Here is a 72,089-nt window from a genome sequence, read left to right on the forward strand (position 1 = left end):
TTAAAGATGCACAGTTGGAAGTGTTGCCTGGAAACAATAAGTTATGAAGCATGTAGAAGGTCTGAGTGGTCCCAGACCCTCAGCTCCCCCAGTCAAGTGCCAAGAGCGTTGTTCTTTACTTGTTGAATTACATTTTTCTACAGGCTGAAACATGTTAGCCCAGATCCTCTATAGTACAAAAGAAGTGCTTTTAGTTCCAATTTGGGAAAGAAGGGAGAAGGCTCAGGGAGACTAAGAAGTGGAGATAGGTGTGAAAAATCAGAGGTTTTCCTGATTTACTATGCTGCCTCCCTCAATACACACACACACACACACACACACACACACACACACACACACACATTTTACTTCCTGTTCATTGTAACTCAGGATAGTTTGGCCAAGCTGGTTCCTTATCCTTTTATGGCAGACAGAAAATTCTTCAGATCTATTTTCCCTTTTGAGTGAGTGGTCTGCTAAAAAGGGGGCCTCGTAAAAGCTCCTAGATCATATACTAAAGAGCCTGTCTGCTTCCTTTCCAAAACTGGTTATGGGATTCTGATGGAAGTTGGGGCCTCTAGGCGTGTGAATATGATGGGGAGCTGGGGACAATCTTTATCAACCTGGAAGGATGGACTCTGTGACATGTAATGCCAGACTCCTGTCTGGGAGGACATTCTCCCATTTCTCCCTCACTGTTGTATAGTGGAGAGAAGCAGAACTTTCAATCTCCAGGGTTTGGGGTTTTGTTTTTTTGTTGTGTTGCTCATAGATAAGGAATGGCAAGAATGCAAAAGAGAGGGTGGCTCATTGAATTTTACATAATTGCATATGAGATTGGATGAGAAAATTTGCAAATATTTCTGCCCCTAGACTCATTTTTACTTGGCCAACACAATTTTCGTTTTTGATCTTCATTATTTTAATATCAAGGCTTTTAAGAGAAAATGCGTTGTCAGTGGCTCTGTCTTATTCTAATATGATTTACAAGTCTGGTTCCTAAAGGCAGTGAGTTTATGACCCCTAGACCTAGTAATCTTTCCCACCCTGACATTTTTATGATTCTGTGGAATTGGAAAGCCAGGAGAGTTGATAGGGAGAATGACTTAAAGGAATGTAGGAATGGTTAGAAGGGAGAGTCTTATCCCCCAACTAGGTAACTTGTGTGAAAATATTCAAGTATGCCCTAGACATGAAACGGCTCTTTAGTGACTGGAAAATGGAGATGGTTTCCAGCTGTTTTAGAAAGAGTGTATCTACAGCCAAGTTGCTGAGCTGTTAGGTTCCAAAGACTGTGGGCAAGGCAAAAATTGTACATAGTTGCAAAGGGCAACCTTGAAAGCCAAGTCTTGTGTCTCAGTGAGTCTGTTTGTTTGTTTTTTCTGCAACATGAGACCAGATTGCTGTGTCTTCATTCAGCAGCAAATGAAAAAGTCCACAGGCAGTGTTAAAAGATACACCTGAAGGCTTACTATTTGTTATTTGCAGTGAGGGGAAATTGGGGTGGGAGTGGCTGGGAGAGGCAGTCATGAAATTATCCCTCGTTTCAACCCATTGTGTTTTTAGTTATTTGTTTTACTGTGAGCATGTTATCTGTTTATAAATAAAGGAAAGCATCATTTCATTCACACGCTTTCCTCTTCCCTGATTATTTCATCTTTATTTTGCTCTGCTTTTCAAAGAGTTGTCACCTATATGTTTGATTCGGCAAATTCTATTTTCTCTAAGTGTATCCCAAGATGTCCATTATTATTAGGTACCATGTAATTGAATTCAAGGATCAGATCATCACTGTATGCTCCTTTTTCATGATCTTTCAGAGGAAAATGTAATCACTGTTTTTTATGCGGACTCCAGATCAGTTCCCTGCAACTTTAATTAATTTAATTAAGTAAAACTTTAATTTAATTGATTATTGCCAAAATAAATAGATCTATATTGCGTTTTGCTAGCAACATAGCAACACATTTCGAATCAAACAGTTTAGGTCTGGTTGGGGAAGACAATGACTTTGGCCTCTGGAATGCTACATTCAGAGTGTATGACTATCCAAAGTGGCAGGAAAATAAGACAGAGCAGAAGTGTGTTAGGATTATCGCGATATCATGAACAAATTGGCTGCCACTCATCTCTTTTATATAGGTGTATGTAAAGTGACACTATGTCTTTATGCTTATGACCCTTGATCTATTGTTCACAAGTAGTGATGGTCCGCATTGTATATTTTCTTGGAAACAATCTGTACCTTGCATATTACTGTTATAGTGTCATCATCATGCTTGCTGTGATATGCTTAGGTGGAGCACAGAACAGACAACACAGAAAAGAGGAAACCAAGAACCCTATCCTTTGTAGTCCATGGTTTCCAAGGTATCCAAATACACAAACTTATCTGTCTGAACACAACGTCGTAGGCAGACACTATATAAACATCTAGGATTACCCCTCGTCTTGGTGCCACCGTTTGTCACAGAAAAGATGCGGAAGCAGAAAAAAACATGAATAAATTAAGCATGTTCTTATATACAAGTACGTGAGGCCAAAGTGGACCGGGAAAGATCACATATAAGCACAAGTAAAGTCTAAGCTATAATCATTAATTGTTGGTTTTGGTGACTGGATAACGATTTTCATGCAGTAAGATGAAAATATTTAATTTCTCAAATTTGGCTTCATTAATTTAGGTGAGTGTATTTTGTCTTAATAGAAGTGTTATACTGATCAACACCAGGTCAAGTTTAACATCATCATGCTCCTAAAACAAAACTTGAGGCATAGGGAATAGAATTCCAAGGGCTGTTTGATGGATGAAGCAAGAAATTTCTTAACAGGATGGGGTAGGAGTGACTGCAGTGTGTAACATCCTGCCTTGCTAATCATGCTGATTGATTATTGATCATTTGGTCCTTCATGTCTTGGGAATGTTGAAGAAACTGGTGGGTGGGTGGCCTTTGTCCTAGATGTTACTATTGCAGCTATGACAACCGCTTCAATAAGTTAGGTCAATTACATTAATGAAACAAACTACATTAACTGTGCCTTGCCTTGGATTCATCCTTCTTTCTTCATTCCCAGTGACTCACTAAACTCCATTGATTTGGGGTCTGGCAAACATCTCTTCTCTATCCTTCCCTCACCATCACCAATGGCTCTCAAGAAGTCTCCAGATGGCTTCCTTTTTTTTCCTCCTCCTCCTTCTTCTTCCCCTCCCCCTCCTCCCCCTTCTTCTTCTGCTTCTTCTTCTTTTAGTTATAAAGCCCTCCCTGAACTCAGCTCTCGGCAAGTCACCCGAACCCTCCTTTCAATCACTTCGTTTTCCTCATGGAAAGCCGCCGAATGCTTCTTGTGGCTACCTTCTGAGTTCTAAACTTCTCCGTGAGACTTTCAAGAACAGCAGTGACAAGGTCGATCTCTCTATTCAAAATGACTTCTCACTGCTTTTTAATATCCTTTTCTCCCCTAATCGAGTAAAGAGGAGGGGAAATTGAGAAACGTAATGAGTTGGGAAAGAAGAAATTGATTTGCATTCTTGGCATGTCAATTCCTTCTGACCTTGTCTCACAGATCACTGTGAAGAGGTAGGTTAGAAGAGAGTTACTATGTGTCCACAGCTAGGAAGGTGATCCGTAGGGCTGGGATTCTGATGTAGATCTGACAACTTTGCTTTTCCAATATTCCATCCGCTAGTTTATGCAAGCTGCCCCCTCGCTCCCGGACCTCTACCAGCCAGCACCTGAGAGGCTTCTCTTCCTGCCTCACTTCCACGATCCAGTTCCCAACACAGCCTATCTGAACACTCTAGATCTCCCTAAGCGTCTCTGGCCTCCACTATCTGAAAACTTAGTCCCCGCCCCCCCCACCCCAAATAAGGTAAGGTGCCCCTCCTCTGTGTTCCCATAATGTCCTGTTTTGATTATACTACGTAATTTTTTTCTACATATCTTAATAAACATTTTTTGAAGCATCACAGAGAAAAGGGCACCTATCATAAGCATATAACCTGATGAAATATCAAAAAGCAAAACTACTCCCTGAGACCACCAGCCAAACTGAGAAATCACCAGCACCCAGGAGACCACCCCTTTCACGTGCCCTCTTAATCATGATCTCCAACCGCGTCCTCTCCTTAGAGGTGATCATGTCCTGACCTCTGTATAGATTCATTTTGTTTGTCTGCTTTCAAAGTTTATATGCGTTAAACCATACAGTCTGTTTGCTATGTTTGTTTGTGGGGTTTATTCCCTGTTATTGTATGTAATGAGCATCCGTTTTCAGTGCAGTATAGCATTCCCTTGTGTGAAATCATGCTAATTTATTCTACCCTTGGTGGACAGTTTGAATTGTTCCCATGTGGGGCTAAGATGAACAGTACTCCTGTGAACATTATTGCAAATTTTTTTTTTATCAAATACATGTACATTCTTCGGGGTATAAAGCATGGAGAGGAACCACTAGGCCAAACGTTATATGCGTGATCATCTTTAGCAAATAGTGCCAAGCACTTTTCCAAAATGGTGGTGTTACTTTACACGCCCACGGTAATGTGCTTTGTATTTCCAGCTGCTCTTAATCGGCACCAACAACTGATAGTGTCTAGATTATGCTTGCAAATCCCAACCCCCTTTCTCTCTCTTTCCGCATAGCCTGACGCCTGCAAGATACCTCCGTAAGCGTCTGATGAAATAATAAGTTAACAGTTAACAAACGCACAGGGGTCTGCTTCTAGATCTGTTGTCACCTGTCAGGCAGAATAGCATAATTGTTACAAGCATAGTCTTTCGAGACCCCTCGTGATTTGACTTCTAACGTCACCACTTACTAACCGGCAAGTTGCCTTTCTGTACTAGTCTCTTCGCTTTTGATATCCCAGGGTGGTCCTGAAATAGCCTATACTGTACTTAGACTAACGTCTCGTGTATTATAGTAAGAGCTCACTAGCATTAGCTGTTAGTGTTATTATCTAACCCTGAGGGCCTGCACCCAATTAGACTTCCTACAAATAGAATCGGTCGGTAAGAATCTTTGGTATCCCCTCTGTGAAGCCTGCTCCAGGCAGCTGATCCCACGGAAGCATCTGGACTTCTGAAGTTCTCTTTACCCCTCCTTCAGCACCTGCTGTGCACCATGAGTAGGTGCCCTGTCTCCCCAAGTTGATGGCCAATGCCCCAAGCACAGTGACTGACTCAGTCTTCATGGTAGCAGTGGTTTCAGAGTCCCCTTTTAACTTGGGGGAACCGTAGCTGAATACATTGCCCCCAAACCCATGGTTGAACAGATGCACGGTGAGAGGGCAATGGAGAAGCGTACTGTCCCTTTTTGCAACCGCCAGGCTCAAGCTGTAGTTTCCAATGCTGGCAGGGAGGTACTTTCCTCTCCCAGATAAAAGATACCTCTGCTTGTATGCTACCTTACATCACAGTACTTGGTAAATATTTGCCCTTTTAAAAAATCGACCCCCTGTTCTTTCTTAGCTTCCTTGCTCTTACCTTGCTCCCTTCCCACCCACTTGTATTTGATCTCATCTCTCACTGTTTGCATGACAACCCTTGGGACCCCTCTGCTCTTATCATTTCCCAAGCAACAGGATCAGATCTTATACAGTGATTGACTATAACCCAATAGACCAAGTGTCTACCCTTAAAAAAGTAAAAAGCTCTGTCATCCAGGACCAGCCCCTGTGACTTAACTATGATTAGACTGGAGATTCCCAAGCCTGCAAGAACTGTGTTCAGATAAAAAGGTAATTTAAGCGCCTTTGGTTCAAGAAGGAGTTTGTAACTGTTGTTGATAATGAGAATGAGGGGAAGCTCTGAAAAAAGCCCCCCGGTCAGAGCTGGTGTCAATCTCTATTAGGAAAATGCAGGCTTTAGAGTCTCTGTGACAATTCGGACTCAAATTGGGATGATCTCTTAGTATCTTCATATCTTTCCCTCTTCTACAGTAGATATTCCAGCGGTATGAGCCTTAGGAATGGCCTCTACACCCCAGACCCAGAGCATGGGGGTCTACACCCCAGACCCAGAGTCAGCTGGGCCCGTGCACTGCCGGGTACACACAGGCTTAAGAGGCTTCTGGCCTGTGCCAGGGACTGGCTCCTTGGGGGTCCTTCTCTGAGCTGGCACGGTACTCCATTCAGCTCTTGGTGCTCTCAGCTTCGGCCAGCTCAGCTTCTTGGGGACACAGTCGTTCAGGACAGACATCCTCACCCTCTTGAGTGGCATTCTACTTGCAGACTATTATCTTGACTTCCATTTCAACAAACTGCTTTATTGAAAAAGCATCTTCCCTATTAGGCTCTGTAAGGGCAGAGATTTGTCTGCTTTGCCCACTGCTATATCCCCAGCATTCAGAGCAGCGCCTGGCCCAGATTATTTGTTGAAAGAATTACCTGCCAGGCAAACCAAATGTCAGGACCAACAGCCAACTTCGTAGGGTAGGCAATAAATACAGGGAACATTGCTTCGTGGTTTCCTTGTGAAATGCATTTGTCTATGGAAAAGGATTTATTTGGATGGGTTTATGAACGACTGACATCGTAAGACCACTCTGTAGCCCCCTGGAGTCTGAACCTGACGCTCTTGGAAGCAAACCACCGAGCTGGAAGTTACAGGAACATTTCCCAGGTTTTACAATTTTAAATGGACCCATTATTGCTTACCCTCCCCCCGCAACCAAGATATACAGAAATAACACACGTGACACAATTTATGTAAATATTTTTCAAGGTTTTATTGCAAACCAAAGTTGGTTTATCGCACACAAAAAAAGTTGTGTGGTGGGGAGGGGGGGGGAAGAATTGTACATATTATAACCATGTTAATTACAGTACATTAAGATGGTGGTTTACATTACAAATAAGCCTGTAAGTTTAAATATACTAGTGTTATAACCCAATGTACAGACTGTCTTTATACAATACATACAGTTATCAGGAATGCAAAAAAAAAAAAAAAGGAGGAACATAAATAATGCCCATTTTACAGGTGACATTTTAAACAATGAAAATACCAGGCTTTGACCGACAACTGGGGCATTGGTCCATAAAAACCCTTTCTAAAAATAGAAATATTTGTAGCAGCAATGCTTTCTTTAAGCATCTGGATACAAGTCATTGCAAGACCATTTTCAATAAATTTTAGTTATTAGCTGTATCTTACAGAAGAAAAAAACGGTCTACACATAAATTTATCTTCCAAATATGGAAGAAACAAACAATGTCCCACATTGTAGTGTCCTGCAAGTGTCACATTGATGCTTATAACGAAATCCACCTGTGATCAAGCATACCACATTCATACCACTGTTCACACAGTAAATCCACAAGGGGAGGGGGGAAAAAAAAAAAAAGAACTGAAACACTCTGCAACAGGAAAAGCTTTGGAGCTAACACGATCTCATCAGAAAAGGCACATTTCATCAGATTCGACATCACGGCCCAGACAGACCCTCAGAAAACCCTCCTTAGAGCTGCATCGTCCTAATAAGACCACTGCCTCTGTCTACGGCGGCACGCAAACGCTCACTGCAGAGATAGCACCATGTTGGAAGGAAGAATAAAAATGAAAACCTCATGAGCTCACTGAGAGGAGGATGTGCTCTTCGAAAAGCTTCCGGCGAACAGTGTGCAATGAGATTGCCAAGACGTGCAAGCTTCCAGAGATGTGCAAATTCTCTTTTAAGACGTCCTGTCAGCTGGCGGCCCCGCCAGAAGGCTAACTAGAACACTTAACACACACACACACACACACACACACGAATCCTTCACGACCAACCCTGGGACCGTTCAGAGGAAAGAGTCCACAGGGGGTGCGTAGGAAAAGCCTAGGAAGGCCTCGGCCGCTTCCTTGACGCTGGCTGTGAGCAGGATGCTGTCAGGGGACCTGCCAATGGAGCTGGGGACCGGCTCTTCGGTAAATTCAGGATCAAAGTGCCTCAGGTCACTAGGTCCACTCTGTGGCAGGAAAACAAAACAAAACAAAACAAAACACTCAGCGTCAAGAATTCACGGTGGGTACAGGGCAGGGAAATCCTCATTTGGGCTTTAAATCCCGGAGCTCGACTCTTCAGGGCACTCTATGGAAACTCCCGTAATAGCCATCCGTTTCAAGCACAGAAGCCAAAGGCCACACAAAGTTTAAATAAGGCGGAGGGTGCTCGCTTTTTAGCTTTTGGTACTTGAATTGGGAGCTGTGGTGAGAAGTGATGTTAGCTTGGCTGGGACAAAAATTCCACTTTTCACCTAGGGAAGGTTGTGGTTTGTGAATAAAGGACCCGCCAAGTTGTTCCTTGAGGGCCCTCCCCTCCACCACCACAGCCTCTGACTTAAAGAAATGCCCTTTGGGCCCTCCTATACTTGGCAGAAAGAGACACTCACCACATTTGGGTTAAAAGGGGGAGTAATCTTCTTGTTAATGAGATCGTCCCAGTTAATTAGGGAGAAGAAGACGTGATTCTTAATCTCCATCTGCCGAGAAGAAACAGGAGGTTAAGTTAGACAGGTGGAATTCGAGAAGGGCAGTGAGGTCTAGGGCGCTTCCCAGCCCGCCCAGAACAGGGAGAAGGCACTCACAAAGTCGTCCTGGGCACCCAGCCTCTTGGTCCTGTCCTTCTGCAGGAGGCCCTCCAGAAGGTGTCTGGCAGAATTGGTAATGTTGGGCTTCAGCTGGAGGGGCTTGTTCAGAATGTTGTCGTACATCTCAGCTGTGTTTCGGCTATAAAAAGGAGGCTGAAAGAACAGGGGAAATCAGCGCTTAATCGGGGGTCTGGTACAGCAGACATTACCAAGAGAGAAATGCAGTGTGGTACGCTAGATTCGACAAAACCCTTCCCTTAATGGGGTTTTTCTGCCCTGGATTTTTCACTGTCTGTTTCGCAGTCCTCATCAGAGAGGAGACATTAATAAGCCACATTTTTCCTCACGCAGGTTAAGTGTGGTCATATCTGGAAAATGCGAGTTTACCAAAAAAAAAAAAAAAAAAAAAAAAAAAAAAAAAAAATTCACTAAGAGCTTGCTCTAAAACACCTATAAAATAACCATTTGGCTTCTCTTATCAGCATCTGATAAGGTTATTCATAAAGGGCAAGACACAATGACCAGATGGGACTTGTGTGCCCAGGTAAGTCTGGGTTTCAAGAGGACTACGTTCTGGGGAGCATTATCAAGCCAGGGCCATAGTCCATGACTCTCAACGTGCTACTCACCAGGCCATACAGCATCTCATATAAGACGGCCCCCAGGCACCACCAGTCCACGGTCCTGTCGTAAGGCTGCTTATGAAGCACCTCAGGTGCAAGATACTGAAACACAAAGCAGGACAACAGTGTTCAGGAGTCCGCAAAACCAGGAATCCCAAGACCAGGCATGCACTTTGAGAGGGCCGAGAGACCCTGGGTCCACCCGCAGGACACATGCCTTTACGTTACTTCCTGGTAAAGAGGCTGACGGGCCAGTTAGCTGTACTGATGTTTAGGAAGCTGTTGGGCACCCAGCAGATTATCCTACTTGGGAACTGAAAACCTTTTAGGCCATGGTTTTTGCAAACAGCTTGTCTTAATGAAAGCAACATGAGGCCTTGGGATTTCCCATGCTGCATCAAACAGCAAATGTGTTTTACTTGCGCTGAACGGGACTGAGAAATCTCTGAGAATGATCTACTCTTCTGGTAGTTTAAGTATTATTGCACTTGCCTCCCCCTGGAAGGAGGGGCACAGACCAGTCCCCCAATCAAGAGCGCTCTTACCTCGGGCGTGCCACAGAAGGTGGATGTTGTGCCATTGTGTTCGATGTTCTCCTTGCAGAGCCCAAAGTCAGTAAGGACAATGTGTCCCTGTGAATCCAGCAAAATATTCTCTGGTTTTAAGTCTCTGCAAGGAAAAAAAAAAAAAAAAAGTAGTTGTGTAAGTTAATTTCACTTCATAAGAAATCCTCTGGGAAAATAATAGCTTGGGGTATTAGAAGCATTTTCAATTCACTGAGGGTGTACAGTGAATACAAAAAGGGAGTCCTTGTTCTGCTAATCTATTCTGGATTAGGCACAATCCTAGCTGGCCGGTTCCCTCGTGGCACGGAGTCAAGGCGGCTCACATGCTGGGGTATCCGGTTTTAGGTGACCAAGCTGTACGTAAATACAAATTATTTTAAGGCTCCGTCAAAGGCTAGGGCTATGTCTTCTTTGTACCCAGGAAGGTAACCTTGAGGGCTCTGCAGCTCACCTATAAACGATGTTCAGAGAGTGCAGGTAACCCAAGGCACTGGCTATTTCAGCAGCGTAGAAACGAGCCCGTGGTTCCAGGAAGCAACGTTCCCTCTGAAGATGGTAAAACAACTGCAGGAGACGGGACAAGGTCAGCTGGGTTGCCAAGGCTTGGTAACAATGCATTTCATTAGACTTGACATATATAGCTAAAGAGAACAATTGCAGGAAGCGGCCCTAAATAGTCTCTTAACTATATGAAACTCTCAGGTTAAAGGAAATGCTAATTCTGGTAACTTTTCCCCCCTAAATGTCATTTAAAACCTCTCTCTCCTCTCAAACTGGAAACAAGAATGCGATGCACAGACACCCAAAGGTTAGTTCCCGTTCCCGCCGCTCACCTCTCCACCATTAATATAGTCGAGGACAAAGTACAATTTGTCAGCGGTCTGGAAAGAGAAGTGAAGGCCCACCAGGAAAGGGTGTTTTACATTCTTCAGTAGAACATTCCGTTCCGACATAATATGCTTTTCCTAGAAAAAGGACAATTAGGATTTAGTGGCAAATTTCAACGTGGTACCAAAATTCTAAGGTAAAACCACCCAGTGAATGTCTATCTCCAACTGCAATCCATCACATTTCATACCTCCTTCTTTTTCAGAATCGCTTTCTTCTGTAAAACTTTGACTGCATAGAATGCTTCTTCTGCTTTGTGTCTTGCTAGAAGAACCTGAAATTTCAATTCAAAAAGTCATTTTGCTGCCTGCATCCACTGAGAATGTCAGACGAATGCATGAAAGACTATCAAAAATGAGGTCTTCAGATCTGAAATTACCTTTCCAAAACTGCCTTTGCCAATCACTTTCAAGAAGTGAAAGTCAGATGGTTTAGCATGAGGATTGGACGACGGGCCAAGGTTGATTTGCTGAGAGGGACTTGGCTGGAAAAGAAAACGTTTTCTTTTAATAGCCTTGCCTCAAAGGAAGAACAACAATCACCATACATCCTAAATACAATCAAAACTACTTTTCATCCGTACACAGTAATATTTCATATGGGAGTGTGCAAATGGTACACAGTAATGTTGTAACCAGATAAAAATTTTATGCAACATGCCTTTTAAAATACTGCACTGACTCAATACTTAGGTGCTTATGTCACTTGTTATGCCATTAACTGAGGCATCCCTGCCTTGAGACTAATTTCTAGAAAATGCTATTTTAATCCATCACGGTAGGAATACTAACTGACTCATTTACAAGATGCCTCCACAGAAGCATCACAAATAGAGAATACTTACTGGAGGAGAAGGGTTGGCATTCATAAGCTCAGGCTCCTGAGGTTGGGAGATTTTCAAAATGGACTGAACTTCAGGGCTGCAGAGAAAGGAACAACTTGAGAACCTCCTAGACTCGTCGCAAGGGGGCACACCGACACCAGTAGTTAAGGTTCGGGCTCGACTTTCCCGGACAGGTCCGAGTGTTTAAACTTAAAACCACCCAAATAAATGACTCAGTTAAAGAAAATAATAGCCAAAGAAAATAATAAGCCCACTTCAAATACAGCGATGAGGGCTGTTTTTCATGGAAACGGGGTGAATTAGGCAAACAGGAAAATTTTCACCTTGCAGCTCTCTCTTCCAGGCCAAATCAGCAAATTAGTTTTAATATTTAAAATGTTCTAAACTGGATTTGGAGAGAGAAAAGGGATCCCACCCTCGGGGAAGTCTTCGGCTTCCTGATCGACACCCCGACGAGAGTGTGTCTTCACTGCTGATAAACAAGCTAGGCTACTTATTTTTTATTTCCCCCAGTCCTCCCCCAAACTTACTGTTTGCATGCGTAGGAGTTATTGGCAATCTTCTGAATAAAGTCGTTCAGGCCCATCCTCCTCTGTTTCATGAAAGCTGTGAATTAAAGGAGAAATAAATAAAAGTCTAGATGGCTTCGCAACGGCCGACGCCACACACACTGATTTATTTGATGCGTGACCTTAAAAAAGTTTCCACTTCGCACATCCTAGAAGTCCCGTATAATTCCTACACTCACCGATGAGAATTGCTACCATTCCCCTCATTCTGGAGTAAGTGAGGGTGCCCCTAGCAGCCTCGGTTTTCACCGTCATCTCCGCAGAGAGAGCACAGCGAGACGTTACAGAGGAGACACCAGCTCAGCCAACACTGGGCGCGCGCGGCGCCGCCGACTTTATAAGCCCCGAGCCGCCGCGGGGCGGGGCTCACGCCACAATGAGGAAGCGGCGCCGCCCGGCCCCGCCCTAGCCCCGCCCCCGGCCCCGCCCCCGGCGGCCGCGCGGCCCACCCGACCGCCGTGTGGCTGGCGGTGGCGAGCGGTTCGGTCCCGGGCGGGAGGGCAAGCCCTCCCGGCGGGGGCGGGGGGCGCGGGGACTGCCCGGGAGGCCCGGCCGCCGGGCTGTTATCTGCCTCTTTCAGCGACCCCGCGGGACAGAGGGAAACCGCAGGCGGAGGGGGCGGGGGCAGGGAGAGCCCGGGGTAATTTTCCACCCTTCTCATTTATTCCACCCGGCTGGGAAATCAGAGTCGCGGCACTGGGGCGCTTTCCGCCCGGCGCGCGGCGAGCCGGTGGCTCTGTGCCCGCTCTGGTTTGTCACACCCTCACTGGCGATCCCCTCCGGGTCCCGAAGCCGGCCGTTCCCCCCCCCCCACCCCCGCCGGCAGCCTAGCAGCCCCCGGCCGGCGGCCGCGCACAACCCGCCCGAGGTGTCTCTGTGCCGAGGGCGGCCCCGCGCGCCCTGATCTGCGGGGTCGCCGTGGGGCCGGGGCGCCCGGCGCGTCCCCCGCTCCCGCCGCCCCCTCGGCCGGCCTCGGTCCCTCCACCCTGAGGACGAGCACCCACCCCCGGCCCCTCTCGCCCGAGCCGAGCGACTAGCGGCGGAGCGGGACGGTCCCCGCGTGGCGGCCGCGGCGCTTACCCAGGCCGGTCAGCAGGAAGGACTCGCTGCGTTTCTGCGCCTCGGCCCTCTTTTTGTGGCGGGGCCGAAGCAGGGACTCGAGACGGGCCCTGGCCAGCGCGCCCTGCATCTCCCCCATGGGCAGCGGCGGCCGGCGCGCAGCGGGCGAGGGCGACAGGAGAACACTGACGTTTCCTTGAAGGAGCCGCCGTGACTCAGGCTGGGCAAGATTTCCTGCCCCGAGACCCAAAACAAACAAATGGCCCTTGTGCACGGCCGAGCCGCTTCCGAAAACGCCTTTTTTGTGCTTTTGGCCAAAGCCAAGCAAGGCTGCAAAATCCCAGAACTTGGAAGCGGAGGAAGGAAGGAAAGAAAGAGGGAAGGGGGAGGGAGAGGTCAGGAATGTGTAGGGGAGGGGGCGGAAATAAAATTCGTCTCTGCACTAAAGGGAAAAAAAAAAGTACAATCTGCATTTCACTTTTTTTTCCTCCTCTAATCTTTGAGAACATTCTGTCCGTTCCGCATGTAATTTTTCTTGCATCTTTAATCTCCGCCACGCCATGAACACGTGAGGTAGTGGCACGTTAGGGGAGCGGTGGCTCCGCGCAAGGCGCCGACCTGGCGTGACCCCGGGCATCGGCGACTCCCGGATTCCCTGTCCCGCTCTCCCACCTGAAAACTCCGCTAGGTCGCATTACATCGTCTTAAACACCCTTAGTCTGTCCTCGTCTTCCCTACCCCTCCTCCGGTTTATTTCAGCGCTGACCCGGGAGTCTTCTTACAGTTTAACCACCTTGCTCTTTCTCTCGAGTCCCAGGTAAACGGGGACTCGTGGACGCGTGAAAGATTAGCCGGGTGTCCGCTCTCCAGAGAGCAGTGGAGAGAGGGGAAGGCCCTGCAGAGCAGCGGCGCGGTGCCTTCCAGTAACCCCGCCGCTGGGAGATGCCTGGGCGCTGCTGCAGCCCTACCGCCGGCGCGGGGACGCGGGCCAGCGCTGGCGGGGAAGCCGAGAGCACAGCGACTGGGCCGGGAGCGGGAGGCGGCTGCAGGGAACTAAGGTTTGTAGGGCCGGGTACCTGGCACTTGCTGGTGCTGGCCGCGGCTGCCCTGCCGTGACCCCTCACTGCCAAGGGCCCTGCCATTTTTGAGTTACATACTGGGTCTGACACACTCCGAAATACCAGCTGTCAAACCAAGAATAGCCTGTGAAGCGGTTTTTTTTCTTTCGTCCCGGGCAGGGATTTGTTTTGCAGGCACAAGCACCTCATTTGCCCTAATATGACCTGTAGCCTCAGCTGCTGCTTGGTTTGCTCAGTGGCAACAGCCCCAAACTGGGAAGGGAACACACATTCTCTCTGCCAGAGACTGGCTGGGAAATTTTGCCTGGGACCCACTCTTTAAAACACTTCTCGATGCCTGAGATGCCTGAAATTGATGCTCCAATCTAAAGCAAGGTTTAGGAAACTCCAATTCACGGTTTAAGTGGCCCATTACTGCTTCCTTTTCCATGGATCCTTCATAGAATATGACTTTGTTACTGCCAGTGCCCCCCCCGCGTCGGGTTCCACTCCAACTAGCCTGCTCCCACACCATTCCGTCCCCCTTGAAGACAGCAAATTTGGCACAGATTGTCCGGAAACACCGACCTGTACCAAGATTTCTGCGTGTTTGTTCTTAAAGCACGGAGTTGAGTAAACTTTTATCAGAGACCCTCCCCTGCGACTCCAACCCCACGCCTTCTGTAGGCCAAGTAATCTCAGATCCTCTAAAGCGTCTTCGTTTTCTCCATTCCCTCCAAATTATAGCAATAAAATCACACCAACCTTTCAAAGGGGATTTTATAGCTTCCTCTTTCATTCTTCAGGTTGCCTAGGATGTGAACGTTGGGGATTACTTTCTGGAGGCTGAAGGTAGAGCTCAGTTATGGTTGGAATAGTCTCCCTGCTGTGTGCCTGATAAGGCTGGAAGCTGAGATGATAGGGAGCAGGAGTCAGAGGCAGCTGTCCTGCTCTGTTATGCACCCCACTTTATATAAAGGCAATTTACATACAGGAAGGGAGCAAGCTGCAAAGTTCAACACTGGGCCGTTTATTCTCTCCATTGCAACATCACTCAGAAAATTACAGTCATCAGCGTCCTGAGTTTATTACACCCCCAGCAAGACACACAAGAAATGTAACTGGACTGATGATCATCACAAATCAGTCCAGAAAAAAAAAAAAAAAGATTCAAAACACATGCACGGGGATCATTTTTTTTTTTTTTTCAAAGAAGCTCTGCCACATGCATTCCAAGAAGAACGTGGAATTCAAGTTAGAGGGCTCTAAGTGGAAGAGAGAAGAGGCACAACCATATGATTTGTGGTTGGAACAGAAAAAGGACGTCTGATGTTCTCCTTCCTCCCCCTACCCTAATGTTCGGCGCTTGGAGACGGACGGTCTGCTAAACTTATCATTTAACGTAGAGAATCAAGTTGTTGAGACTGGCTTTTCTTCCAACCGGATACCTGAAGGGTGGAGCAGGCGCCCCCAGTTCTGTCCCAGCAACCTACGAAGACTTCCGAACAGGAAGGTGACACACAGCGGCGGGTGGATGGGGTATGCGGTGGGGGGGAGGGGGGGGGGAGGTAGACGAGGGAACGGTGCGTGACGCGCGCCTGTTAACTATGCACTGGCTTTAGGGTTGCCCTGTGGTCGCTATTCAAACGCTTCGTCTGTTCTTCCTTCCCGTCGCCAGCCTCTTTCTTTGGTCCCGGTAGTCTTCCTACCGGGAGGAATCCGGCCCCTTTCCTCTTACTCCCTGGTGGCGAAGTGGCCAGAGTTGAGTCACCAAATTCAGCTTGTAAATGCAACCCAGAGGGCGATCGCGTTCTCTGCGAGAACCGCTCTGGAGTGCATGATTTCCCCCCACTTCTCCTGAGGTTTAATCAGTTCCAGAGAGTTTCTCTGTAACACCTTGTGCAGTCACAGAAAATATAGAAGGCTTGATAGGAGATAGGCTAATTACCTTCCCACTCCCCCAAGCCAGTAATCTCATTTACGCCTCATAGTGGGGAAACTGCAATCAAAACACTCAAATGGAAATGATTCACCCAGATGTAAAGTTTGCACTGAAACAAATCATTTTCCAGTGCATGTGTATTTTCATGCTTCAGAAAAATCATTTTAGTTCTACTTTAATTTTCCTTCGTGAGGGGCTGTAAATACTAAAACCTGAAGGCTTTGCTAAGATATGACCCTTTTCATTTAATTTGAGGGTTCAGGAAGGAAATTCCTGATATTTCTCTACATAGTGAAGTAAATATTTTGAAAATATTTTTACAAGGACCTAGTTATAGCCCCTCCTGGGCTGCTTCTTAAATGTCTCCGCTAGATGTACAGTCTTTTCATTCCTTAGATACAATACCTTCCACGATAATAGGGCAATACAATTGTTTTGCATTGTCCAAAGTGCCAAATATTCTAGAACAATCTTGTGCACAGTTTAGGTTCCCATACGTATTGATTTATTCATTGATCCTCATAGAATCCTTTTCCTGGAGCATCACCAATGTAATTACACGGAAACACCCAAAACCATAATTATTACTCCAGAGAGCAACTAAGTCAATCAGTTTCTGCTAAAGATCATCACCGAGCGCATGCCTTTTGTTTTTTCCTTACAGTATTCGTCAAACAGAAAATGATAAAAAATGAGTTTATTCATAATGGCTATTATAGGTAAGTAATTAGTAGTGGTTAAATGTCTATAGATCACAGGTTCTATAGTGATTATTATGTTCTGTATTCATAATTGTCAAAAGTGAAATGCATAAAGAAGATGAGAATGTGATCGAATAGATGACTAAGAGAAGAACACAGTACTTAGAATAATAGTGTTTAGTGTTGTTAAAACCCACCAAACTACATCCTTTATTTATGCAGGGCTTAGTTCTTTTCCAAGACAGCGGTTTTGTTTGTTTGTTTTTTTTAATTTTTTTTAACGTTTATTTATTTTTGAGACAGAGAGAGAACATGAACGGGGGAAGGTCAGAGAGAGAGGGAGACACAGAATGTGAAACAGGCTCCAGGCTCTGAGCCGTCAGCACAGAGCCCGACACGGGGCTCGAACTCATGCACCGCGAGATCATGACCTGAGCCGAAGTCGGACGCTTAACAGACTGAGACACCCAGGCGCCCCAAGACAGCGGTTTTGAATAAACAAGACTACACACTCTAAGAACTTTGAAATAGGGTTTCGCTAACTAATATACACGTAGCTGTCTAGTAGGGAGGCTTTAGGTTGTTTTCTCTAACGGCACTTTTAAGTTATTAAGGATTAAGCAATTTTGGTTGCTTTCCTTCGGAGTTGAGCCGGAGATAGGCAAACTTGTGAAGTATCAAAACTTGCGTTTGGAACCAAATGTATCTCCTTCCTGTAACCCTTCTCTCTCTCACTGGAGTGAACTGCTGGGCCTCTCCACTTCCCACACACAGCACTGGCACACGCTGTGGTCCTGAAAACCCTGGAATATTGCCTTCTGCCCTCCTTCCCCCTAATGCCAACTGCCTCAAAGCCCTGCTCTCAGCTAATCGCCCGCAGGAGGTATTGACCTGATTCTCCTTCTCCAGCTCCCTGGCTTTCGCCCTCCTTCCCTCCCTGCCTCCCTTGCTCCCTTCTTCCCCCAACCTTCCATTTGTACATGCAAGCATTTAATAAGGATTTATTAAGTAAGTATAAATGTTAAGATCAAGGGACACACATACGAGTAATCCAGTTATCTGATGCATAGAAGCTGTCATTTTCAGTGGGGAGCATACGTGTGAATGATGAGGCACCAGGAGGAGTGTTACCCCATGATAAGTGTTAAAACAGAGGTTGGGACAGTCTACCACAGGAGAGCGGAGAGAGGACTGTTCTACCGGGGAGCAGCAGCACCCATGTGCATGTCGAGGGAAGTCGCCACAAAGAAATCATGTTTGGGCTGATCCTGGAAGATTCAGCTGGGAACAAGAGAGGAAAGTCATGCTAGGCAGAAGAAATAGCACGAGTGACTAACTCTCAGGTGCTATTTAGCACCTCTGGAACGCTGTGGAAATATGGTCCATATTCAGACCTTACACACAAGCACAGTGTAGACAGCTGCTGTTGCTGCTGCAGTGGAAAAATAGCACTTTCAAGGGAGATAAAGATTCCAGAGGCACAAATCTGTCTCTCCCTTTCTCTGCCTCCCCCTCTCCAACCCTGATATACACGGAATTAATAATGTCTTAAAAATGCATTCATTTAAAGGACTGCCAAGCATTAGCCTGCATAGGTATCTTTGTGTCTAGCATAGCTCTAGATATAGCTGGAGCTCCTTGGTCCTGATCAACAGATTCTTCTAGAACTCTGCTTCAGACACCGCTAGACGCAGGAGGTACAGTGATGAACATGAGCTCACATGGGGAGGGCCGGGTGGGAAGTTCCCCACGAAGGTAGATTGAGCCAGACTGAGAAGGGATTCAAAGCCACAAGGAAAATTATTCCACCAAGGCTTTTAGAGAGACATATTCCGATGTGTTTTGGAAAGTTCATTCAAACCAACACATGATTCATAACTCAACTCTTAATCCTTCAAAGGATACTTGCTTTTTTTTAAGTACCCCTAGCTCATTAAAAATGAACAAATTTGCACGCACAAACATGTAAGGGAGCATTGGAGACTGGAATGGGAGATTTATGTAGTTGGAAGATGTATGAACAATTAGACAAGCATAGGTGTAATCTAACACGGGGATTGGCAATCTTTCAGAGACAGTAAATGACTCCAATGTTCTAGACCCATCTGCCTAACAATAAAGTTGGTGGGAGGATGGGGGGCATGGTTTTGTAGTGAATTTTTTACTTCAGTCAGGAGACAAATCAAAGAAAGGAAGCCGGTGGTCGCTCTTGACACGGTAGGAATGACAATCTAGCCAAAGGGTCTATGACAGGCTGAAAACTCACCGTATCCCCATCTTTGGGATGCTGTAAATGTCTGCTATAGTATGATCGAATGAGCAATAAATAAAAATAAAAAATGACTATTGGGGCGCAGGCTGCCTGGGTGGCTCAGTTGGCAAGCTTCTGACGCCAGGATTTGGCTCAGGTCATGATGTCATGGTTTGTGAGTTAGAGTCCCATAGTGGGCTCCATGCTGACAGTGTGGAACCTGCCTGGGATTCTCTCTTTCCCTCTGTCTCTGCCCTTCCCCCGCCCACTGTCTGTCTCTCTCTCTCAAAAATAAATAAATAAACTTAAAAAAAATTAAAAAAAAAAAAAAAAAAGAACAACTATCAGAGCACCTGGGTAACTCAGGTTACCTTGGTTGTCTGGCTCTTGATCTCAGCTCAGATCACGATCTCACGGTTCGTGAGATCAAGTCCCGCATTGGACTCTGTGCTGACAGCATGGAAACTACTTGGAATTCCCTCTCACCCTTTCTCTCTACCCCTCCCCCACTCGCTCTCATTCTCTCTCTCTCTCTCTTTCTCAAAATAAATAAACATTAAAAAAATAATTTTCAACCAGAGAATTAAGAAATGATAAATGTAATGATAAAATGCCAGATATTGAGGCAAGGAAAGCCAGAGAGCTTTGACCTTCAGACCTCCTTCCTTGGCTCTATCCATGGGGAGTCCACACCTGCACTTACTCTCCCTCTCAAATCTCACAGCCCAGCCTGGCATTCAGGCAGCACAGGGCTTGAAATTTCCTTGCAGGCTGAATCCTTCTTGGGGCACACATATTAAGGTTGTGACCTACATGAAGACCGGATAATGGGCAATCTTTCACCCCCCTCCTCTATAAATGCCAAGAACAAATAAGGAGACTGGATTTCTGGCAGACATCTTTTGCCAAACTTAAGTGAAACCTGAAAGCTTCAATTTGCTCAGTATGAATGTCTCCCCAAATCTCTCCCAGTTCTGACCCTATAATTAATCTAGGAAGAGGGGCGCCTGGGTGGCGCAGTCGGTTAAGCGTCCGACTTCAGCCAGGTCACGATCTCGCGGTCCGTGAGTTCGAGCCCCGCGTCAGGCTCTGGGCTGATGGCTCGGAGCCTGGAGCCTGTTTCCGATTCTGTGTCTCCCTCTCTCTCTGCCCCTCCCCCGTTCATGCTCTGTCTCTCTCTGTCCCAAAAATAAATAAAAAACGTTGAAAAAAAAATTAAAAAAAAAAAAAATCTAGGAAGAAACAACAGAAACTCCCCCCATCAGGGATTGTTTCCAGTGAAACTTGCCTACAAATTGCAGTGACAAAATAACATTAATGTAACAGTAACCAACATGGGAAAACCAGGAGCAGGATGGTTGGCGGAAGGTTGATTGGCATAATTTTAATGTAAAGCAGTTTAGTGAGCTTCTTTTTCTTTTAACTTTTTTTTTAATGTTTATTTTTGAGAGAGAGAGAGAGAGAGAGAGAATCCAAAGCAGGATCCCAGCTCAGAGCCCCACGCAGGGCTCGAACCGTGAGGTCATGATCTCAGCCCAAGTAGGACACTTAACAGACTGAGCCACCCAGGCGCCCTAAGTGAACTTCCTTTTGATTTCAACTCTGAATGTAAGCTGCATAAACATTTATGTCACCTTCCTCAACAGGCTCTGAAGTGTCAGTAACATGCTGAAGGTGGGGCTCCCTGTGGTCCACGTTAATCCACTACAGCTGAGGCTCATTACCTGTGACGCCTTAGACAAGGTATTCTCTTAACCTTGAAAATCTGTATAATGGGGATACTAAAACTTGAAATAAATTGCAAAAAAAAATAACTGAAATAGAGAATTTAGTAAGTTGGAATCTCACATGGAAAATAGGACACATCTGTGTTCCTTACCCCTACCCTACACATGTCACAACTAGAAACAGAACATATCATACAACTCAAATGGCTCCCACAAATCACGACAACTATGGTTATGTACTGTGCTTAAAGCACATGAAGAATACGAGCCACTTAATCTGCTGGGCCAAGGACAGGCCCATGCGATGGCAATTCCACCAAGGGCCTGAAAAGATGATCCATTTAGTTCTTCAGACTTCTCCCTCCTCTCTTGGTCTCCCCATGGACAATGCTCCAGAATGGGTTGGATCAAGGAACTAGATGCCCTGATAACCGAATAAACACTTGTTTATCAAACAAAGGCTAAAGTTTAAATCGAAAGAGCAGAGAGTAAGCCAAAAGCTAACCCAGAGGAGTTTTTAGTTGCTCAGGTGGATGGAAAACAATAGAATGTATGTTTGGGCCTATTGAGAGGGTGGCGTCATTGAAAGCAGGTCCTACAAGGCTAGTCAACACAGAAGATGCTTTCCCTGGGTCGTTCCACCTGTCCTCAGGGAAAGAAGAGAAAACTCCAAAGGCCTGTGTGTGGCCTATTATGTTTAGTCCTTCAGACCTCTATGGGGCACTGCTTTTGTGCCAGGCAGTGTGCTGAGTCCTAGATCTAACAAAGATATCCAAGGTGGACAGCATTGCCACACTCAAGGAGGGCATGGTCCACATTTCTTTAGCTGAATTGAATAGCTTCCCAAAAGCAAAGATAAGCTTACAGATATTTCTACTTTTTCTAAGACCCAGCTATGCCATTAAGAGACAGCCTTGGGCAGGTGTAACCATTTAGAATACCCACTTTTTCGAGTGAGGGATGAGCTGGAAGCCCTCTTGTAGCTGTAATATTGTGCGGTGCTGTGATATCTGGGAAAAGATAAATCTGAAAGGAACTTCTGGATGCCCAGAACCACCTCCTATAATAGCGCCCGGCTACTCCTTTGGAGCCCTTCCCTTCTGCCCCTCATGGTAGCCTTTAGTCAAGGATTTTGTGGCTTACTTATTTACATCTCAAGTGTCTCTCTGGACTGTTGAGTGCTTTGAAGATTAGACCACATGAGTGAGATTGATGTTTCTTGCCTACCTAACATTCTTTAATCAGGCCCTTCTCCAGCTCCCTCTTCCCACTCTCTTTCGTTCTCCAGGCTGACGCCATCTTGGCTCTGTTCCTTTTACAAAGCCAGTCTTGTGTCTGCCTTTGGGACTTTGTCTATGCCACGCTCTCCACCTGGGATGATTTCCTCCTGGTGCTCACATGGCTGGATCCTTCTTGCCATTCGGATCTTAGAGTAAACATCATTTACACAATGGACCTAAACCACCCAGCTGGCCATCCTTTGCCACTCACCCTATTTCAATGATCTGCATATTAGTTTTATTATCTGACATTTTTCTTGGGTTCATTATCTCCTTGCACTAGAAAGTAGCCTCTGTAAGACAGGGATGATATTTGTTTTATTCTTCATAGTATCCCTGATGCCCGGAAGAGTGTGTGGCCTAAAGGAAGTGCTTAATAAATGAAACGACTTAATAATATACCCCTTATATATTGCTGGGTACATAATTGTTTCTCAATAAATTGTGGTTTTCCTCCCTTCATCTCATAATCAAGGGTACGTTTTCTTAGCAATCCCTTTACACCTCACTATAAAAAGCAAGACAAAATCAAACCAAACAAAAAAGAAAACCCTTGAATTTAGGTATTTTATTATATATTACATATTATGCTACTCAATTCCTTCAGAAAACCAAAGCACTAAATTTTATAAATGATGTACAAGGAAGATTTTGAAATCAAGGCTGTTCTTTTAGTCCAAGGAGGTCATTAAACAATCATAGTGAATAACCATTTTTCAAGAAAACTGAAGTAGATACTCTTTTTTACAGACCACATTCAATGGACACTTTGTCAAGTGCAGAGACTCTTACCATTGGGAGGGGGGCCATCTAAGGCTTTCATCTGTCCATCTTGGGAAAATGCCAGTGTTGCTTCTTATTCCAAGGACCACAGATAATCTTCCAATGAGTCAGAAAAATGTATCCTCTCTTCTCTCTCCTTTTAAACTTGCTCCCTAAATTCTCCTTTGTCCCCTAATTTTTTGCCATCTATTAAAATAGAATTTTAAAATGAGAATCCATTAGGCCCCATGATTCTTTGCTTCTGCTTTTGGGTGAAGGCCCTCTGGCCTATTCCTTTCATGAACCTCCCGGGTTTTGCAGGTGCGGACTGATCATACTCATGAGACGTTGGCCGTTAACTAAGGAGAACTCCCCTTTGTTCAGAGGTTAAAGAAATGGCAAGCTAACTTTCCCAGAGTAGCACAGCTCAGACACAGAGAGAGCCCAGTGCTCTCCAGGTCTCTTCCCAGCATTCTGTGATTGTCCTACAGAATCTGTAAAAGTAGATGTATCCTCAGTAGATGTTGGTAGCAAGATGTCAACCTGTATTTGTAGATACGTAGGAATAAAGGGAGGGAACACTCTCTTCATTAATGACACCATATGAATTGGTTTATAGGAAAGAATGCTGTCATAGCATCTTCGACTTCTATCATTCAACCGACTTTCCCCAAGAGCTTCAGAACCTCTCATCCAGCCTGAGGACACACAGGATAACCTGGTCCCTCATGGAGGGCTTTGTATCTTGTAATCACAAAGGTCTTTCATAACCTTCATATTGCCAGAAAGCCTGAATGAACATTTATTACAAAACACTTCTACTTTCTTTTCTTTTATTTTTTTTTAATGTGTATTTATTTTGAGAAAGAGAGAGAGTGTGTGTGTACATGAGCAGGAGAGGGGCAGAGAGAGAGGGAAAGGGAATCCCAAGCAGGCTCCACGCTCAGTGCAGAGCCCGACACAGGGCTCCGTCTCAAGACCACGAGATCATGACCTGAGCTGAAGTCAGGAGTCAGACACTTAACCTACTGAGCCCCCAGGTGCCCCTACTTTATTTTCTTTTAAAATATCCTTCTCGGGGGCTCCTGGGTGGCTCAGTCGGTTGAGCGTCCGACTTCGGCTCAGGTCATGATCTCACAGTCTATGAGTTCGAGCCCTGCATCGGGTTCTGTGCTGATGGCTCGGAGTCTGGAGCCTGCTTCTGATTCTGTGTCTCCCTCTCTCTCTGCCCCTTCCCTGCTCATGCTCTGTCTCTCTCTGTCTCAAAAATAAATAAAAACATTAAGAAAAAAAAATTTAAATATCCTTCTCTACGCAACGGTAAGGCCTCGATGAAGGTGCCTAGCATGTAGTTCTGCAGCCACGGCAGAATGACCGTTGGGTTGTCAGAGTGGCGAGGCACATGCACAAGTACCAAGTTGGTAAGTAATTATATTTTCGTATCTCTGTGTATGCATATTTACATATATGTGTCTACGTGTGTGTGTGTGTATATACAGAGAGAGAAAGAAAGAGAGAGAGAGGAGAGGGAGAGAGTTTATTTTTAAAAAACTGGCTCCTGTGACTGTGGAGGCTGTGAAGTTCAAAATCTATAGGGTGGGGGGCAGGCTGCAGACCCAGGAGAGAACTAATGTTGCGACTAAAGTCTGAAGGCCATCTGCCGGTAGAATTCCTTCTTGCTCAAGGGAGGTCAGTTTTTTTGTTCTGTTAAAACCTTCAACTGTTCACCTGTTTGGTTAAAGCTCACCCATACCATGGAGGACAATCTGCCTCACTCAATGTGATTTAAATGTTAATCTCATACAATAAATACTGTCTTGAAACATCTGAGATAATGTTTCACCAAGTATCTAAGCATTGTGGTCCAGCTAAGCTGATACATAAAATTAACTATCACAAGTCCACCTCTTGTGAATTTGGCAGCCACATGCATCTTATTAATTTGTGTTTAATCTCCATATAAAGACAATAATAAGGTCAATGCTGCGACCTAACACGATGCAACTATCCTGCATAGAGCTGAAAACCTACTAACTTTTCCCCCAGAAGATGTAAAGTCTTTGTGGGATGTTTATTCTTCTTCGTATCCTATAATGTAAATACTATGAATGTAAAGTTCACAATTATTAACTACCGTGGGTATACAGTCACCACATCTTATGTTACAGGACAAGGAGACAAGAGAGGGAAGAAAACGAAGAGATTGATACACACGTACAGAAACACAAGCATATTCATAACAAATAAAGAAGGAATACTCATGGCAGTCATAGTCCTTGTTTCTGTAACTGGTCGCGTAGTCACGGCTGGTATTTATAACTATTTTATGCCACTACCTATTTGTTTTCAGTAAGCACCTCAACTGGTCACGGTGCTTTACCTAATAGGGTGACGCAAACCTTTCTCCCCAACAGGGGAGTAGTGGTCCTGTCTGGGCCATTAGTTGTCCTGTCTGGATTGGGTTGTTGTCATTTTCCACTGACTTTAATCACAAGGCCCGGTCATACTAAGAGACTCCCTGAGGGATCGCCTATATTCTAGACAGACTCTTCCTTACCTCCACTGTGGAGTAGCAGTCGAATTTCTCCTTGGTCGTCAGGACCAGTCATCCCAGCCAGCATAGTCCCTCCCTTCTTTGCCTGTTGATTTCGGGGCACAAAGAGCCCAAGGAAGCTGAATGGCAGTCTTAACTTCCAGTTCAATGAAATCGTTGTTGTGTCTTCCAGTGGAAGCATTCTTCCCTTCGGAACCAAGGTTTTAGGCCAGCAAGGCATCAAGTTGGGAAGACAGGATGCAAAAATGTTGCTTGTAGGTCACTAGGGCAAACAGGGAGTGGCACCACCACCAATTCTACTCCTTGATTTTGGAACCTGTGAACCCCAGCTATGGGAGAAGCAGCACCATATACTGGATGCTGATTCAGAGCATATATAGTCTCCTGGAAAACCTTGCCCCAGCCCTGCAAAGTATTGCCATCTAGCTGGCACTGTAACTGCATCTTCAAAAGGCCATTCTACTATTCTGTCAAGCCAGTTGCCTCAGGTTATTAGGGAATACGGTTAAGACCAGTCAATTCCCTGAACATGGGGCCCAGTGGCATACTTCGTTTGCTATAAAGCTAGTTCCTTGATCAGAAGCAGTGCTGCATGGAATACCCTGATGGTGGATGAGGCATTCTGTGAGTCCACAGATGATTGTGTGGGGAGAAGCATTGCATACAGGAAGGGCAAATCGGTATCCAGAGTAACAAGAGTCTGCCCGTTCCATGATGGGGGGGTTGGATGTAATCTACCTGCCAGATGGTTGGCTGATCACCCTGGGGAATGGTGTGACATCAGAGTTTCCGGATTGGTCTCTGCTACTAACAGACTATGCACTTAGCCATGGCTGTGGTTAGGTTGGCCTTGGTGAATGGAAGTCTGTGTTGCTGAGCCCATGTATAACCTCCATTTTTGCCACCATGGCTATTCAGTTCACTAGCCCTTTGACGACAGGGTGACTGGGAAAGAGGCTGACTGATATCCACAAAATGAGTCATATTATCCACTTGATTATTAAAATCCTCCTCTCCTGAGATCACCCTTTGGAAATTACTCACATGGCATGCAAATATCTTCACATTTTTTGACTATGCAGGGAAGTTTATCCATATTACTCTTCCCCAGACTTTCTTGTCACCCATTTTTAAATCATGTTCCTTCTGCTTACAATTGCTTGACCATCCTGCCAAATCATTAGCTGCCCTCCCATGAGTGGGCATAGAGTCCCATGTCTGTCCAGTTCTCCTTCCAAGCAAAATGAGCAACCAGGTGAATTGCTCTTAACTTCTGCCCACTGAGAGGATTTCCTTCACCACTATCCTTCAGCAATGTCCCAGAAAGGGACGATAGCATTGCAGCTATCGACTTCCATGACTGTGCTTATACGTGCCAGTATCTCAGTGGTGTCATTCATAACACAAGGGTATCACACACAAGCGTCATCTCACACAGAAATATGAAAATGCACTAACCCACTGACTTGGTTCTAAGCATTTGGATTGGTATTTCCTGAGGATTCAACATCATTTGCTGCTTTCTTAGTGCTTAGCAGACTTGAGTATATTTCACTATTTTTAAAACATTCCTGGCTAGCTTTGATATTTGGATTTTGTTGCTTTTCTTGTATGCCCACTCTCCTTTTAGCTAATAATTTACAATATTTGTAAATTATCCGTAACCGTGTGAAAATTGGGCACTGCCTCAATTTACCAGGCAAAATTCAAAGAAATATTAGTGATGCCCTAACTATATTACTACTTGACCATCCGTGTAATATATTGGAGTAAATGTATGGAAGGCATTGTTTGGGCACTGGATAATTTTTTGTAGAAAATTCAGAGGGTCACCTACAGCACATTTTATGTTTTATTCAGTAGGACCACAACTTGGCAATTCGAATACTCCATGTGCCAGGGTGGCACCTTAGTTCTTCTGATGCCTAAAAAAGCCCCCAGAAAATGTGACTGCTTGATATCTGTTACTTTTGGGAGGTGTCCATTGTGATTCCATAATCGGCTACTCCTAGAATTTCAGGAGATGTAGCAGGAACTTCATTTTCCATACAGCTTATTCTGAAGTTTTGAAGCTCTTCCCCAGCCCCTGAAGACCCCCAAGAGGCTCATGGTCTCATCCCTGCTAGTAATGACCCCTCAGCTAAGCAGGGATTTTAGGAATCTGTGCACATGTTTACGCTTTTCTAGTATTTTGAGACGCCAAAAAAGCAGGATTATTTGGTACTCTTGTCTTTCCTTACTTCCTAACATATGCATCGCACATTAAACGTTCAGTCAATTTTGGACATATTTAATGAATAAATCTCTCTGCTGGGCCCACCATAAATTTTCCAGCGTATCTCTTCGTCAGCTTTAAAACCCTAAGATAAACATTAAAAGCCACGATCCTTTGCTCAGGTGACACATTATAGTGGGAGATGTTTATTCTAGACTAGTTAGTGGGAGGAAATTTATTTTTGTTTTTTATTGTTATATCCTGGATCAGAACAATGTTTAGCTGTCACAGCCAAATTTTCTAACAGCATATGGTCTTACTGTCAGACACTTTTGATAGTACTATCTGTTTTTGAGTTGTGATTACCGAATCTTTTTAACAAATAAGATTGGTTGTCCCCAAAAAACTATTTGATGGTTTGGCTAAGAGTTTCAGATGCATTAACTACTTCTGGTGTGTGTGTGTGTGTGTGTGTGTGTGTGTGTGTGTGTCTGTCTGTCTGACGACAGCAACCTTGTTTCCTAATCACCCCTTCACAACAGATATAAATAAAATTTAACAACAAAAATGAAAATAGGCTTTGTATAAAACCACAGGAAAATCGCAGACAAGAAATTAAACAGATGTGAGCAAAAGGTAGGAATCATGAATAATGCCTCACTTTCTAAGCTAAGTAAATACGGTCACTTGAAAAAGTTGCTATGTTTTTTGCTTATAAAACTCTTATGTTTAAAATTCTGCTAGAGTTGATCCTCATTTAAATCAAATGCTATTCCAGAGAGACAAGACTATTACTGTCTGTATCTACAATGGTTCTATTTCACAATTTGTAAGATATTGCTTAAAAATCTAGAACACAAGCATAGATCATCATGATAGACCTGTTTGCAATTCATTCTCCAAATCATGTTGTTTATGTATCTTTTTATATGTCAACAAGATCTAGTTTGGCACGTGCTGTTTAATAAACCTTGAATTTACCTTTTAAGAGCAAAAGCATTTCCCCCTCTTTACTGCTTTGTAAATACTGTAACTTTACATCTACAGGCTGCTCTCAGAAGCCTCACTGATGGCCCACTGCCTTCTGGTTTTTCCTTTGACAATGGGAACAAATAGCCAAAGGGCAGAAAGGAGCCCAATGTCTGTTTTTGTCTAAGCCCCACTTACCACTCTCCTCTGCCTCCTTCTTATTTCTTCCCACTTCCTGTTTACTTTTCTTAGGATTTTCATTTTCTTTAGGATTATCGGTTTCTTTAAAGTTAACGGGAACCTTGTAAGGTCCTTCAGAACTGCCATTTTTTCCCGTATCTTTCCTTCAAACAGTTTTAGAGGATTAGAATTAATATTACACACAATATATCATGTATTTATACGTTATATGTGACATACATTGTCTATTACATTAATACTATTAAAATATTAAATTTTTAATAGTTTGAGAATATTTGAAAGCACATTTCCATAAAGATATCAGAGAACAAAGACAGTAGACCTAGCTAGATTACTTCCGGGAAAACAGTGAAAGTATCTCACGGAAATGAACATGTTCCTCCCTGTAACTTCTACTGTGCATCTATTACAATAGCTAACATCGAATGATTATACTAAGTAGTAGGCACTATGCTTCAGTATTTTTTTTAATGCAATTTCTCAGTTAATCCTCATAATAATCATGAAAACCTTACTTATATGTGCTTAAGATCTGAGGCTTAAAGAGGTAAACATTAGTTGTGTGAGGCAACACAGCTAGAAGTAGCAAAACCAGGCTTTTCCGATGCCAAAAATTCTGCTTTTAACCAGTGAAATGATCTGCCTCTCCATCTGTTCCAAATGAGTCCTTCACATATCCGTAGGCAGCTGTACTTAGTCTAATGTGGCTTTACACGATTTTGTTCAGTCTACCTGTGTCTGTCCAGTTTATCTACTTGAACTTTCAAGGGGACACTGTTGCCCCTTTCCCTAGAAGCCAGCAGAGTGCTGGACAGGAAGGGATATAATATAGCTCCTTCGTTGAAAACAAACCCTGCATTTACCTTACTTTCTCCCTTTTGCCAGCTCCCCCTGCCCCGTGGCAAGGCTACATCTCATCCTTGACTTTCTGCTCTCTCCTCAAACATTTGCGTCCACATTCAAGCGACTTTCATTGCAAAGCTCCCCTCTTACCTCCGTGAAGCTATAGCAAGAGAACTGGAGGAATTTCCAGGTCACTTCCGTATTTTAGTATCGATGACTCAATATCTCGTTTTGGGGCAAAGCACTTCACTTCTTCAGGTAGCCTCTGGGTTAACACCCATTTTGCCAATCCCACGGGGCAATTGGTAAAAGGTGAAAGATTTATGGGATCTGAAGAGAAACCAGAGCATTCGCACAGGGCAACTGGAAAGATCAGCTGAGGGGAGGTGTGGGAGGACAATTTGAAAACTCAAGTTTTCAAACTCAATACCTACAAGAACAGTGCAGCTGAACTCTTAATATTAAATTGTCCTCTCGGAGCCAAAATTGTAATCAGTGGAAGAGGTGATGGCCACGTATTTCTGAGGAGGCATTGGTGGGCTCCCAGAGCTACACTGCTCATCAAAGTCCATTGCCAAGGTCCCTAGCCCACAAGGAGCCATTTTTTTTCTTTTCTAAATCCATTTCCATTTGCTTTTCGCTGTCCACTTGCATCGTTGTCGAATGAGTTTCTGTTAGAGTTGATTCACTTCCATTACCTCTCATTTTACAAACGAGCTTGCCGAAGTCTCCCGTCTTGAGTTCCAATTCTAGTCTCATTTCTGAGCATCCCACGTATAAAACCTTCTCCATATCTTCATGCTCCTCCTACCCCCATGCATCCACCCTTTATGCCCAATACCTCCCTCTCTATCCTGCACTTGTCCCTTTCCGTGGACCATTTCATCCCCGAGGTAGCCTGTTTTCATTTATTAGTCACTGACCTATTCTCTTTATAACGTACAATTTGAAAATTGAAAAATTATTTTTCTTAAAATATTTTTATAAACTATATAAACTATAAACTATATTTATATATATTTATATATAATTTATAAATATATTTATAAATATTTTATAAACTATATAAACTATATTTATATTTGGCTAAACAAAATGCTTCTGTTATTAAGACAACCATCCCCAACCCCCTTTTCATTTATTTTTGCTGTGCCGGACATATAACCTCCCGAAATAATTGTCTCATGTATTACGTATGATGTATTATGGGACACTCTTCTTGGGGGAAAAAAAAAAGCCGTCAGAGGCAGAATATCTCAGCATGTTGAAAATGATAGAATACACAAGGACATTTTAACATCAGCTGCAGCCAAAATCCACTACATTTAAAAAATCTGCTGTTAGGGGCACCCAGGTGGCTCAGTTGGTTAAGTGTCCAACTTCAGCTCAGGTCATGATCTCACGGTTTGTGAGTTCAAGCCCCACATCGGGCTCTGTGCTGATAGCTCAGAGCCTGGAGCCTGCTTCGGATTCTGTGTCTCCCTCTCTCTCTCTGCCTGTCCCCCACTTGTGCTCTGTCTCTCAAAAATAAATAAATGTAAAAAAATCTGCTGTTAGATTAGTCTGATGCAAACTAATAAAATATTCATCAAAGTGTAAGAAAAATAACTTTGCCAGAATTATGAAGTTGAATTTAATCTACTTTCCTTTCATTTTTTTCAGTGAGAAAATTTTCTGGTTGAATTTTAGCCATAATAAAATGCCCTTCAATGCTAGGAAAATCAAAGATTTTAGACATGACATGAATGATCTGGATAAAATGGGCACAAGGAAACACTGTGTGAAAACATTTAAAAAGAGCCCTGGGAATCAGAAAAATCAGCTACTGTGAAATACTGTCAGTTTAGCCTTGGGTAAAACAGCAGAAATAACAAGTAATTTGGGTCATAACAAAGAGGAAGAGAACATTTTGAGTTCAACAAGGGCAGAAACAGATTTTGTTCCAACTGCAAAGCTTCAGAAAGCTAACCTCTTAATTTACACCTTCCGAGGCAAAGAGACAGGGAGCTTCTCCGCGCTGAGCTAACCTGAGCCTTGCAGTCACATATTCACACACTTGGTAACAGGAAATTCAGAAGGATCGGATTTGATAAACTTTAGCCGTCAAACCTAAACGCTAGATGAGCATGACTCTATCTTTATTTATTTTTTTAAAACATTTATTTATTTTTGAGAGACAGAGCGAGACAGAGTATGAGCAGGGGCGGGGCAGAGAGAGGGGGAGAACAGAATTCGAAACAGGCTCCAGGCTCTGAGCTGTCAGCACAGAGCCCAATGGGGGCTTGAACTCACAAACCGCGAGATCATGACCGGAGTCGGAGTCAGACGCTTAAGCCACTGAGCCACCCAGGTGCCCCTAGCATGACTCTATCTTTGAACAGAGGAGTTTTGAAATGATATTTTGCTACTCACTGGAATAAATAACCCGTCCTTGAACTAGGAACCCTCTAAACCATTGTAAAAGGTTAAAGTCGGGTATAAACGAAGTGTCTTTTGCTTCACAGATCCTCATGGAAGGTGATATTTTATCTAAATGACTAGGCCATGTCCAAGGTTCTCCCCAGCTTGAGGATTTTACGTCCAGCCATATGTCTATTTTCAGGAAGCTTATCAGTCTTATGTCTGGGGAGCCAGATAGCAGTCAACAGTGAATAATGAGCTTCGGGGTTCAGGGAGAAAAAAAAAAACAAGCTTCAGGTCCAGTAAAATAGGAGATAGTAACAGCAGTGACAAAATAAAATGTATTCTTCTTTCGACCCATGGTTTTGTAAACCTTAAATAGAGCAGGGGCCTCTGTGTTCAGGTTTCTATAAATGACACATTTCTGTCTACAAGTAAGAAGAGCTAACATAAATTGGCCATGAGCTATATGTCGGACATCGTTTTGACGACTTTGACCTGCATTATTTCCTTTAACCCTCCCCAAACTCTGTGGTCCGCATAAATATTCCATTTTTTGCAGGCGAAAGAAAAGGAAGTACAGAAGGGTGAAAATGTTAGTCCAGGTCACACGGGTAATAAGCCTTGAAGGTGGTGACCAACTCAGGAGCCCACAGCACTGACCACAGCGGGGGTAAACCGCGCGCGCACGTGTGTGTGTGTGTGTGTGTGTGTGTGTGTGTGTGTGTGTAGGGGGAGGGGCGTTCCTGCTGCTGCTCTACGCATGCTCACTGGCAAGCATGGCCAAATGGCTTGCTGGTCGGCTCTGATGTGAGTGAGTCCAGTGGGCTGGCAGAGATGTGGTTTAGAAACCGAGGATGATTGTGGCTCCCGGATCTATGACGGAGGGGAATTAATACCCAGTTTGATGTTGAAACAAGTTTGAGTTAGCGAAACAGGGGCAGTCAAGAGCGCGTCGAGCGGAGAGTCCTTACGACTGTGTCCCTCCCTGGTCCTTCCAAAGCCTTAGTTCCAGAGCCTCCTTCCAAAGCCACTGCTGCTGCCTTTGGTGGCATTACGTGAAGTCTGGGATTCCTCACTCTGGTAAGATGACCTTTATTACTGGGACAGCTACCGTTTTGTAGTTCCGACCTGAATAAATGAGGTGAGTCCACTTAAAAGATCTTCACGTATCCATAGATTTTTACTAAATGGTTTATCTTTAATCGCAAGAGGCAAAGTCTACACCCAGTTGACTTGTGTCAGATGGCGAGTTTCTGTGTGAGCAGATCACGTCGAACTTGTATCACATTTTTCTTTTTTGTTAGATAATGCCATACTTTGAGGGATGAAACAACTGTTTTCTAGATAGAAACATGAGAGTATTTTGCTTTTTAAGAAAAAAAATCTAGAAATTAGGTTTCTTCGCTTTTTAAAATCTACATAATGAAGTCCTCCCTCTCTTTATATTAAATCACTGATCTAATTTTGCATATTCTCTGGAAGACTGAAATAGTTCTGCAGTCCATATGTTTTTAAACTATGAATCATTTTGTTTCTACATTTGGTACATAAGCTATTACGGCTGTTCAATAAATACAAATATACCACTTTAGAGTGATTTCTGCATCCCCAGAAATTTGGGCTGAATTTTAAAATGTGATGACTCATTAGAAATTGTAAAGAAACAATGCATGATCCTGAAAAACGTAAGAGAAAATTCGTTTTTATTCCTCTGGGAAAAATTTGCACAGTACTGATTCTCACGCTTCAATTTTTGCTTGAGAGAAGTGTAGACATTTTGAAAATCTCCAAGGTAGAATGCCATTTTCTTGTGAAAACGTGACTTAAAATAAAAGCCCAGGAAGACCATCAAGGGGTTGCATTTTCCTACCTGGCAAATCAAGTGTCCAGTTAAAATCCTGGCCTTTGCAAAGGAAACCTTTTTGTTTAATCACTTTATTATCTGACTTCCTCTAAGCAAAGAGCATTATCCGTGTTATCGGTAACAGTACTGGGAAAAACACATATTTTGAAAGTGTGGAGAAACTCATCCTACCTTGAGATTCTAATTTAAGAGAATGTCACAGGCCTCAGCAGGACCAGCAATTGAAAACCAAAGGTGTGCAAAAACAAACCACTCAGGTTTCAAAGCCTAAAAACAAAGAAAATAGGACAGAGCCTAAACTTGTGAAGCCTGTTTGCTCATTGTCAGAACAAATGCTGAGAATGCTGGAGAGTCCAGTCCAACGAAAACAAGTGTGGGTGGTAGGATTACGGGTGATTAATTTTCTTCCTTTCTCTATTTTCCATTTCTCTCCTACGATGAAATGCTACTTCTATATTATGGTATTTTCAAAAGCTTTTGAGAATTACTTTTGTTTCTCCAACTACCGTATCTGCACATGGTAACTGAGCAAGCCAGTTCTGTCCTCCAACAGTCATGCAAAAAGGCAGGGAGTATGATGGGCGCCTGGGTGGCTTAGTCCGTTGGGCGGCTGACTCTTGATTTTGGCTCAGGTCATGGTCTCTTGGTTCATGAGTTCAAGCCCCGCATCCGGCTTTGTGCTGACCGTGCGGAGCCTGCTTGGGATTCTCTGTCTCCTCTCTCTCTCACCCTCCCCTTCTCGCATGCTCTCTCTTTCAAAATAAATAAATAAATAAATATAAAAAAAAAGACAGTATGAAAATCTAGACACTCCCATCTGATTTCAAGGTGCATGAGCCCTCAAGAATTCTTTACTTCAAAACAAACTAGTTTTAAAATTTAACATTTATTTCTATCAAACTGTGTGGCCTAGTTACACCTAATATTTAACTCTACTTAAACTGTGTTTCAAGAGTCTATACATTATGTTGAGTAAGTAAAATCCTCTGATGACGGCTGGCTTCGAATGGAAATAGGCAATTTGCTGAAATGTATTTTCCGTAGGAAATGATGGAATAATCTTATCACAATTATTTCGGGACTCGGTAAAAGTCCACAACATAGGGGCGCCTGGGTGGCGCAGTTGGCTAAGCATCCGACTTCAGCCAGGTCACGATCTCGCGGTCCGTGAGTTCGAGCCCCGCGTCAGGCTCTGGGCTGATGGCTCGGAGCCTGGAGCCTGTTTCCGATTCTGTGTCTCCCTCTCTCTCTGCCCCTCCCCCGTTCATGCTCTGTCTCTCTCTGTCCCAAAAATAAATAAAAAATGTTAAAAAAAAAAAAAAAAAAAAAAAGTCCACAACATAGAATTCAAACTGTGACTGGAATATTACCCTTGTGAAGAATCCACCTAAAGGCTCATACCTTTGTGTGTCGCAAAAGGATGGCTATAAAGTTGCTTCAGCTTGTGTTTACCCTTTACAGAATTGAAGGCATTTAGGAAAAGTTTTGGTTAGAGTGGTGATATGCCGAGGAAGGACAACATTGCTGCAGTGCAGAAACCACAGCAGAAATAATTGTATCCTGGGGCGCCTGGGTGGCTCAGTCAAGCGTCCGACTTCAGCTCAGGTCATGATCTCACAGAGCCCGCTTCAGATCCTCTGTTCCCCTCTCTCTCTGCCTCTCCCCCACTGGTTTTTTCTCTCCCAAATAAATATTAAATAAGTAAACAACCATTAAGTAAATAAATAAACATTAAAAAAATAATAACTGCCTCCCTCAGGTTCAATTTCGAAGCAAGCTACTAATAGATTAGAAGGATGTTTCACTTCTTCAACCTGAGGGGTCTACATCTTAAAGAACATAGATTCTAGTTAAGACACATCATAGTCAGTCAAAGTGACAAAAGCCAAAGATTAAAAAAAAAAAATCAAAGCAGCCAGTGAAGGACAACACATTATATTAATATATTTTGTGCTTATGGATCGGACGAATTAATATGTCAAAACGTCCATACTGTGCAAAGCAATCTATAGACGCAATGCAGTCCCTAACAAAATACCAATAGTATGTTTCACAGAACTAGAATAAATAATCCTAAAATTTGTATGGCACCACAAAAGACCTGAATAGTGAATGCAATTTTGAGAAAAAATAACAAAGGTAGACGTATCACCAGGCACCCTTATATTTACTACAGCATCATTTACAATAGCCAAACTATGGAAGCAGCCCAAGTGTCCACTGACAGATGAATGGATAAAGAATAGGGGGTATTAGGGGGTGTATATATATAATATATATAAATATATTATATATATTTATATATATTATTATATATAGTATTATATATATAAATATATATTATATATAATAATGTATACTATATAATATATATTATATATAATTATATATAATATAATATATATATTGTATACTATATAATATATATTATATATAATTATATATAATATAATATATATATTATATACTATATATAATATATAAATATATTATATATTATATAATTAATATATATTAATATATAAATATATATTATATATTATATAATATATAAGAAATATATATTAATATATAATTATATATTATATATTATATATTATATATTATATATTATATATTATATATTATATAATATATAAGAAATATATATTAATATATAATTATATATTATATATTATATATTATATATTATATATTATATATTATATAATATATAAGAAATATATATTAATATATAATTATATATTATATATTATATATTATATATAAATATATATTATATATAAATATATAGAAATTGTATATATTGTATATATATATACATATATATGTATATATGTATATATATACATATATACAAATTATATATGTATAAAATATATTTATATTTATTAAATATATATTTATTAAATATATTATATATATTTTATAATTATATATTATAATTATATAATATAATATTATATATGTATATAATGGCATACTATTGAGCCATAAAAAGAATGAAATCTTGCTATTTGCAATGACATGGGTGGAACTAGAAAGTATAATGCTAAGCGAAAGAATTCAGTCAGAAGAAGACAAAAGCCATATGATTTCACTCATATACGGAATTTAAGAAATAAAACAGATGAGCAAAGGAAAGAGAGGAAGAGAGAGACATACCAATAAACAGACATTACCTATAGGGGAGCAAACTGATGGTTACTAGAGAGGAGGCGGGTAGAGGTTTGGGTGACATAGGTGATGGCGATTACAAAGTGCACTTGTCGTGATGAGCACTAGATGATGTATGGAAGTGTTGAATCACTATATTGTATACCTGAAACTAATATAATACTGTATGTTAACTATACTAAAATTAAAATGAAAACAATAATAAACAAAGATGGAGATATCACAATCTCACATATCAAGATATACTATAAAGCTGTAACAATCCAAACAGTATAGTGTACTAGCACAAAAACAGACATACAGATCAATAGAGCAGAACCCAGAAATAAACCCACAATCATATGGCCAATGAATCTACAACAAAGGAGGCAAGAACATACAATAGGGGAAAGACAATCTCTTCAATAAATGGTGCTGGGAAAACTGGACAGCTACATACGAAAGAATGAAACTAGACCGTTATGCACACTATACAAAACATAAAGTGAATTGAAGACCTAAATGTGAGACTTGAAACCATAAAACTCCTTAAAGAGAACATTGGCAGTAATCTCTTGGATGTCAGCCTTAACAACATTTTCTAGCTAGATGAATCCTGAGGCAAGGGAAACAAAAGCAAAAATAAACTATTGGGACTACACCAGGATAAAAAGCTTTTGCACAGCATAGGAAACCATCAACAAAACAAAAAAAACCAGCCTACTAGTTGGGAGAAGATATCTACAAATGATATATATATATTGGTTAATGCCCAAATACAGAGAACTTATACAACTCAACACCAAAATAGTAATAATAATAATAATAATAATCTGATTAAAAAATGGGCAGAGGACCTGAACAGCCATTTTTCCAAAGAAGACATACAGATGGCTGACAGACACTTGAAAAGATGCTCAACATTACAAATCATCATGGGAAAATGAAAATCAAAACCACAATCATCTTACACCTGTCAGAGTGGTTAAAATCAAAAACACAAGAAATAACAAGTGTCGGTGAGGATGTCAAGGGAATTCTCATGCACTGTTGGTGGGAATGTAGATTGGTGCAGCCAATGTGGGAAATAGTATGGGGGTTCCTCAAACAATTAAAAATAAAAATACCATTTGATCTAGTAATTTCACTACTGAGTATTTACCCAAAGAAAATAAAAACACTAATTTGAAACGATATCTGCACCCTTATGTTTATTGCAGCATTATTTACAATAACCAACATATGGAAGCGATCTAAGGGTCCATTCATAGATGAATGGATAGAAAAGATGTGGTCTATACATTCTTTTTTATGGCTTAATAATGTTCTATGATATATCTATATGTAGATATAGATATAAACATTCTGAATAACAACAACCACAACAACAAAGATTGCCAGATTGGATTTAGAAGGAAAACCCAACTAGAAGAGACGCACTTTAACTGTAAGACACAGATAAGTTGAAAGCAAATGGATAGAAAAGATACACCATGTGAAGGGTAGACATGAGAAGGCTGGCTTGGCTATATTAATGACAGAAAAAAACAGACTTCAGACAAAGCCTTTTACCAGAGATAAAGTGGGACAGGATCAATTCATCAGGAAATCGTAACCATTGTAAGAATCTATGTGCTTAATATGAGAGCTTTGAAATACATGAAACAAAAATCGACTGAAGTGAAAGAAGCCAATGATAATTCTACCACCATAGATAGAGATTTTAATACCCCTATCAGGAATGGACTGAACGATGAGCCCAGCCCCTCTCCTTTGCCCCCAAATCACTAGACATAGACCCTAGTGTAGGAATTGGTTACTGGGGAAGCTCCTCATTAGAGAAGCTGCTGCAGAAGGGATGCGGTGTCTTTGTAACCCCATTGATGACACAAAAATAATAAAGTAAAAGTTTTTTAAATGAACGGATCTGAAGTATTTCTATTACTATTTCTTTGCATGTTCTGCATCAGTTTTTGTCGCAACATAATTTTCCCAGCCCCCCAAAGTGCCTGAACGCTATTTTCTAGACCTGTCCTGGACAGATTCCCTCCCCATTCCAGTCTCTACATAGTTTTAAGAACATTGATTTTTTGATTGTGATGTTTCATTCTACGTAGCTTCCTCACGCCGTATGTGCTGCAGGTCTGAGTAGGGGTATTAGCCAGAGGCTGCCTTGTTTATTTTATGGTGGGACTATACTGGCACCAAGATGATGGCATAAATAGGCCAATTCATTTTCATGTTTTTCATCTCTGTTCAAAAGGTGGAAAACAAGACAGAACAATTTTTTTTTTTTTCACTGACGATATTGATAGGAAGTTTAGACCATGAGCCTGGTCTTTGGAAAAAAGGCATCAGAGAGTTTTATACTCCCGTCCTGCTTCTGCTAATAGGCATAGTTCCTCACTCCCTTTTATAAAGAAAAGATTAAAGCGGGGGTTTAACCCACGTTGTTTCTCACAAGACAGTTTCTTCTTCTGAGGAAGCGTGTTATAGAATCGGGCCAGCAGGCTCTCAGACCTACTCCCAGCCCTGGTATTTTCTGGCGGTGAGCTTTGGATACGTCGGCTAACCTCTTTCAAGATCTGATTTTATCTCTCATCCAGGGACAGTGAGGATAGGCCACCCCTCCTATTTCACAGGGCTGCCGCACACACGATATTAGATTTTTGTGAACGCACTTCCTTCATAAAGCCGTGAGGCCTAATGCAAATATTAGGTATCGTCTCTACTACTCTCCTCCTGCTCTCTATTTAATTAGATCCTATTTAATTAGAAAAGGTGAAAGCTCTAGTAACACTCTCCTAAGTATTTTAGCTCCTTTGGCTTAACTTTCTTCTGTTATTTCTAGTGGGTCTTTGCCTCATGCAATTAGGCCTCGTGTCTCCACGGTGAATAAGAATAAGGAAAAAAAAAAGTGTCTTCTATTTCCTGTAAGAACGGCCCATACTCTTTGAGGGTAATTTTAAATTACACAACCTGAAGCATATTCTCTGATCTCAGAAAGTGGCATGCCTCTGATTCTGAGTAGATTTAGACCCCTGGATTGATAGGATAAGTCATGCCCGCCCTCCATTAAGTAGTCTCAAGTGTGGCTCCCCATGGGTTTTTTAACCCTCTTCTTCCTCTGGAAGAGAAACTTGGGCCAGTGTACTTGCCCACCTTATCCTTCACCTCTGTCCTCCACTCCAGGAAAGAGACTCATTCCTAAATTGCCCCAACACTTGAAGGTATTTCACGCTCCATAAAGCAACACCTGAGCATATAGGTGCTTTAGACACTAACCAAGAAGATAAATTAAAGGGACTTGTAACACATACATACATGTAAAATTGATCGTGAAGTATAGTCAAGTGTTAGACTAGGTCTAAACAAATAAATAAATAAGCAAACAAACAAGCAAAACACAATTTCCCCCCAAACCTTGCCTTTGGGTAGGGCTTTACTACAGAATGCTTCCTGTACATCGCGGGGCCTGAGTGTATTTTGCCAATAATACCTGAATCATCATTAGTCCAGAAGGCTCTTGGGTCAGGCTTGGTCAGGATGCTGGCATGATTACATGGCTCTTTCGCCTTGAAAACATAAGGAGAGAAGAAGTGATGTGAAAATGGATTCACCGTTTTCGCTGTTTCAGACCTACAATTCTATAGGCAGGATTCCAAGGCTGAAGCTAGCACATATGGAACATCCGTTCAGTGCTGGGCACACGGGGCTTGTGGGTGATCCTTGACCTGATGTCGATTCGCTGTCAGGGCTCATGGCCGGGTAAGCACATGGGGGCTGGCGCTAAGCTTCCACTCGCTCCTTTACCCCGTGCTTTTTTTGCAGTGTGTAAACTATACAGCCGTATGCAGAGGCCCTGTATGATTGGCAGTATATCAATGTGAGGACACTTCACACATTGAAAGTGTTTTTTTGGACTTCTCCATAATAGAAATGCTACTTTTAGTGTATACGCTTGGGGAAATACGTAATAAGGAAGAGCTATTTTTAAATTCAGTAGCACTTTAAAATGAACTCTTCTGAAACTAATATTGCACTATCTGTTAACCAACTAGAATTTAAATAAAAACTTGAAACAAAAAAATAAAAAGAATTCTTATTTTTGTAATCATAACAGAATCTATTTTTTTCAATAGGAGCACACACACATATGCTATATATATATATATATATATATATATATATATATATATACACATATATATATATGCTATATACATAATGCATTCAACCTCACAGTTCTGCCTAGTGCATATATAAATAATAGATTCTCCACAATAATTTCCAGGGAACAGCAATGACCCTTTGGTTTTTTACACAACTTTACACTAATGCGGTGTGTGGCTTGCAAATATATTTTCAGTCAAAGAAATATAAATCTTAGTGTTAAAAAGGACATTCCATTTATAGGTGTTTTGTATCTATAGTTTGATTACCGTGAAAACTCTCTATGACTATTTAATGGATAAATTCCTTCCACTGCAGCAATACTCAAAAGACTCAAGAATGTCAGTAAGTAGTTAGTTTAGTTCTGCCGATGTTTTCTTTCCGTAGCAGGTCTTTACCTATAAAAGAAGCAGTGTGTCAGTTTATAGTCTGGCACGAGCTCCTTCTCTTGTTGTGAACCACTATCAAAGAATGTGTGGAAATCAGGATCTCCCTCATGTTCACTGCAGCGTTATTCCCAACAGCCAGGAGACAGGAACAGCCTCAATGCCTATGGACAGATGAATGGATGAAGAAACCCACCACCTGCAACAGTATGGATAAGCCTTGAGGACCTTATGCTAAGGGAAATAAGCCAAACGTAGACAGACAAGTCCTTCATGGTATTACGTATAAGCGGTATCTAAAGTAGTCAAATACGTAAAATCTGAGAGGAGAATGGCAGTTGTCAGGAGCTGGGGAAGTAGGAAGTGGAAGAAGTGGGTATAAAGTTTCAGTTACACAAGACGATTAACTTCTAGAGATCTGCTGAACAACGTTGTGCCTATAGTTAATGTTACTGTGATGTACCTTGAAAAGTCTGTTAATAGGGAGGATTTCATGGTAATTGTTCTTACCACACAAACAAAACCCTATGGGGAGGTCATCATCCTCCATCTGTTCATATACCAGAGACATAACCTATTTGATAAATAAAAATGGAAGTAGTCAACGTTTCATTAATGGAACTTTCTGGTAGTCTAATCTGTTTTTAATTGATAGGAAGTATGAGTTTAGAAGCAAAATTGTGGTGAAAAAAGAATCGTTAAAATGTAATCCCAAGCGGGGGGAAGAACAGTGAATGGACCAGCACCATTCCGTGGACGACGTTTTGAGCAGCCATGCAAAAATCCCTCAGACTTCAAAAAGTGGCCTTCTGTATAAATTCCTTCAAAGGAATAACATATTCCACTAAAATACAGCTCTAATTGTTAGAAAGTTAGAAAGTTCTTTACAAGTTGAATTGAAATCTGGATCCTTGAAATTTTGCCCAGTGGTTCTAGTTCACTCTTGAGTTACGTAGAACATATCTGCTCTCCTTCAGAAACAATACCTCAGATATTTGACAGTGGCTATTCTGTCTCACCTTAGGCTTCCGTTTCCAAGTTGGCAAGGCTCCTTCCTTTCTCTGTTCCTCATGAAATGAGGTCTCCTTACTGAGGTAAACGTTTCAAGCACATGCAAAAGTAAACAGTATAATAACCATTTATGTACCTATCAGCCGGCTGTTACCAATTTTCGACTTTTTACCATTTTACTAATCTTAGTTCATCTAGTCCCCTCTTCTTCAGGCGGGAATGTTGTGAAGCAAACACCGTACATTGTGACATTTCATCTGTAGTTTCTTTAGAATGTTTTCAACTGACGACATGTTTCTTTTTTGTATAACCATGTGTCATTAGTGGAAGTAACAATTTCAACAATTAGGTGTATTAAGCTTAATGAAGGCTGGTGAAGCTTACTTATTTAATAAGTGACAGCATAAACATCTTGAAAAACACAAAGAGCACTTGCACGGTTTTACATACAGAGCGATTTGGAATTGATGATTTAAAAAGAGATCCTTAAAATTGTGAGTTCTGCAAGTCAGTGGAATTTGGTCTCATTGATTTTAAATCCTTATAGACATTTTGAGGAGAGGCTATCTTAAAAAAATATTTTTCTAATAGGAGTAGTGCTCTCTTTCAACTTATCTCTAATGTGTCCCTGGAGGCAAAGGAGGGAAAATCTTCTTGACCTGATAGAATCGAAAGTATTGGAGTTGAAGGTGAAGGAAAGAGGATTACTTCTGGAAGGTCATTGCTGAATGCTTATTCCCTAGACTTTTGAGATCTAGAAGTACTTTCATAAGTTACTATAACCTGAGAACATTAGACAGATAAGGGCATTTGAACAAGGATAGAAGTAGTTCAATATCAGAAGGTAGGTTATATCAGAATATCCCATTTAGGGAGATGTCAGATGTTCAGAAATTTTGAGCAAGCTCTGGGGAACGAACCTGGGAATAAATCATTAGAGATTCCACTGACATGAATAATGAGCCAAATCTTACTTTTACAAAATGCCTTCAATTAATGATAAGCTGTAATATTTGTAGGATTGCTAGAAAGGGAACAGCTATGGCCACCTTTCTTCAGTCCATCTTATCCTGATTTAAAGAACATTGGTCCACAATAAAGAAATATGCATGCATATATAAACAATTTAAAAATTACCTGTCGTGGTGACACAGGAAAAATAAATCAGAACATATGGATTCGTCCCTGATTTACTTTTGATTTATTTATATTTTGTGTATGAGTTACGCATCCTGCTAAAGTCATTAGTTCTTCCTAAAATACAATAGGAACTGTCACAATGCGTGTTTCTTATTAACCAGCGTCGTTGATTCTCTCCCATCTCAGGTTACATGATGTTCAAAAGTAAGCAAGAACACTTCAGATCGAGGGAAATAAGATTTTACTTCTCAAACTGCGTTAGTGACCTTTAGAAAATGTCCTCTGGAAGTTATCATAGGGTGTAAAGCCATCCTGCAAATATTAAGTTTAAATTCAGTTCTGTGTATCCAGGGGAAGAAAAGTCTTCCTTGATTGTTTTCTCTTGGATGGGTTTATTATATCCAACACATATTGACTAAGCTTTTGTTTAAGTCCAAGATGCTACCCTGGTTGTTATAAGGACCCAACAAAAACTCATTGATTACTAGGACCCTGTATTCTGATTTGGGAGCAGGACACAGACACCCAAAAAGATGTCTATGGAATCTGATATTGAGGACCTCTAAATCCAAGGTGAAGAATGTCATATAGCTATTACATTTTGTCCATAGTTTAAAAAGGAAGCAATGGTGTGGGCAAAGTTGTTGAGCAAGGTTTAAAGGAAGAGGGAGGACTTGAACAGGTTTTGAAAATACTGGCAGCATTTGGATTGGTGGACAGGCCATAGAAAGGCATCCAAGGTGGGAGGGGCAATACAAACAAAGATGTGGGAGCCAAACTGAATAAGGCAGGGTTGGGCCACTGTTGATGAAACAATTTCACTGGAATACAAGGCTCACAGGAGAAATGGTTGGGAATTAGGAAGAAACCAGGTTTCAAACCAGGCTTTGAATGTCAATGAATCCTTCACTCTGAGAGAATTCAAGAGCCTTGGCTGTTTGTATGAAAGACCAGAGTCACAAAGGACCAAAACTGAGGGGATTAGGAAGCTGCTGTACCACCAGAGAAATGTGGATGAGAGCACGTTGAGCAAGGGCACCTCGGTCATGGAACGGGAGGGATGGTTGTGAAGGGCAGCCGGAATGATTTTCTAAGATTTGGTGAATGTCTGAAAATGAGGGAAGATGAGGGCGTCCAAAATATTTCAGAGCTTTGGAGCTCAGTGACCGGGAAGGATGGTCAAATGTGGTCACGACGGTTCACGGTCTCTGGCAGCTAAAGAAATCACTCTCCACTGTGCTTAAGCTACCATGGCAGGCTCAGGGAGCATACGTGGGCCCTAGTTTGTGTACTGCACCTGCAGTCCTTCTGGAAGCACCTGCTGCATCTCTGACCTACCCAGACCGTGTCATCTTTGGGTGCTTCTGGGTGAGGCTTCACTTACACACGTGTGGGCAGGTGGGTTTCTCTGGCCTCTACCTCTGGATGAACCCTTCATCTTGCACATGGCAGGATGAGAACCCATCTGTACGACTTCACTACAACAAACATCCCACGACCTGTCTGTCTGGAATCACCAACCTCCACCCTCGTGAAGATGACAGTGTCTGCAAGGACAGCAGGAGTCTCGTCCAGAGATTGGTCAAAGAATCTCACCAGGGATCACAAGTCTTCCAGTTCTGGGTGAACCAATGATTTATCCTCATTCAGTTGTTTGACATTAATGACATCCATGTGACATGGAACAAAGGGACTATTCTTGGCCCCTGAAGAGACTGTGATTCCAAGCAAGTAGACAAATGTTCTTCTTTTGGAGGCTTTCTTTCACTTGCCTTCTTTTTGGCTTTTTATATTTTTCAGTTTGGCCTTTGTGACTGTGAATTGCTTAGGGCGATTTGCTGTCAACCCCATTTTGCTTATGCATGTCTCCTGCCTGGCCCAGCAAGCGTCTCAGTGGCAACCTCTGGTCTACATACATTCAGGACGTCCAGGCTAAGCCTCTATTAAATCAGATGTTAGTAGAGTTGAAAGGATCAGAGATTTGAGGAACTGGAAGAGATCTTTTGTCACCTGCCTCCTTGCTTCACAGATGAGGAAACTGAGGACTAGAGTAGCTTAAGTGAGTGACTAATCTAGGGCTAGAGTCCAAAGCTCGACATTTCAAGATGTCTGTTGAGCACTGATATTGGTTTCTTAAAACTTAGATTTACCCTCAGGTTTAAAGTTAATTCAACTGTATGTTGCATTGAATGAGTATTTGTGGATAACATATTGAATGGTAGGCACAATGCTAAGTGGAATAGATGGGAACCAGATGGATGCATCCCCGCCCTCATAGAACTCGTTTTCTAATGCTGGCAGTTGAGACGAGCACTGTGGAGGCAATATATTGGGTGACATGAGTAGGGGGGTGAGGCAATATGTGGTCATTTTAGAAGCTTATGGGAGCCCGTCTTCTTATGGATTTTTCAGTAATAGCATCAGAGTCAACGATCACACATCTTCAGTTGTAAGTTAAAACACAAAACAAAGTAGACACACACAGTTGGTTTGACTGGAATTCGGGTCAAACCTTTATGTATTCTATACCAAATTAAGTTCTTTTTTTTTAATGTTTATTTATTTTTTGAGAGAGAGGCAGAGAGAGAGGGAGACCGAGAATCCCAAGCAGTCTCCATGCTCAGTGCCAAGCCTGAAAGGGCTTGATCCCATGACTGGGAGATCATGACCTGAGCCGAAATCAAGTTTCAGATGCTTAACTGAAGGAGTCACCTGTGCACCCCTTAAATTCTTAAGTAGAAATTATTTGGGGGTATGGTGTTTGTAGATTGTGCCTGGTTCAGAAAAGGCAATCACTGCGTGTTCATTGACAACACCATTGATTGGGTAGGACTCAAAAGATGGTAAAGGGGCCAAAGTTAGTTAATGTATCACAGAATAATAGTATTTTGTGGGTAGAATGGATTTCACAGATGACTTAGTTCAGCCCCCTTATTTAACGGATGGGAAAACAAATTCTGAAAGAGGTAAAGTGACTTACAGAAGGTCACACAGATAGTCAGAAGTTATTTATGTTGTTTACGATACCTCCCCTGTGGTTAAGAGAAGATTCCTTGCATTTATGTTAGATCAAAGTTGGTAGAAATAATTAGAGAAAGCTGTTTAGGGCATGGGCTTTGGACTTAGATAGACCTGTAAAACATACAGCAACCCCAGTGTTGGCTATATGTATGACCCTGGGAATGTTACATAATCTCTCTTAGCCTTAGTCTCCTTGTTGGAAAAACTGGCCAAGTTATTGTTAGGCTTAGGCTTAGCTTCCTGTAGGGCTCAATAATTGATAGGAGTCATTACCCATAGTCATACAACCAAAATGTTAATAGAATCATAACATATTGGAGGTTAGAAGAAATGGAATGTTTTGATAGAAAAAGTTTGCTCTGTTAATGAAATTATGCCAATAGTCCCAGAAAAAAAGGGGAAAAAAGACTTCTTTCTAGGCATCGTGCTTGCTGAGCTCTCAGACTAGAACTTTTCTTTGCTTAGGTATCCGCATAACTCTTCTCTCCGCCAGGTATCTGCTCAAACGTCATCCCTCTCAGTGAAGCCCTTTCTGTTTAAAATGGAAAAGCCTTTCTTCCTTCTTTTTATTTCACCATGGCACTTAATACCTCCTTATATATGATTGTCTTATTCATTTTGTATGGTATTTTATAAATTTCTTGAGTCCACAGGGGGACTTGGTGCACAGTAGGCATTCAGTAAACATGTGCTTTAAATGATTGAATTATTAATCTCTAAAACCGTTAAACATGAAGTCTGTAAGTCCCCCTCAGTTGAAGCTATTAGAAATGAAAGGAGATGGTAATTATGGCAAAATATTGTGGTTTAACACATGTCTTCATTTCTTCTAGGGTTTTAACCCTCCTGAGTTTTTGGTGTTGGAGTACTGAAGTGATTTACAGTGGGGTTAACTCAGTAGTTAATGCTTCCAGAAATGTGTAGCATTGAAAGAAACTATTCCCCACCTAACAGTAAGGCTGGCACCTGGTCTGATGTTTATCTCCTGACATTCCATTCAAACCATTTATTTTTCTTTGCATAAAGGTGTAGAAAATTGTTTAAGCTTTACTGCGCTACCACCAAATATATTCACTGGAAAAAAGTTATTAATGATTGGCCACTTCCATTGTTCAGACCATTATGTCTGACTATAACACAATAGGTGGCTGAGAAAATCTAATCTTCAACACTGTACATAGATTCGGTCTCAGTTCAATAGACCATTTGGATTTGTCTACAACTAGTCCATGTCTAGTCCACAACTAGATTTTTCTTTCTCCCATTTAAGACGTGTTGTTTTCCAGTGGTTCTCAGTCAAGGCTACACATTACAATGAGAAACTTAAAAAATAAATACCAGTGCCAAGACCCCATGCAAGGGGAAAGGGGACTTGGGTATGCCCAGGAATCTCTGTCATGCTTAAACCAACCTCTGCCAAACAGAAGTAACGTGAATTCAGTTGTATTTATCCACTGGGTGCAGGGAAGAAACTAAGTATGGTGATTTCAGGGTCATAGTACATAAGGATAACATAAGGAATGATGTCCAGCCTAAGTTAAATGATGAAAAAACACTTATTCCTGGCATCATAAAAATGAAAGAGAGAGAGAGAGAGAGAGACAGAAATGTTTTGAATAATCTCTCAGTGCAAACGACAATATATTTCTTAGTATTTTTTCTCTTTGAGCTTACCTCCAAAAGGGAATTTGGCGAAGGGGGGAAAAATCCAAATCTGGATCTGGGTTTTATATGAGGTTCTAGGAAAAATATTCCTACTGCTTTCCTATACAGAAGCTACGTCAGATTCAAGGCCAATGTGATTATAATTTGCTCTTTGCTATAATTCTTAATGTTTTATTTTCTTTTAATAAAAAAGTCTGATATTCAATCTTCCAATAACATTTTAGCCAGGGTCTAAATTGTCAAATGCAATTGCCAACAAAGGCGTGGTTTCTTTTTCCCTCTGTGAATGGAACTAGATACCTCCATTTAACTACCTGCTGTTTTTCTCGTGCAGTGGGCTAACTACACAGTATTTAATAGTCTACAGGTCTGAAAATATTTCTTATATGCCTTGGCTTTCACAGAGTGCTTCTGCAAAACCAGTTAATAATCTGGCCATCCCAAGAGTCCAGAATGTTGAGTTAATTTTTTACAGAGGTTCCCAGATGTGCTGGGAGACTCACTTATAGGAGAGCCAGGCAACATTTTTTTTTTTTTTAAGATTTCATTTGACCTTTCTTGTATCTGATATGAAACACATGTTAAAAACAATACCTGACAATTATGAAATGCATGTTTTGCGTAAGCAAAAACACTGTGAATACGTCTCTTACAAAGTTTTGAAAGGCAGAGATGGAAGGTTTTTGCTGCAAAACTGTATTAGCATTTAGCCAAGTTAATCATACATCTCGACGATGATTCTTTATCCCACATGTCCTTGGTATTCAGTGGGTAGGTCATTAGGCCCATGGAGAAATAAGTGGGAAAATGTCCAAGGGATGAAAAACGTCTATATAGCATGTGGAGAAGTGGATAGTTTTACCAGGTACTGAATTTCAGCTTTAAGAGGTGCAGGTTCTGATCCCAGCCAGAACACTTGAGAGGACTAACTTCTGGGAAGGAAGCAGAATAACAACGTGAGCCTGTGAACGTTCCAACGAGATCCTGCCTTAGCTGTTTCTTCTTGCAGGTATTTTCCACATGCAGCTGACTTTTGTTTTTTCTTTCGGACTCCGTTTTCTTTTCTACTTATTTTTCAGTGGGCTCTAGAAAATCCTTTTGAATTGAGTCTCTCTTTTATCATTCTGTATAGAGAGCATATAATACTTAACGGAACATAATTGTGGATCCGGAGTTCGGTCAAGGATCAAACAGACATTGCAGATGTTTAAAGGCATACAGGACTGTTACTGAGGAACGGATGAAGCTACCTTTAGCCGTCTTAAAAAATGGAAGCAAATGCCACCGCAATCTGGCATTGCAGTTCCTCCTCGACCTAGAGTAGCGAACATTTAAAGTCGCGCTGTGTTCAGCAACTAATTACTAATCATATTTCTATGGAGTCTTTACGGGCCAGGCATATTTATTATCTCATTATTCAGTTAATCCTCTGACCACCCTCTAGGCACTCTTACTGTCCCTTTTTGGAAGGAGGGGAAATATAGACAAGTTAACCTTTCAGACCTTATTCAGGCAGGTGACCCTGGCAAAATGGCGGAGGAGGTAACTCCAAGCTCCCCTCCTGGACAGAAACCTCAAAAAGCAAGCAGGAACTGTCAGAATCAAATGTGTGAAAACTCTGGAAAACAGTCAGAGGTTTATAGCAACCAAATGAAGGTTGAATTTTCAAAAAGGGGGGCAACTTAAAAATGGTAGGAAAGCTCTGCGATGTGATTGCTTGCCTCACCCCAACGTCCTCCAGCCCACTGGCAGTCCTCAAGAGTCAGCCCCCTCCCCCGCCCTCCCCACCTGCTCCCTCGTTCCGGTCCTGACCTTGGGCTGCATGTCTCTTTAAACCTGTCCAGGAGCTACCCCAGGCTTGCTGCAAGGGACTCATCCCTCAGCCAGGCCAGAAACGTGTGTGCTGGAAAACTTCAGAAGGTGAAAAACAAGTACGGCCTTCTAGGGCAGGAGAAGAAATGAAAAGCATACTGTTATAGTGCTTCACCTTAACTCACTTTGTGCTCCCAACATCCGTCTGAGGAAGGGATTATTATCGTTGTGCCCATTTTACAGATGCCGAGATAAGGTAACTTGGAAAAGGTAAATGCAGCTAGCAAGCCCAGGCTTTTAATCACAACATCATAATGCCTCTCAGGACTTAAAAGTCAAATGACTTAGATTGCAAACACTACATGAGTTATTAATAAGATCTTATTTGGAAATGTTAATTGGAATTTAGTCTTTTTAATTTTAGGGCTTATTCCTGCTTCCTTGGTCTGTTTGAAAAAGAAGAAAGAACGGAATTCATTCTATTTTTAAAAAAGTATTTATTTATTTTTGGGAGACTGCAAGCAGGGGAGGGGCAGAGAGAGGGGGACAGAGGATCTGAAGCGGGCTCTGTGCTGACAGCTTCACAGACTGAGCCACCCAAGTGCTCCTGGAATTCATTATTATTATTTTTTTCATGTTTGTTTATTTTTGAGAGAGAGAGAGAGACAGAGAGAGAGACAGAGACAGAGCACAAGCAGGGGAGGGGCAGAGAGAGAGGGAGACATAGAATCTGAAGCAGGCTCCAGGCTCTGAGCCATCATCACAGATCCCAACGTGGGGGGCTTGAACCCATAAACCATGAGATCATGACCTGACCCAAAGTCGGACACTCAACCGACTGAGCCACTCAGGCGTGTCTGGAATTCGTTCTTGTTACCATCACTGTTCACTTTCTTTCCAGACGGTATAAAATATATTACTGTTTTAAGTATTTGTTGTGGGAAAATAAAGATGATAAAAGGATACTTTTTCACAAAACAATGATTAGAAATTACTTAGGGGAAAAAAAAATCTCCATTTCAAGGTAATAGACATAAAAAAGAGGGGAGGGAATAGAAAAGGTACAGAAACATATGCTTCCTGAATAAAGCAAAGCCTTTCTACTGCTTATGATTTATAATTTAGACATTCCTAGGCTGTAAGCACTGTAGAAAAAGGGGCTGTGTTCACTAAATTTCAGTGCCTTAGCATAACAGCATACTAGCACCCACAATAGGAGTTACATAGCCAAGTAACTTGTTACATGAATGAATGATAAACTGTGGTTTTACATGTGTGTGTATATATCTTACTGCTCAATTCTGCTCAAAACCAGAAGTGTGTCCTACATAAGCATAGATAGGTCACTGCTTATGTCACCTTATTTTCAATGTATCCCAAGGTCCCCCAGGGGGGTTCCAAGTGATGTTTACAAAGCGAATGAAAGTTCACGTCTTGTACCTGCTGTGGCTGGTTGCTACAAATCACTGGGGCTGCAGAAGAGAGATACCGAGGGTGAGGCGGCAATGGTTAGGTTTATGGCAAGGCTTTGTCTCATGCACACTATGCTTATTAATGCCTCGACTTGGTCCCTACACCTCCCTTACTCTTCACCGAGTATTTTAAGCTAACAAGAGTAAGCCTGAAGCACCCAAGTGCATAAAGGAAAATGAATCTGAGCAGCCTATTACTTAAACATCTGCTAAATCATTCCGTGCTGTTTACCCTGTAACCATACAAAAGTGCCAGTTCCATTTATACTGGTCACATATGCTTAGTTTCTTAAAGGAAATAGAAGAAATATCTTTTCAGAGCTTTCATGGGAGTAATTGTCTTTAAACTAAATTGATTTTTGAAGGGAAAGAAAGATCTGTCCCCAGTGCCCCAGGAGCCACCACCAACGGTTTCTTGTGGGTTCTTCCAGGAAATTTCCATGCATTCATACCCAAATGTGTGTCTGTAATGATTTCTTTGTGTGTGTGTGTGTGTGTGTGTGTGTGTGTGTGTACCTGCACCTACATCTCTGGGCTTTGTGTCCGTGGTGAATAGTGAGAATGAGGCTTCAGGGTCAGGACTGGGGATGTCAATTAAAAAGGAAAGGAGGGGCGCCTGGGTGGCTCAGTCGGTTGAGCTTCTGACTTCCGCTCAGGTCATGATCTCACGGTTCGTGAGTTCAAGCCCCGCGTTGGGCTCTGTGCTGACAGCTCAGAGCCTGGAGCCTGCTTTGGATTCTGTCCCTTGCTCTCTCTCTGCCCCTTCCCTGTACATTCTCTCTCTCTCTCTCTCTCAAAAATAAATAAACATTAACAAAATTTTTTTTGAAGGAAAGGAAAAGGCTTGCTTAGAATCTTTGTAATTTCTTTCCTGCACTCAGCACTCCTATTATCAACACCTTGTTCCCCAATTCAAACCACTAAAAAGTCTATGTACAGAAGGGCATTTAGTTCAGGGCTTTAAGAGTTTGATACGATAATTAACAGGACTTGACCTTGCAGTAAGGCTGCTGAGTAAGGCTGGAGGACGACAGACCAGAACACAACAGTTTATATAACTCTCCTCGAAATGAGTTAGACTTTAGCCCTTGATGCTATGGAAGATTTGCCCCCAAGGTTACTGAAGCAGGTTATAACCGAAGACAGTATACTGATTTATCGCCCCACTCCTTAAGTAATCCAAGCTGCTCATTAAAAACCTAAGTGGAAAATGCCTTACCAATGTATTTTAAATAATACGTGTTTCCCTTTTCCCCACAGAAAAGGATAGGATTATCGATGGTATTTGATGAGAATGTTTATGTTTTAAAAGAAAATAACATTTCTAATAATGAATAGAACTAATTTTTTAAACAACAATATTCAGTGCTGTCAGTGTTTCATAAGATTAGTATTATTCTCAGAGATTTCTCCTTGTATTTTATTTAAAAAATATTTTAGTGTTTATTTATTTTTTAGAGAGAGAGAGAAAGAGCATGAGCAGGGGAGGGGCAGAGAGAGAGGGAGGTACAAAATCTGAAGCAGGCTCCAGGCTCTGAGCTGTCAGCACAGAGGTCGATGCGGGGCTCAAACTCACAGACCGGTGAGATCATGATCTGAGCTGAAATCAGACACTTAACCAACTGAGCCACCCAGGTGCCCCTCCTAGTATTTTAATTTTTAAATGTCTTCTGAAAGCTATTATATCTTAATAGTTGTAATGTGTTCAGTACTTTTATTTTCTCATGTTAGGTCATTTATCCTAAATAACTAATTCATAAATTTGTGTGCACAAAGCCTTCTTAACGTTATTCATAATCACAACGCACTGGAAGCAACCTAAAATTTAATAAAAAAAAATGATTAAAGAACAGCACAGTCAATGTGCACACGGTGCCTTTTAAGTGTTTCCAATAGTCTGGAGAAATGTTACTCAGGTTATGTTAAATAAAAGAAATCACAATATAAAATTGTGTTTCAGTTGTGTATAGAAGGATAGACAAGTCAATGCATGGAGTAATGTTTATTGTTTTCCTGTAGTGGCCTTATGGATGCTGCTCGTTTGTTTCTGTCTCCTGAAATTTTAATAATATTTTAATATTATCTTCGTAATGTGAAAACTATCTAGCATTGATTGATATCTGTAAATCTACCTACCTACGTGTCTATCTATCTATCTATCTATCTAACTAACATATCTTGGAAATGGAGAGAAACGATTGGAAAGGCCCTAATATAAAGTATTACTATATAAATATATATCTATGACATGCATTTTGCATATATATGCAATATATATGATGTGCATTTTGAGGCAATAGTCTCATGCATCTTTCAGCATAGAATGATTGATAATCTTGAATGCATGTGTACTCTACCTGGAGTCTTCAATTCTAGTTTAGTGTACTTGAGTTTCTTCAGACTTGTGCAGAGGTAATACTCTCTAATATTAATCTATGACAGGTTCATTTTGTGTCATTGAGAAACAGGGAACGGGGAGTGTCAAGGTTCCCGCATGAAGATTTCCTTTAAGTCCTCTGGGCCTCAGTCATTATTTCCATTGCCTACTTTCCCCATGGACCTGGTTTTTCTCCCAAGGTAAATGAAATACACATGCCCGGGCAGTACTTTGTTAAACTCCCCAAAGACCGATACTGAATATGCCAGACAAGGTTACCGTTTCTGGAGGCCTAAATCTTTAGACATATTGATCAAATTGTGTATCAAACAATATTGTAATCATTTTCAGGCTGCTTTCCACCCCGCTAACCCCCTCCAAGAAAAAAAGAAAAAGAAAACAATAAACTTGGGATTCAAATATAATTCATGCAGAAATAGCCCAAAATATTCCTAAAGGCTCTAAATTTGGTCATAATCACATGGATGCCAAACTAAATTGGCATAGTTATTGTACTGGTATTATGCAGCTAATTTTGATTCTTTTTTTTTTTTTTTTTGGCTAGAACTTACTGGAAAAACAGAATTAGAAAATTCATCCAAGATTAAGTAGAGGAAAATATTTGAAAAAAATATTAACTAGAAATACAATAAAACTTTTTTTTTTAAGTTATGGTTATAATTTCTATAAATGTATCTTGGAGAAATCTTACTTCTGTATCAGTGTTGCATTAAAATGTCTACTCTATATAGACTTTCTATATAATGTGTACTCTACAAAATGTCTACCAAGTCAGTTGCATTAAAAACAAATCCAAATCTAGGCCAAAAAAAATGTTTTTAATAATAACATACTGAAAAGGACCAATATAAAAATGAATAAATGTAGACTGAGAGTATTACGTGAAGGAGTTTTTCGGTAATCCCAACTTAGTTTGTTCTGAACTCCTGGAGTGCATGTTTAATGACTGGAGAACTTGGAAATTATTTAGAAGACAACTACAGTGATAGCAAAATGATGCAAGTGTTGCAAATTAAGACCAATGAGGAGAGGTAAATGAGTTGTTACTCATTTTCTTAAAGAAAAACCAGATGCCAACAGAATATATTCCTTGAGCGTAGTGGAGGGCTTTTTATTCGGAAATGGTTGGCCATCTGCATTGAGTACGAAACAAGGAAAACAGGCTAGATTTGAAGCGTGAAGGCTTTGGTTAGACAGAGTAAAAATATTCAGTTGTCAAAATGACACACAGGTGGATGTTGTGCAATCTTCTTTAGAGCTATGAAAAATATTCTTTGGGCGCCTTTGCCTAAAGGTGAAGGATACACTCGTGTCCCTTCTAGGCCTATGGTTCAGGTCCCTGGAAAGAATCTTCTTAAAGTCCTGAAGTTAATGTAAACTCTGAAACAAAATGAGCTGACCATTGTAAACAAAAGAAGGAGAAGCAAGTAAGATCAAGATGAAAACATAACTCCAAACTCTTTGCAGAAAAAAAAGACAATAAAGGCATTACTTCAAAATGATACAGTTCCTTATAACAAATGTAGAGAAGTCTTAGAAGTGGAAAAAAAAAGTAGATATTTTAAATAAAGAACAAGATCAAGTGTCTCACCTAAACTGTGATCTAGGTATTTCTGACAAATTCATTTTTCCAAACACCACATTAGGAAACATAACTTCGAAACGTGGAGAGTTTAGGTCAGCGTCAACCTGACGGCCATATGCTCAGTGGTTAGCACAGAGCTGCATGGGCGTGAGGGTCCTCAGTCAGTATTACCCAATTATTCCATGAGTGTCTGACTTTTCTGGACGGATTTTAATCTTTGGCAAAAGGGTTGTAGCACCGCCAGGTTTGTTTCCAAAATAGATTGTGAGTCAGTTAGAAAAGAGGGATTCCAGGAACTAGAATTTTAGAGTAAAAAAGTTTAAAAATTTTACATATGACTCAGTTCTAGCACATTTCGCATACTATTAGGTACTTTCTCTTCCCATAATTGCTTCTACGCTTCATGCCCAGAGTTTGTTGTTTTCATCAGTAGCCTTAGAGAAGTGATTTTAAAAAATCCTTAAGAGATGATTATTTGGGGGGAGCTTGCCGGCGACTCAAATGTGATCAGAAATAGCTTTATTCTCCGTGCATTATGTTCAAGGTTTTTGAGATGATTATACTAATTTCAGGATAGGATGGTTTACTGCCTGTTTAGTTACAACTCTCCCCTTCTCAAAAGTCAGGAGGCTATTAACTCCACAGGTAGAAGGTATTCGTGCTATTTCTGGTTTCCCTACACATCCCAACATCATTTTCATTGGTCTTATATTAATAAAATAAATTCAATTTCACTTACATATATACATATACATATACATATACATATACATATACATATACATATATACACACACACATATACATTTTAGGAAGGTGTTTTCCTACTGTTTTGTTTTCTACTAGCTCTTTGTTTTTTTCTATCCTATTACATAGTCTGACTCCACTGAAATAGCTTGCCACCAAAATATTCTCTTCTCTCGAGTAAAGATCTACTGAAGGGAGTTAGTAAGCCATGGGCTTGCAGTCTCAGAGGATTTCAATTAGAATAAACTTGCCATTGAGAAAAAATAGACTGTAAATAATTCACATAACACAAAATTCTGCACCATTAAAAATGTGAATAGAAATCTTACTTCCCGGTATGACGGTGCCCTCAGTTCATGTGACCTAATAATTCTTTTTTTAGAGTATAATTGTTCTGGAGTCTAGAATTTTTTCAAAAAGATTATATGTATCTCTGGAAAAGGATTGCCTTCCAGCTGGAAAGATAATCGTTCTTCCATTCTCCCACCTTCTGCATAGAAAAGTAAATAACTTACTTCCTGCCGAAGCACACCTGGATTATTTCTCATGAGAGCAAGAAAATGGGGTGATTTATGAATTAGGAAAGTGGCCATAAGGTCTTAGAGAATCACTGACTTTAGATGCAGGGAGGACCCTGGGAATCTGGATTATTAATTCCTTCCTAAATGACACGAATTAGATATGGAAACTGCTTTTGGGAAGCCTGTTAACATCAGGGGTGAGGTAAGTTCCCTTTCAGCATTAATTACACTAACTGCAAAATAAAGAAAGGCATTCTGGTGACTCCTTCCCACATGGCAGAAATCCAGAACGGGTCTGAAACTAAAGAAGTAGGAACCCAAGTCAAATGAATTGCCATGCAAGTTTGTTTGTTTGTTTTCTAATTGAGACTAGAGAATATTCATTTTATCCCATGATTCCCCAAATCAGTCAGTTTTTCTTTCTCAGTTCCCTCAAACTTTCATGCATCAAAGGATGGTCCTGAGATTCTGACATGGAAATAATTAGTGCTTTTAATTAGCACAGCTGGGAAATAAGGCAGACCGGCCTTAATAAGGGTCTCCAATCTGGAGCACATTAAAGTAAAACCGCTCCCCCCCCCCCAATATCAAAGTACGTTCTACTGATGAATAGACGAAATGAATTATTTTGCAAAACGGAAAGAGAATAATTGGATTCAGAGCAAGTTCAATGCATTAAGAAAGGAGACGCCTTGGAACTCTGGGGGAGACGCCTTGGAACTGTGGGACCTAGGAATTAGATTGTCTCAGATGTTCACCAACATGGTTCTAGGACACACTATGCGCACGGCATGGTATTTAATTGCTAAAAGCCTAAGTATCTGTACTGCATAATGCCTATTTGGAGGGTCAAAATCCAAAATGAAAGTTATCAAATGTATCAGAAGCATGCCAGCCAGCATTTCTGAATTCAGTGTTAACAGCTGAATACATACTTGGCAGGAAGAAAAGGGCAGTCGCATCACCCCAGATCGACAGTAGCCAGCAACATCTGGAATCCTAATGATCCCAGAAGATTTGGGGCCTTTGGGGGACAGCCATCTGGTGCAAAGTAAATCTGAACGAAGCGTCCCACCCAACAGAAAGAGCTTCATTGTGCTGCTGTGAAAAGCAGTCGGCCCTACTTCCCTTTGACAACACGTAAGTTTCTCAGTTAGTGAACGATCCAGAGGAATATATGTGCACAGGGTATTTACGAACAGTTTTGGATCTAAAACCATGACAACCCGGCAGATAAGACCATAGTCAAGGATATAGTCAATGAAAGAAATCTCTGTTTGAAAAGGAACAGGCAAATTCTGTTATCTTTATCTGATCTTTTAGCAATTTCTGATGACAATGCCAGTTATGGGTTCCCCCAGGCCCTCAGCTCTTTATCTGTAAAATGAAGGGGTTGGCCTGTATGAATACTGTGGCCCCTTCCAATCCTCACATCACATCGGCTTGTGATTTTATAGAATACGTGCTGGGCACGCAGAGAAAGGACTACTGAAGAACATGAAATGACAGCAAACATTTGACGCTGGCTCTAGGAGAGAGAGAGAGAGAGAGAGCATGTTGCTTGATGACAGCCGAAGTTGGGAAGAAGCTGCACCCAAAGATGACCTCCTAAACGATTCCAAATGCGCTTAATAATCCTGCCAGCAAATTAAGCCAGTGTCACCCTTGCTGTAAGTTACCTACACACTACGCACAGCTCGTTGGGTCCACCCTGCATTAAGCACACTAAGCATACAATGTATGGCTTCAGCAGAGACTGATGATGCCCACGTGACAAGAAGCTGCCTTGCAAGGCAATGCCTGGAGGGCATCACGTAGGAAAAGGGCATGGCAGAGTCTGCGAGAGAGGAGATGGTTGTGGAGATGAAATAATGCATGTGGAGTGGTAAGGTGCTCAGTGTTCGGTAGATATTCACAAATGACATGTTGGTTATCACTGGTGCCATCATTGTTGTTAGCGCGAGCTAAATCGTGAGTCTGAATGTTGGATTTGCCCAGAGGGAATGTTCGTGAAGGAGTAGAGAGGAAAATTCTTACATCAGGCACCAAAGTGGTTATAGACGAGCCAGAAGCGTCTTGGAGGTCAGTAGATGATGACAACGAAGGGCCTGGCTGAGGAGAGCCGGTGAAGTTCTTGAAGGGTAAGTTAGAGCGGGCCCGCCAAGCTCTTGGCCTCCAGACAGAGGAGGCTGAAGGAGCCATTAATGCTTGAGGGCATCAGAGAAGATGTGTCACCGTTAGTACAAAGCCAAAGTTCAAGTAAGGCAGCATTTTCCTGAAGATGTTTCTTTAAAAAAGGTGTTGGATCCAATGTATGTGGGGAAGGTCAGGCTCTTCCCTCGGCGGGGGGGGGGGGGGGGGGGGGGGGGGGGGGGGTGGTGGTGGTTCACAGAGCACATTGCCCAAATGAAGTCTCTGAGACGTCTAACCTGGCCTTTTCGAAACGCACTTGGCCAACAAACTCTGCTTAATATGTGGTACGTATTCCGATCTGACAGAATAAGACGAGAAGGCAGAGGGAGGCTTTTGAGGAAAACTTTAGTGATTTAATGGACTTTGCCGACGGATGTCCGAGAGGAGGCTGTGGAAAGGAGAAGCCAGGGGGGTCATGGTGTTGCTGCGTGAGAAAAAGGACAGAGCAGAGGAGGTCCTGAGTGAGAGGAAGTGATGGCACAGCGCTGGTAGTCAGGAACCCCAGAGTTTGAGCAGGAGGACCCTTTGGGGAACGTGGCGGCATGGACTGTTGGTGCCGAAATGAGATTTTGAAATAAGGAACGCGCGTGAGGAAAACAGGTGGTCTGGGCCGACAGTGGAGCTGTTTGGACCATCTGAAATTTATCCAACCCCGCTTTATAAGACTTCAAACATTTGCAGGTTTTTATATATTCACAACAGTAATCTGTCCTCAACTGTGAACTGGAATGCAGTGGCAGTCTGAATAGATATTTCAACTCGTGATGAAAAACCTCAGCAAGAGCCTCATGTCTTCCAAATAAAAAACACTTAAAAGCATTGTCACCAATACATTTCCCGATTTAGCTTCTGCCTTCTGATGCAGGAAACATAGAATCAATTCTAATGAATTCCTATGAGAATAGTAAAGAATATACGCCCTCTGTAATATACTAAGGATTAACTTTCACTTCGAAATTGCCTGAATGGAGGCATATTAACAGTAAATTATAAAAACTATAACTGGGGCAATTCATTACCTACCAAGTTATAGCCTTGCTATTTTCATGGTAATTTACAGTTTTAAAGTACAGTCCTTGAAGAAATTCAATCGCTAGTAATTTTCTAATCTATACTATTCATTAACCCTGCATGAAGGAATTGTACTGTCTGGGATATTCTCAGAAAGCTCAAGATGATGTCCATCAATATATAGATAACTTTCATTTCTGTTTTTCATACTCTATTCCATTTTTGTCTTTACAGGTGAGACACAGAATCCCAAAAGTTTTGCCCTAGAGAAGGGCACACTTGAAGATCTTTCTTCCATTTTCCTCACGAGGTTAGCTCAAGAGATTCAGAGACTGACGTAACAACGGAGCCCGGAAATAAGTTGACAAAATACCTTGACTAATGAAAAGCTCATTTGTCTATAGGAGTTACACTGACACAAGTTCATTCAGTAATGTACTTGCTTTGTGATCTCTTCTTCCTCTTTTAACCGCCTTTTTGCTGAACAAAAATACATAGGACATAGGCTATGATTAGTGAGTATGGTATCCAATGGATACAGATTATAAGGTAAAGGGAAGGAGTAGATGGGCACATTACATGTGTTTCAGAACCATATAATTTCATGGTGTAGACCTGTTTGGGGGAGGAGGGAAGCAGCAAATGTCCATACATTCTCTCATTTAAACCTCACAGCAACCCTGTTGAGTATTTGTATCAGTATCCATTTACAGACGGGAACTCAAAGACACTGATGGTGTTGGAACAGGGCTTTGAACTGAGAACTCCAAAATGATGTTTGATGCATTTGTAAGCCAGTGGTTTTTTTTTTTTTTTTTTTTTTTGTGTGTTGGATAATATCAAGTAGCAAGCCCAGAGATGTGATGGGCTGACCAGCACATTTCAAAGCTTTGTTCTTACTGTTCCTTTTAAACCCCGGAGCTCGAACTAACCAGCCCCCCCCCCCCCCCCCCCCCCCCGCCCCATTCTCTATCTCCACCATCCCATCCCCCAGCACGGTCACCCATGACAGGACAAATTGTTAGCCGCTTTGAGAATGTTTGTGCACTGCAGAGTTGAGGAAGGGGAAGGAAGCAGCGCATCCCAGAGCAGAGGGGAAAATCCCTCTTTTGATGAAACATCCTGTGTGGCCACTCCGAAGCTTGGATTTCCCCCAAAGTGAGGTTACGCAGCATGCTGTTACTTGTCACATGGCCTCAGCTCAAAGTCACATCTGCTGTGGCCTTTTGTAAAATTTACCTATATAGGGCCCACACAAAGCCACAAACACAGAACCCAAAATAGCGTTGACCTCTGAGATATTCAGCAGAAAGAAACAGCACCATTTTTATGAATTCAGTGCAGGAGATACACCACAAGGAGGAAATGAACCCTATTAGCTTAAACATGCACCTCCTTTCCCTACTGAAAGATTAATTTGGATGACTGCGATTTAATATTGTTATTTGTGTTCAGTTACGAATGTAACTTGACAGATTGGGAAGGCAGGTGCTTGATTGATGCACACCGTGCCTGAGACCCATGAGTCAATGTCACTGATTTACAAGCTGTCCTTACCATGAAAACGAAAGCCAGAGCCAACTCTGTGTCATACAATTTATGCCATTCACTGAAATTATGGATAATTTCAGTCTGTGCATTTGTGAAATAGTCTATGCCATTTTTGCTTTAAATGTCTTTTGAACTTGGTATTTCTAACTCGTCTAAATAAATATTATCATCCATAATAACCATTACCAATCCATTAGGAGGCTTCATGAAAGTACATACAGCTTTTAGACTTAATCCATGCAATAAAGCCTTATGACTTCTGCCTCCATCTTTGATAAACAGTCGAGTTCTTACAGCTGTTATTATTTCACTTACAAAGAAAATTGGAACTTTTGCATCCTTCAGGGACTAAAGCTCACTTAAAAAAAACCATTTCTTCCAATTCTGTTATCTTTTTCCCTCATGTGTATGGAAAGCTATGGGTCTGATGAGTGTAGCTGATTGCAGCATTGTGCTAAAGGCCAAGGCCCCTCGTTCCAGCCCACGGGAGCTCAGCTAGGTTAACCCTCCCAAGTCTATTGAAAATTTGTTCTATTAGTCTAGGCCAGATTAGGTGAGAGAATATAAATAGATCAGCACAAATCCAGTCTTTGATGCCAGGAGATTGTAGCTCAGACCACACTCAACATTGATACAGGGGCGGCCAATAATGTCATCTCCCCGGAGACTGATGACACCGAAGCAGGAGCACCTTAGAGACACCTGTTCTCCTCCACCTTTTACAGCTGTTTGCTTACTCCTGTACAAGCCACCCTAACAGAGAGAACTCCCGGACGCTGATCGCAGTAGGCTCTGCCTCTCCAAGACGATTTTGGATTTCTCACATCCAACACCAAATGGAGTAGATAGCCTGGGATTGTTCATATCACACCCAGGTTATTTCTTCTCTCTCTGTATTCCCCGCTCCACCACAACTACCATCCTTGTGGAAGTTTCTCGTTCGACACACTAATTCTACCTTTTCTCTTTTGTCACTAAATAATGACCAACTAGCGAACCACAAAGGTTGCTCTTGAGTTCACACCCCCTTTTTAAGTCATTTTGCCCCCATATCAGTAACGAGAGCTCTTTGGTTAATATCACCCTTTCCCAAATCTGAAATCCTTGTTTCTCTTTGTAAAACAAGAACCCAGCTGATTGTATTAAATCTCAAGCACATTTGTCCTTAACAGGGTTAGAGCCATAAACCTTAATCCTAGGCCCTGAATCTCCAAAAGAATTTCTGGAATTTGACTCTCTCCTGTCCATTCTTTATGCCTATGATAACACTTTGTTGTGATCGAAACATTTAAATGGATCTTTGTTTCCCAAGGATAGTACAGAAATTATTTTAAACTCCTTGCAAAAAGCCTTAATGACCTGGACTCTTGTTTTCCAGTTCAGTTTTATTTTCCTTGTTTCAATTTTACTGTGTTACTTAAGTCCTCCAGGTTTTTGGTTATTGGTCCCATCTGCCTGGCTTCCTATCCCCATCCTTCCCTACCTCACTAATTTACTCATTCTTCACCTCTTAGTTGAGAGTAGTGTTCTGCTGGGAAGACTTCATCGATCCCCACGTAGTCAGCTACGGGACCCTCTTATGAGCAATCTATACATTCCCCTCTGGTGTCATGTATCCCAATGATTATAACTGCCTGGTTACTTGTCAGTATTTCCCCCCTCTCCTGAAAGCACTGCACAGGATACTAAATGCCTGGTCTATAACAGAAACTCTCGACAAACGCTAGTTGAGAGAACAAACCAAGGCTATGTTGTAGGAGGGGATTTGGCATTCTGGTGTCCCCATCACCATTTTGCATAGGTGGTTGCTACCCGAAAGGTCTGCCATCATGCTGGTGTCAGACTGATGGTTTTCAGAAAATAACTCAGTGCTGCTGATACACGCAATTGTAAGCCAAAAAGAGAACTCAAGGGTCATTAACTTTTCTTTCCTTTTCTTTGGTCCCACCAAATTAACACATTTAGCATTTTCTGATCTACAAAGACTCATGACCCCTGCTCCCTATGACTTAACTAGGAAGCCACCCATCTGCTACTCATCCAGCCCAGCCAGGGTTGCATTTTCTCTCAAAGAGAACTGTAGGTGAATCTCCTGAAATGGTCATTTTATAATCACGTCAAAGGGAAAACAACCTACCAGCCTAAGAGGGGAGTGATTTGAGAACAAAATTACGTATTTACGGTTATCAAGGCTGATGGACACTGGAAAAGTAAATTAAAATTATAGATAGCAAGCTGTGGAGTTTGGCTTGACTTCAAAGGGAGTTTTAATATGTTCTTAGGCCAATGTCTGCTACTCAAGGTCGATAAGAAAAGTTTAATCTTCTTGTGGAATAGAGCTGAGTCACTTACATCATATCTGTGTACTTGGCTGGTTGTCATGATTCTCTCAAGAGATGATGTCACCCAAATTGAGCTTTGCTAGAGTCTTGTCTAGAAATAGATTGACTTATTTACTAGCTCACAAAGACAAGGGGTTCTAAAATCAGTGACAAGTGAAAATAAAATGACTTATTTATCCCAAACACCGTGGACAAATGTGTGTCTTGGCACATTTAAGTATTCATCCGAAGCTCTCTGTAAGCAGAATGGACGAGGAGAAATTTACCTTTTGTGAATAGGAAATATCAAGGTGATACTGATCATTTTTACTTCCTTTTTCTTTGTTTATAAGATGAGTCTTCAGGCTCCCAAAGGTAAATTTTAGAATTGTTACACTGCTTTAAGAAATTATCATAAACTCTTTCCCCAAATCCTTCATTTCTTGTTTAATTTGTTCTTGATGGCATTGTTTACACTATAGGGATGCTACCTAATAGATTAAATTCTAGCATTTCAGTAAGTCATCCAAGGAAAATGTAGCACAGACTTTGAGGAAAAAGAGAAAGAATGGCAAAAAATCAAATGGCATACAATTAAACTTTGCTTTATTTCCCTAAATTTTGCTCTTGCCTGTAAGTTTTTAGTAGTTTATAAAAAGTCTTCTTTTAACATTTTCAAAGTCTCCAAACTACTACTACGAAGGGATATTATTTTAGTGGAAAATAGCCATATGGTTTCTGGGAAGGACTATAGTAAAAGGAATAAGTTTAATTAGAAGCAGGAAAGATTTGGTTACATACAAGAGCCAACAAAATATGCTCCAACCCAAGGGTAAGTGTAAGCACTGTCTAGAGATTTCCAGGAGAAGGCAGGGAGGAACTTTGCTGGAATATTTTATGTCCTATGCAGCCTGGTTGGATTCCCTAATCCGTTTCCAGACTTCTCACTGGGGAAAGAGGCATACTAGTAGGATGTAACTCATGGGAGAGTTCGGGTAATACAAACGAAGACTGCCATGGGTTCAGGCATCAACTTATTTTACCCCAAAGTTTCATCTCTCAAATTTAATTTTTGTGACTTGAATCATATCTTTAAACACAGCAGAGGCGTGGGCCAAGTTGTGGATAAACAGTCCTTCGATCAGTGCCTAGAGGGGAGAGTGGGAGACCTGGAGTCCATGCTGCCTCCTTCTGTGCCCGGGATCCTGGCAGAATTCCCCTCTAGAGCCTCGGTCCTTGCCTCTGGGAGAGAAAAGGAGCCCTCAATTGGATGGAGGTGGCCTCCTGGTTCCAAGAACCCTGGAAACACGGGCTGCAAACACATAAGTACTCTTGGAAAAGGAGGAGCCAGCTCCCTGGTTATCAAACTGTCTGGCCAGCTACAAAATGTGCACATAGAACAGACAGAAAGCCATCCTTGGCTAGGACCTGGCATTGTCTCACATGCAACCCTTCTGGCGGCAACAGGGCCTTGCTCAGTACCTCTTTTGAAGGAAGAGTGTGAATATTTTAGCTTCAAGCTAATGTAGACATCAAGCTCGCATAGCACAAAAAGTAGAACTTTTGGAGAAGATAATACTTGAGGCTCAGACGGGGAAAAAATCTGCCACAGGTAGGATTAAAAGAGACTTTGTATCTACGTAGAAATAATTCATTTAAGTTGATGAAAATTAACACAAAATTGCAACAGATAAAGAGGCGAGGGTTGAATGAAATAATTCCCGTGTTGAATTACTAGCCATAAATTTTAAAATGGAGAAATTCCTTAATTTTTTGGTAATCAAAGAAAAGCATGTCACATCGCTGAAGTCTCATTTAATTAAATTAACAAAAATTAAAACATGCCACTACCTTCAAGGGATGATGTACTAGTGGGATAGGTTTGTTCATATAATGCTGGATTGACGCTACTCTTTCTAAATCGGTCTCAGAAGTATTTTGACAAGAACCATAATTACCTTCAAACTCTATCACTGGGGATTTATCCTAGGTTCAATTTATCCCAAGGTTATTCAAATTGAGGGGAAAAAAATCACTTGCAGCCTTATCAAAAAGAGAAAGAAAGTTAATAAAATGAGAGTACTAACAGTAGGTATATGGTTATATAGAATGATATCAGTTTGATGGGATGTTAATCATAATGATAGTTATTAAATTTATGTTTCAACATATACATGTTCTCAATGAATGTTAAGTGAGAAAAAGGCAGCTTCAACTATCGTATATACAGTATAACAATCATGTGCAAGATACATACAGATGGGGACAAATGGAAAGAGAACACATCAAAAAAATTGTTGGTATGTAAAGAAAAATGGAATGATTTTTAAATATCTCAATAATGCTGCTATTATAGTTCTTATATAAATTGTGACAATCATGGAGGAAAGTTAGAAGAGGTGGACTGATATTAAAAGACATGAAATCTAAAAATGGAAATTTTGGCCAAATGATAGCTCTTAGTAGAAGCTAGAGGATAACAAGGCAATCTTTCCTCTAGCTCTTAGCCAAAGAGAATTGCTTGAATTCGAAGTTACTTAGGACATTTCAGATTACTATAGAACAAAAGGCAAAAAATATTGAAAACTTCTCTATTTTATATACCTCCAACTGAAATAAACACTTTTTAAAGTGCTGCCTGGAAGAATAAATATTGTTAAAATGTCAATACTACCCAGAGCTATCTACACATTCAATGCAATCCCAATCAAAATTGCACCAGCATTCTTCTCGAAGCTAGAACAAGCAATCCTAAAATTCATATGGAACCACAAAAGGCCCCAAATAGCCAAACTAATTTTGAAGCAGAAGACCAAAGCAGGAGGCATCACAATCCCAGACTTTAGCCTCTACTACAAAGCTGTAATCATCAAGACAGCATGGTATTGGCACAAAAACAGACACATAGACCAATGGAATAGAATAGAAACTGCAGAACTAGACCCACAAAAGTATGGCCAACTAATCTTTGACAAAGCAGAAAAGAATATCCAATGGAAAAAGGACAGTCTCTTTACAAATGGTACTGGGAGAATTGGACAGCAAAATGCAGAAGAATGAAACTAGACCACTTTCTTACACCATTCACAAAAATAAACTCAAAATGGATAAAGGACCTGAATGTGAGACAGGAAACCATCAAAACCCTAGAGGAGAAAGCAGGAAAAAACCTCTCTGACCTCAGCTGCAGCAATTTCTTACTTGACACATCTCCAAAGGCAAGGGAAACAAAAGCAAAAATGAACTATTGGGACCTCATGAAGATAAAAAGCTTCTGCACAGCAAAGGAAACAATCAACAAAACTAAAGGAAACCAACAGAATGGGAAAAGATATTTGCAAATGACATATCGGACAAAGGGCTAGTATCCAAAATATAAAGAACTCATCAAGCTCCACACCCAAAAAACAAATAATCCAGTGAAGAAATGGGCAGAAAACATGAATAGACACTTCTCTAAAGAAGACATCCAGATGGCCAACAGGCACATGAAAAGATGCTCAACGTCACTCCTCATCAGGGAAATACAAATCAAAACCACACTCAGATATCACCTCATGCCAGTCAGAGTGGCCAAAATGAACAAATCAGGAGACTATAGATGCTGGAGAGGATGTGGAGAAACGGGAACCCTCTTGCACTGTTGGTGGGAATGCAAACTGGTGCAGCCACTCTGGTAAACAGTGTGGAGGTTCCTCAAAAAATTAAAAATAGACCTACCCTATGACCCAGCAATAGCACTGCTAGGAATTTACCCAAGGGATACAGGAGTACTGATGCATAGGGGCACTTGTACCCCAATGTTTATAGCAGCACTCTCAACAATAGCCAAATTATGGAAAGAGCCTAAATGTTCATCAACTGATGAATGGCTAAAGAAATTGTGGTTTATATACACAATGGAGTACTACGTGGCAATGAGAAAGAATGAAATATGCCCTTTGTAGCAACGTGGATGGAACTGGAGAGTGTGATGCTAAGTGAAATAAGCCATAGAGAGAAAGACAGATACCATATGGTTTCACTCTTATGTGGATCCTGAGAAACTTAACAGAAACCCATGGGGGAGGGGAAGGAAAAAAAAAAAAAAAAAAAAGAGGTTAGAGTGGGAGAGAGCCAAAGCATAAGAGACTCTTAAAAACTGAGAACAAACTGAGGGTTGATGGGGGGTGGGAGGGAGGAGAGGGTGGGGGATGGGTATTGAGGAGGGCACCTTTTGGGATGAGCACTGGGTGTTGTATGAAAACCAATTTGACAATAAATTTCATATATTAAAAAATAAATACAAATAAATAAAATAAAGTGCTGCCTTTCTAGTGAAAAGAATTCCAAGTTTGTTTTTTTTTTTTTTTTTTTTTTTGAGGGGGGTGAAACTTTTTTATAATTCTGCCTCAGTGTTAGAATAATTTCAGATATATAATGGTAAGAGTAGTTATAGGGATTTTCACTATCCTAGGAGGGCAACTTACTGAGTCATTTAAAAAAAAAAATAATGTTTATTTCTGAGGAGGCAGGGAGGGGCAGAGAGAGAGGGAGACACAGAATCTGAAGCCAGCTCCAAACTCTGTGCTGTCAGCACAGAGCCCAATGTGGGGCTCAAACCCACAAACTGTGAAATCATGACCTGAGCTGAAGTCCGTGCTTAACCGACTGAGGCACCCAGGCTGCCCTTTATCGAGTCATTTTTAATGTTTCCCAAGACATATTATTTTCCACGTAGTATTCTTTTATTATTGTTATTATTACTAATTTTAAGGAGGAAAGCTTGGAAATGTGATGAATCTTTTGCTTAGGACTAATTTACTTGTTTTAAGGTCTTTTCGGCTTTTATTACACTTGGGAATGTTTGCCGACTAATAAAATTTCAAATGCTGTTTACGTTTTGCTGTGTGTGTGTGTTTTTTTTTTTTTTAGAGAGAGAATGCAAGTGGGGGAGAGAAGCAGAAGGAGAGAGAGAGAGAGAGTGCACGAGATGGAGAGACGGGGAGAGGGAAGGAGAGAGAATCATATGCAGGCTCCATGCTCATCAAGGAGCTGGACGCAGGGCTTGATCCCCCGACGCTGGGACCACGAACTGAGCTGAAATCAAGAGTAGGAGGGGCGCCTGGGTGGCGCAGTCGGTTAAGCGTCCGACTTCAGCCAGGTCACGATCTCGCGGTCCGTGAGTTCGAGCCCCGAGTCAGGCTCTGGGCTGATGGCTCGGAGCCTGGAGCCTGTTTCCGATTCTGTGTCTCCCTCTCTCTCTGCCCCTCCCCCGTTCATGCTCTGTCTCTCTCTGTCCCAAAAATAAATAAAAAACGTTGAAAAAAAAAAAAAGTAGGAAACACCACCAACTGAGCCACCCAGGCGCGCCTGTGGTTCAAGAGTTCTACACCTGTTTTCTCATTTGCTCCCCATCTTCTCATTCAGCCCTGTGAAGTGAGCAGCACTGATTTCTTCTCCAGGGTTGGCAGGTGAGTGTGATCAAGTAACATGCAAACACGCCCAAGGTCATGTGACCTGCCAGAGGCAGAGCTGGGTGTAGAACCCAGGATTTCTGGGCAGAATGTCATCTACTTCACTACATTCTAAGGATACAGAGCAAAATAAAAGGGGGAGGGGAGAAGGCTTTTTCTTGTCCCTCCCGTACCCATCTCATCTTTTGTTTTATGTGATAAGTGCCTTCTCAAGGATTACATGGCTTAAAATTTGGTGCAGAACAAGGACCATTATGGGTGATAAGCTTAGAAAGCACCATATGTCCTTCAGAGACCGTAATACATCATGCCAAGAGCAGAAAACTGGGGGAAGAGGGCAGTCTGAACCACGATTATTTTATTCCCTATAAGCCTTCATAAAAAAACCAGGTTTACTATGTAAATTGAAAGAAACCAGAAATCTTTAAAGCCATCTGGATGATTTAAGTATATATATATATTTTTATAGCCTCCTCTTAAGAAGGATCAGAAAAACTCAAGACGATAGGAAAGTAAGCCGGCATGGAAACTATTGCCCAGCTGACCGCTTTATCCCGAGCTTCCTGGGCTTCAAAGAAGCGGCTCAACAATTTTGAGAAGAAATATAATGGTAACGGCAGCGGCTGCGGGAGCCTAACAGACGGAGGTAAGGCATCTGAAATACTGAACAAGCCTCTTGGGGCAGACTCCCACCCGGAGCTGTGTAAAGTCTGCTTAATTAAATGTGCCTTCTATTATGGTCTTTGCTGATTCACTGAGGAGGAAGAAGAGGCAGTGACCTTGTATCGAATCACGGCAAAGGCAAAGACTGCATGTCAATTCTCGTGTTGGTAGGAAGGTGTTAATAACGTCTCCAAGTTGGACGGCTCCTGCCGGAGGACTGACTTCTCTAGGCCTTAAAAACAGCGCCCGGCGCCCCGGCTTTAGCTGTTGGGTGCTGACTAAGCACCTTTCGAGCTGCCTTCAGTTGAAAGACAGAGGAGGCGGAGGAAATCCTCACTCGGCCAAATCTATCCCATATGAGAGGGCAGGCTTAATGAGAATCGGCCCTGAGCCCTGGCTCGGCAGTGCTTCTGGAATGCACGTGATTTACAGCCAGCAGGGGCTGCAGAGTTTTCTGCCTTAGTCTCTCTTTCTCATGTTTGAAAAACTTTCACGGCCAAAATTTTAATTTCAGCTAATGAAGGCAAAGAGGAAAAAAAAGAACACGGTAGCTTTACAGCACGCACACAAGGCCTGGAGGAGATAGGAAGACGAACGCACGTTAGAGCTAACGACTGCGGGGAGCTTCCAGAATAAGTGGACACGTATACAAACAGGGCAACATAGCTGACAAACAGAAGCGTGAGCCAGGTTCTGTGGAAGCCTAAATATCATGCGTTTTCCATTTTCCTTCGGGAGCCTTTCTTCGTCATGACGGAATGGTCTTATGTTACGAAACCATCTTTGACATGGTACATGACTTCCAACCAACAGGACTGAGTTGTAACGATTTACTTTCTACAGGTGAGGCTCCTTGGTGGGCATGGTGTTTTCCCCAAACCCAAAGGTAATATATTAATAAGGTCTTGAAAAATTCAACCAGTATAGACAGGGCTGAAGTCGTACTTGACTCCTTTTTTTTTTGTCCACTTCATCATCTCTCAATTTTAATCCCTGGAAGGTAGTAATCACCATTTCGGTTTGGTGAACATACTTCCAGATCTTTTTTGCTTGCATTTATACACATAGACACATAAACACGCGTGCACACAAACCTTCAGAGATACAAACACACACACACATGCACACACTGAGAGAAAACTATGAAGTTTAAAAAATAAATGTGACAATTCTATATACAGAATTCACTTTCAACTTGCTTTCTAACTTGGGATATGTCAGTACCTAGGGACATAATTTTTAACGGCTTCGTACTGTTCCACAATGTTGATGTGCCTTAATCAATAACTCCCTATGAGTTTATAATTTTGTTACCCACAGATGATCCCCCCCCTTTTTTTTTTACCATCTCCAATATCACAAAGGATGTCATTTTACCTGTCCCTAGTATTACAAAAGCAAGTATATATCTAGGGTAGATGTGGACACATAGATTAGCTAAATTAAAAAGTCTGAGATTTTAAAATTTTTAAATAGAGGAACATGGCCAAAAAACTATTCTACCAGCAACATTTTGGCCCATATTTGTCCCAATATGACATTGTTAATCTTTTCAACCCTTTGATAATCTGACGGACTAAAAGCAAATAGAATTTCATTGTTTCATTTTGCATTTTCCTGGTGGTGGAAATAAGCACTTAAAATAGTTTTCAATTTCTTGGGGTGCCTGGGTGGCTCAGTTGGCTAAGCATCCAACTCCTGATTTCGGCTCAGGTCATGATCTCATGGTTCCTGAGATGGAGTCCTGCATTGGGCCCCGTGCTGTCTTTTCTCTCTCTCTGCCCTTCCCCCACTCATGCTCTCTCTCTCTCTCGCTCTCTCTCTCTCTCTCTCTCAAAATAACTAAATAAAGTTAAAGCAATAGTTTTCAATTTCTCTTTTTCTTTTCTAAGTAAGCCCAGAGTTAATAGTAGGGTGTTTATGGACTCTACATGAAA

The 72,089-nt window shown here is 41.7% G+C and overlaps 1 protein-coding gene and 1 long non-coding RNA gene across 4 annotated transcripts; one reads left to right on the forward strand and one right to left on the reverse strand.

Annotated features, from left to right (window-relative positions):
• Positions 1-6,683: 6,683 nt before the first annotated feature.
• On the reverse strand, positions 6,684-15,047 carry SGK1 (serum/glucocorticoid regulated kinase 1). 3 transcript variants are annotated; one of them, XM_042939886.1, is made up of 12 exons: positions 14,924-15,047; positions 12,003-12,078; positions 11,473-11,548; positions 11,008-11,112; positions 10,819-10,902; positions 10,574-10,705; positions 10,192-10,304; positions 9,720-9,843; positions 9,181-9,276; positions 8,549-8,704; positions 8,354-8,443; positions 6,684-7,930 (listed from the first exon to the last, which is right to left on the reverse strand). In XM_042939886.1, exons 1-12 carry the CDS (start codon positions 14,955-14,957, stop codon positions 7,763-7,765), a joined length of 1,254 nt encoding a protein of 417 aa, XP_042795820.1. In that variant the 5' UTR covers positions 14,958-15,047; the 3' UTR covers positions 6,684-7,762. The 3 variants fall into 3 exon arrangements, with proteins under 3 accessions (XP_042795820.1, XP_042795817.1, XP_042795819.1); XM_042939883.1 differs by lacking the exon at positions 14,924-15,047 and adding an exon at positions 13,122-13,998; XM_042939885.1 differs by lacking the exon at positions 14,924-15,047 and adding an exon at positions 12,221-12,370.
• Positions 15,048-15,077: 30 nt separating this feature from the next.
• LOC122220401 lies at positions 15,078-23,708 on the forward strand. Its single transcript, XR_006202830.1, has 4 exons — positions 15,078-15,671; positions 16,765-16,819; positions 20,699-20,795; positions 23,441-23,708. It is a non-coding gene; the product is annotated as an uncharacterized LOC122220401 (long non-coding RNA).
• The last annotated feature ends 48,381 nt before the right edge of the window (positions 23,709-72,089 follow it).

The sequence above is a fragment of the Panthera leo genome, chromosome B2, assembly GCF_018350215.1.
Source record: "Panthera leo isolate Ple1 chromosome B2, P.leo_Ple1_pat1.1, whole genome shotgun sequence".
Lineage (NCBI taxonomy): Eukaryota > Metazoa > Chordata > Mammalia > Carnivora > Felidae > Panthera > Panthera leo.

Coding starts and splice junctions, on each gene's coding strand:
- SGK1 (XM_042939883.1), bottom strand. CDS start 13,239: ATGGGGGAGATGCAGGGCGCGCTGGCCAGGGCCCGTCTCGAGTCCCTG. Junction 9,277..9,719: donor CCTTCTGTGGCACGCCCGAG/GTAAGAGCGCTC, acceptor TTTGTGTTTCAG/TATCTTGCACCTGAGGTGCT. Junction 8,705..9,180: donor ATGAGATGCTGTATGGCCTG/GTGAGTAGCACG, acceptor CTGTTCTTTCAG/CCTCCTTTTTATAGCCGAAA.